The sequence below is a fragment of the Melanostigma gelatinosum genome, assembly GCF_949748355.1.
Source record: "Melanostigma gelatinosum genome assembly, chromosome: 24".
Classification (NCBI taxonomy): Eukaryota; Metazoa; Chordata; class Actinopteri; order Perciformes; family Zoarcidae; genus Melanostigma; species Melanostigma gelatinosum.
The window spans coordinates 2,420,265-2,491,646 of NC_136657.1; the positions used below are offsets into that span (position 1 = coordinate 2,420,265).

The following is a 71,382-nucleotide window of genomic DNA, read 5'->3' on the forward strand; positions in this document are numbered from 1 at the left end:
GCTTCCAGCAGGACTCCCACAGGGACAGGTAGTACTGGTCGTCGGCGGTCACCCACGCCGGGCTCATCACGGCTCCCACGTCCAGGCAGAGCGCCAGGAAGACGCACACCAGCCCGACCAGCTTCAGGGGCGTCAGCGGGGAGCCGCGCGCCGACTCGTCCGTCTCGGTGACAGCGGTTGACATGGTGAGGGGGGGGGGGATCGGTCGAAATCCCGGGGACGATGTCTAATGAGTGTGTGGATGTATTCCTTCCAGACGGTGCGTGGATGTTTTGCGGGGGGAAAGTCCGAGGAGAGTGTCGGAGCTGCTGGTGCCACCGCAGCCGCCTGCGTTGCCCGGTGGACGGACGCTGCGCGTGTGGGCACCGCTGCTGCCGCGCTGACGTAAAGGCTCCAAGGGATCAGCAGGTGCTACAGGGTCCTAGAGAGAGAGAGAGAGCGAGAGAGAGAGAGAGAGAGAGAGAGAGAGAGAGAGAGGCATCGCGCTCATCAGGGCCGTAGCCAGGATGTTAGGAATACAGAGGTCTGGAGCCCAAAGTTGACCAGCAAGCAGCCAAACTGTAAATAAAGTCTTCATGTTTCAAAACCTATACTCTACAGGTTTGTACTGGTGGAAAATCACTTTTTCCCCAACTTGTTGTTGTTGTTGTGATGGGAAGTCCCATTTTAAGATATTAACTCTAAAAATATATCAAAAGCTGACTTCTGAGTTTGTCAACCCCAGGTGGCCACCTCGAGTACTGCCAAGTGGAGCCAATGTGGAAGTGTCTTTGAACTTGCATTCTCTCTACTGGCTACAGGGGGCGACTCCTCTGGTTGGTCTATGAGAAAACTTGATTTATTCCCTCAGTAAACATTGCAAACATGAGTTCATGGTCTCAATCTCTCGTTTCAAGTCTTCTTCAACACAGCATGATGTTCATTTAGTAAATGATGGTACATTTAGAGTCAAATAGATCATAAATCATTTAATCATGAGATTAAACATTAAGGAGTTGCAGTTGAGCAAGAAGCAAAGAACAGAAGAGGAAACACACAAGAGAACAGACACAGTGGAGTAAGTGGGAAGCAGATGAAGGAATATTATTATTTCTTCTGCATACTAATGACAAAGCATGAGATGAGGCAGGAGAGGTCAGCAGGCTTCGGGAGGAAGAGAGCGGTCCATATGTTTATGTAGCCCTGGTGTAATAAGTTAGTGTTCAAAGAAAACAGCTTAAAACAATATTAACTGCAAACCATGGGTTAAACCAGAAAAAAAGGAAAGAAAACACTGATAGTGTTTTCAGTTTGAGCGAGGTGTTTCTGATTGGTTGTAGGTAAAGGAGAGGGCGGGGTTAAGGAAGGAGCGGGAAAAAGAGGGGAACTGCGGAAGGGAGGGAGAGAGAGAAGGAGGAATATCAATGGAGAACGCCAGAGAAATGCGAGGGGAGATCGTTTGTTTTGAAAGTCTAGTTTTGGAGAACAAAACTGGTAACTGTGGACAGCACGGCATATTGATTGTTTGTTATCAGTAGATTTTACCGAGGGGTTTTCATTTTTATGAAAAGTTGTTCTGTTAAAGTGGTTGAGCTGCTGGATGAGAGGACGTCACGTCTGACAGGACGAGACGGTTGTTTTTTCCGACGAGGACTTCACCGCTGTTGCCGTCACCTCTGTGCAACAACGTGTTTTCTCCATTTTGGACGACAAACTGTTTTGTTTCCCTCAAAGACTGAAGATGAACCGTTGAGGTTTTGGTGTTTCCGCTCTGCTGACGATCAGGACCTTCGGGTAGCTACCTTGAGATACTGAACCCAAACACCCCATCCCACAAAAACACGGGAATAAGAACATATAAATGAATGACCTGAATTCAACTTAAGCTAATTTAAGCAAAGCTACGCCCAGACACCGTGACTCTTACTTTGAGACGCTTCGTTGCAGCGTTGTAGAGTGTTTGTCGATGAATGTTTTTTCTTCCTCCAGAAGAAAACAAAAGGCGTGAGGCTGCTGCTTCTTTCGGCGTCGCTGGTGAGCGGCTGCGGTTTCGGCCCGGCTCGCTGCAGAGAGGGGGGCCTGTGGTTTTCAACGTCGGCTGAGACACGTGTCGGTTCGTATCTCCCGGTAATGATCGGTGAAGGAAGAGGTTTTGGTCTTCCTGGTACCGTTGCGTGTACACGAAAGGCGGATCGCGGGAGGGATGGTGGAGCTGCTACGATGTTAGCATAGCCTAGCACTGATCCATCGGAGCGCCATATTTTTTTGTGGAATTTACAAAGCCAATTATTTTCACATTTAAATGTCATCGAAAACGCACAAGAATAAAATGCATAATTTGAGTGACCAGTTAGGTTTCAATGTCACGTTTGCCGCTGCGAGTCTGACTTCAGTGTGATCCCTTTGTTACCGCGTGCAGCAGAGCAGACCCTCCGCCAACTACCGTTGGCTTGGCTCATCTGTTGCCGGGGGCAACGCACCCCGCAGAGGAAGCAGGGGCGCTCGTTTCCGCAGGTGATCTGTGGACACAAACCAACACACCGGCCTCCCACAGGCGATATGCAGAACACATGCAGGCAGTGTGGACGTCACCGCTGCCTTTTACTGTCCACTTCATCTGCTCTCATCTTCTCTGGCTCCCCCTCCCTCTCCTTCCGTCATCGAGTACTCCAACCATGTCCTCGGCCTTCCCTCCCTTGTGTCTTTTGTTCCTCTCGCTGTCTTCTATCTTGTGTGTCCCTCTTCCATCTTCCCTCTCGCCGTGTCTCCCTCTCTCTCTCCCCCCCCCTCCCCTCTCGGCCCAGCAGGCTGCAGATGGTGCTTAATGGACGCATAACCGAGCGTAACTGCCTCGTGAATTATTCCACAGGCGCAAGGTGAGCCATAGGACAGCTCCATATGCAGTAGCATAGAAAGGTAAACTACAGGAAGTAAAGCCCGCATCATATCAAACCAACTCTAAGGGTTCTTTCTACTCATTAACACATCCTTTAAAAGTGAACCCCCTACATTTGAACAATCAAGGTTTAACCATGACGGACGGAGAAGATCAACTTTCTGGAATCTGTATTTGGCTGCTTTCGCGTTGAGCTTACGAGCAAGGCAGTCGCTGGTTATTTTAGTCCCGGGACTACTTCTCAAGGAGCTAAAAGGTTCCTTCTGCCCATTGCTGTCTGCCTTTCCATAGCAGTCCAAAGACGTGCGACTGGTAGTCAGATTAGTCCGCTGATGAGTGAAGAAGGAACCTGACACAGGAGGAGGGCTGCTGGTGGCCGCTGGGTTACACGCACTCTGCAGTGTATGAACGCAAACAAGCAGCTGTCACTTAACATCAGTTGGAGAGTTCTGCTATTCAATGGCAGAGCCACATTAAATCTTTGATTTGCGAAACAATAAAACATGCAATCCTCCAAGACGGGTGAATGTTTTTTTATTGACACAGTATATAATATTTAAATAGTGAGGAAATGGAACTGAAATCTGAAACACCCATTGAGACTTATTGAAAAGGCTGAATATGCAGCTCTGTAGATTTCAAGGTTCATCACATTTCGTTGGCTGGACGGAGCAGAGGAGGGGTTTCCCTCTCACCTCGTAGGTCCACTGCATGTCTGCTGCCTGGAGGAAGTGGAGAGAGCTGTCAATCACAGAATGTCTGCACATTGTTAAGTTTGTATGTGTGTGAATGTTTTTTTTGTTTTTAAAGGAAACTACAGATAGAAAGAAAAGTCTATGAGAGTATAACTCATTTGCATACCTGGATGGTTAGTCGTGCCGTGTGCTGGCGGTGTGTGCTGGGTGTGAAGGACACAGTGATGAGGGCTCCGGTAGAACCGACAGGAGGCAACATCCCCGAGGCCGGAGTCACCGTGAAATCATTGCTGCCGCCCGGCAGGAAGGCTGCAGTGAACGGCTCAGGCCTCCTGGAATGGGAACGGAAGCCACTTTTCACCACAAGTACTTTCTCAGGGGACACAGAACCCTGAACCCTCTGGACCCCAAAACCCTCCGGCGGGATTGAAAAGCATGCGATCTTTAAACAACGGCCAAAACAACACAGTTTATCAAAGCCGTAAGCTGTATGGCATGGTAACTGAGTTACACTGCACAAAGCGTTTACTTTTCGCAACTTCTAGCCATGACTGTGCCGTTTCCATAGAGGTGCAGGACTTATGGATTGCAATTAAAACCAAGGCCACAGAGAGTAAAACGCTACAGGAGCAAAAAAACACCCTGAAACGGCTTGGAGTTCAGAGGGTTAAATGATCTCGGGTACTTAACATATCGACCAGAGGACGGAGGGAATACATTTAGTTCCTGGTGCTAACAAGTTTTAGTCCCGTAGTCCAAAAGCTCCAGGAAAAGCTTACCTATCTACATTCATCGTTAGAGAATCGTCGTTTGTATACAGTACAAGAATCAGAGGCGAGTAAACACACACCTGGTGGTGCTGGTCAGACGGAAGCCCACGGCTGAAGTCTTGCCCAACTCAGTGGCTTCAGTGAGGATGACATCGTCCGCTTGAGGCTCTGTGGAGATGAGAGTGATGGGAAACTCCCAGATCCCCCCGGACACACAGCGCACAGCGAGGACCGCTGAGCTCCTGGACGGACACGGACACACACACACACACTCGTTTTAATAATTGGACCCAATTGTTCCTCTCTACTCAAACCACCATCAAAACTCACTCACGTGCACTCCATTTTGCACACCATTTTAAAAATGACCTACTTCAACTGCATTTCTCGGCTGAATGGAAGGCATTTGTTGCTTGATTTCGAGCATTTTGGGCGTGAGATTAAACTGCATGTTGGGTAAGAGAACTGTGTGAAGAGATCAGAATTTGTTTTACTGAGGGATACCTTCGCCTGTACGTGCTGCTCCGTGGTCTGCTCCCGGATTTCAAAACACACCAACCGATCGGCTCGATTGAAATCTTTCTGTTGCATTACAAAAATAGCTCACCGAAATACAATCCCGAAAACAGTTTGATTCAGTCTGCTTCCACCTCATTTGTTGACCTCAAGTCATTCTTCCACTGTTATCTGTGAAAGTGCAACCTGAGCATTCCTATTCATCTAAAGAAACATGATTCATGAAACCGCTCTTTCATATTCCCGCTTGCATGGTGCTTGGTCTCGACATGTCACCGCCCGCGGCGGAGAAATAACATGCAGATCATGGAAGAGACTATTAGCGCCGCCCCCCCCCCCTGTCATTTCCTCATGGAGAACTCATTAGCTCTCACAGATATTGATCCTACCAGGGCACGCCTCATTAATGGACTCCACCGATGAAGACGGGAGCTGATAAATGAATGCACTCTTCACTCAGCAGGGGGTCACTGGCAGTGTACAGCAAGGTAGAGGACAGTAGGGAGCAAATACACTGACTGAACAGTGAGATCATGCTGGATCATTACATACAAGTTCGAACTGATGTTTTTTAAGTAACTGCAGTGTTTATTTCAAGCAAGTGATAATGTCCCCTGTGGAGCCGATTGAAATTTGCCAAAGTTTCCCTTTCATCTCTCCCCCGTCCTCCTCCTGATCTGACAACAGGTGAGGGAGGTGTGTGTGTGTGTGTGTGTGTCAAATATTCAGTTTCACTGTGAAACTGGTCCCAGTACAGAAGCTAATGGCGAAGAAAACCCAAACGTTAAGATTCTGCACATGTAGTAATAAATGAATGCAGAGGCCACGCCCACCGGAGAAAGAGAGGAGATGGGAGAACGAGTGAGGTAGAGGAAGAGGAGACTGTACTTTAGAGGGAGGAAGACAAAAGAATGCGGTTTACTCAACGCTGCACAGAGAAACAAACCAGTCGCGTGTGTGTGTGTGTGTGTGCTTTGCTTCCCGTTGTGTATCCGTGTGTGTGAGAATGTGCGAGCACTGTGTACTTTTGTTTTCCAGACTTATTATGAGCATCCTTTTGTTTATTTTCCTGCATATTTGTTTCTCTGGTTTCGTGTTCTTCCTCTCGTGTGTGTGCTTTTTGACTTTCAAGGTGTTTGTGTGCCTCTGTCGGAGTCTGCATAACACTCTCACAGTGTGTGTGTGTGTGTGTTTAGTGCTCCCTGGTAATGAGTGTTTGGGCATCTCTGCATTTCTCTCTGGACTTTTTTGGCTTTGAATGTAGTTAGTCTCTCAAAATGGTTTTTTTCTATGTGCATTTGTGCGTGCAATGATTTCTCTTGAGTGTGCGAGGTAACACAACCTGTGGAGTGGTTGAACAAGGACAACAGGATCCAACCCAAAAGCAGCTGAATCTCTGCTCCTTGTGCATTTCATTTTCCTGCATACTTGTCAACGTGTGTCACGTTTGTGTGTGTGTGTGTGTGTGCAGTATCACTGTACCTGCATGGCCTGAGGGGGGCGTAGACCAGATTAAGCGTGAGTGTTACGATGCTGGTCTCAGGGTCCCTCCTCGCTACCTCTACGGCGGCGGAGAGGAGGTCCTCCACCTCCGAGCGCTCTGATTTGCCGTCTGAACGAACCGTGCACAGGAATTCTTCCGCCATCGCCCGGGTAACTGTGCAGAGGTGAGAGGTGGGACGAAGGTGCTGAGCAGGTGTGAGGACCAACAGAAGAAAATGAGAACTTACTTGCTGTACTTGAGCGGATCTAAACAACAACTTTGATATTAGAGATGGAGTTATGACCTGTTTAACTTCCTAACACTAGCTCTAAGCAGCTGGTAATAAATAATGAACACTATTAATGCCCCACCCAAAAAATGTTTAGTCAAAGCAAATACCTGATTGCTGCCTGCTGTCTCGACTTTTCCCCATTTAAAAAATGTTCATTGTTTCCGATTGTGATCAACAATCAATCGCCCGCTGAGCTGAATCAGACAGATGCCGTCTCCTCTCATCTCGTTATCGATGACAATTAAAACTATCTCCTTCTTCATTGAACACAAGGACATTTTTACAGCGTAAGAATGATACCCATCACTTTAATGCAGCAAGGACGAGTGACACACATTTTAAATTTGGGGGAAAGTGAGCACTGGTACTGGTACTGTGAGACACCCTGAGTTTTCTCAACAGAATCGCTATTGAAAGAGAAAAAGACGAATGGATGCATTTGATATTTACGGACCGTAGAGCTATATCCTTTAGCACTGTGGTCTTGATCAAATGTTTTGCACATTTGTGGTAATTTGCCGTTATTATTCTGTAAAGCATTCCTCTCTTTCTGCTGACAAAGTCAGAATTACGAGGTTGAAAGGTTGAAATCCTGTGTTTTCTGATATTGCAAGAGCACTCTGGAGTAAAGATCACAAACTGGCACAGACCTTCCTGTCCTTTCCGGTCTCCGTTCCCCGGCACGCACCCAGTGAGCAGTACATCCACCTTCCGTTCCAGCTGGCAGCCCGCTTCACAATGGAGCGCGCCAAGTGGAGAGTTGTCAACAGGCGACTCCATGGGAATCCCACGGATAGGGTAAATCCAACAGATGGGTTCCTGCTCTGACCTGAAATATTCGATTGTTTACACCGTATTTGGGATCAGCAATGAACCAGTACGGGATTTGAAAACATGCCAGGCATTTAACCAAAAAGCGAGGAATCTTTGTCCATATATTACAAAAAAGCAACGATATCTTCTGAACTCTTTTGGAAGACGTGTGTGGGTGTGACGTCTGAGTGGCCGGTACAAATCAAGCTTTTCATGTCCTTCACGTCTGTTTCAACACTTCCCTGTTTTGTTGACAAGTAAGGCGAATTGAACTTTGTTTTGTTTACTGTGACAGGCTGTGACAGGCCTGGGTGTAGGAACAGCAGATGCTAATGAGCTTTACTGAGATCCAGCACGGACTCAGACAGCTTCTCATGCAGACAATGAGACACACACACACACCTCACGTTGTCTGCACTGAAGGTACTGCTGCTGGGCTTCATCGTGATGCAGAGCCAGGCCTGTTGGAGCTCCATAGACGTGGGCGCAAACACTACAGGCACGTTGAAACTGGCCCCTTCACAGATCTGTATACCTGCAGCCAAGATGGAGGACAGACATCAACACTTCATTAAAGTTGTGTTTGAGCAGCTGGCATACGAGGCTTTAATCTCGGTATTAGTAGATTTAATTATGTATTAAAAGCTAATTAGAGCTAGTGTTGAACTACACCACTAATTACATATGGTTCGCATGTTGACAGCTGCAAAACCATCGAATGATTTCAAACTATACAAAACAAAGTTCGACTTGGAAGAAAACTTTCCTGTCGTCTCAGGGGGATATATTTCCAAGCTGATGAAGACTAACAGCTCTCCACACGCCTACTGTCAGTTAGTGAAGCCGAAGATAAAAGCACAGTCAGCACGGCTTCCTTTGGATTTGAAGACACACTGAACATTTGCAAACAGATTTCAAGACATAACCTTGAGAGGTTTGAGAAAATGTTACAACTTCCCACTGAAATATCTGAAAACAGCTGCCTGCTGCTGCTGGAACAAGGGGAGAGCTGTGAGAATGAGCCAAACAGTAAAAAGTTGCCTCCAGAAAACAAAGAGCTGAAAGATAAAAGCTGAAGGGAAGTGCTGGGTAACATTCACTCACACACTGATGGCAGAGGCTGCCGTGCAAGGTGCCACAAGCCCATCAGGATCTAAACTAATCCACCCCAATGGCACAGCCTTTGGGGTTCAGCAGAAGGACTGGAGGAGTGAGGGATCGAACCGCCGATCTCCCGACAGGAGGGCATCCGCTCTACCTCCGAGCTTTACACTACACATAGACATTTGATCCATCGTCCAGAATAAAATATTCTAAAAAATCGATTGCCTCCACATGGCTCTCAACATGGAGATGGATGAGCGGCATCCAGCGTTCTTGGAGCGAGCATCTTGCCGTCAGCGATGCTGCGGCTGAGGTGCAGCATCGCTTCACAGTTCATTTTGCTTTAAAGACAATAATTCGAAGTGGGAACTGTATCGTCTGGTAAAACAGCTTCATTGAACATTCTATCATATCGTGGTGAAACTGCTATCAGTTAACACACCTTCGGTGTGGCTCAGCGGGAGAGAGAACACCTCGTCCGTAGTGACTTGATGGCAGTCGGGGGCTCGACGCGGGTCCTCGTCTGAGAAGGAATACACACACACAACATGAACATGTGCGAGTGTGTCGCATGCGTGAGTGACAAAGTGTCCGTTGGAGAAAGACACGGAGTGCCTGTGACCTGCGAGTGTGACACTGAGCACGGCTGGGAGCTCGGTGGTGTTGGTGAAGGGAACGGTGATGGAGGCGTTGGAGCCGATCGGGGATGAGATGCTCAGAGGCGCCTCGCTCTCTGGAACGAGGCCACGCCCACTCGTCAACACACACCAGTCCTGCAACTGAAGTAAGACAGAGACGGATGAACGCACACACACAAACGGCCAAAGGGAGAGAAATGAAGGAAATGAGAAGCATGAACTGAATACAGAGGAGGGGAGAGAAAAAGGATCGTCGACACAGAAGCGTAGCCGGTCCAATGACATCTTGTTCTCATTTATCCAGAATAGTTGTTATGATTAAGGTCGCTTTCTGAGCTGATGCTTGGTGTTTCCACAGAGGGTCTACTTATTGTACCTTGTCATTGTTTATATTGTTTGCATCACCCAGAGCTAGTGAACAGCCTCCTGTGCCTAAAATGAAATGTACAGCGGCCCAATGAAAAGCTTTATGAGGTTCTCTGTGCATGATTTGGAGCAATGAGGCAGTAAATGAAATAGGAGCACCTCCTTAAACTAATTTCAGAGGAAAAAGAAGTGAATTATCCCTGCATCCGCATGTGTGAAGGCTGGGGACAGTGATTTATGGAATCCATTTTCTCTCTGTTTGTGCGTGTTTGTGTATACCTGAGGGCACGTGAAAGGGATCTTTGACGCGTGGTTCCCCTCTCCGATGGATGAAGGACTAAAACGGACACCAAGCTGGGTGGAGGAGTGGGGCTCCACAATAAGCTGGACCACACACACACACACACACACACACACACACACAAGCAGGAAATAGCTTTCATGGGGACAGAAAGGAAGGATAAACACACGTGTTCAAATTCTTATAAATCACACTGCTGGGCAACACACAGCTTTCCATCCAGATGTACAGCACGTAGTTTCCTTCCAACTGACAACAACTGTTTGTTTTTTAAGAGATGGAATCCAAAAAACGAAAACAATCAAACGTCCACTGAAGTACGGCACAAACAACATCAAAGATAATGATAAATCAATTTCCCATCAAGGGCAGGAGCAAGACAACAGCAGATGTATGGTGTGACAAAATGAAGCTTTGTTGTGAAATAATGGAATGGAAGACTAAACTGATGAAAGTAAGTGTTTATACTGACAGTATTTCCTGATTCCATGTCCAGCGAGTGGTGTCTGGGGTTACTGTTGGCTACGATCAGCTCCAGAGTCTCGGCTGTTGGGTTAACGAGGGGAATGGTCTGGCTGGTCCATCTGACACAAAACACACACACACACACCGTTTTATTCAGCAAGGTAAAGAAAATACACAATACAAGCCCTATTTCAACCCTGCAGTTGAAATACTGTGTGTTGGTGTGGGTGCACCTACTTGCCCATCTGACAGCAGGCCTGTGGGAGCTCGATGACAGGAGGCGGAGTAGCATAAAGCGCCAGCTGATACCAGAACTCCCCGACCGGCTCTGACTGGAACACCACACTGGAAAGAAACCACATCATTGCTGGGTACATTCCACAACAACGCTCACAACAAGGTCTGTAGAATATTGTATGTAACAACGAATGGTTGTGGTTGCAAAATAGCCTCAGATTCAGGACAAATATGTCTTTTTAGATTGATCACACACAATCATAGATTGGGTAGAGAAACTCTTTTTCCCTCCTCCTCTAAAGCAGGTTAGGTGAGTCTTACCTGCCTGTGCTCTTCCCTACTCTGCCAGGGGAGAAGATAACTTTGTAAGTGAGAGTGTCCCGTGGGGGGATTGAAACCCGGTCGGCCCCGCTCAGCTCGTCTCCTTCCAGGTACACATCCAGCATCAGCGGCTCTCCTTGTGGGTTTTTGACAGCGATCTTTATGGACACTGAGCTCTGGGAACACAGCATTGCAAAGATGACGCCTGGTTTTTTTCCCCCCTACCCCCGTGATGTTCTGATGGTCTTTTGATCTTAGTATAGAAGGAAGATTACATTTTTCGGTAACAGAGGCCAGCAGCAGAAACACTACTTTAAGGCCTGCATGTTAATGTAATAATATGGAGAAAGGGAGAGAGCTTAAGAGAAGCACTTAAGAGTGTACTTGTGATTGCAGAACGTACCTGAGCAGCACATTGTACATCTATGACCTTGATGGGTGCTGCTGGCTCACAAATTATCTCTAGAGAGAAGTACACCTCGTAACAGCCGAGAACACTTCCTGGATGACAGGCGCACGCGCACACACACACACACAGGAATCATTATGAATGCAAAAACCTGTGTTCCCACGCTTAACATTCCAAAGTCTTGGCAAAAAACCTTTTCAGTTCCTGTCTTTGAGTTGTAAAAGTGCACTCAGCTTACCTTTGTGCTCGTCTGCGTCCTGCATGTCAACAATTTCTTGAAACGAAACACATCCTGCAAGAAAAGTGAAGTGTTCCGTTTTGTGTTGTTTGTTTAACTTTTGTAATTGTTGATTTAGGTTTGATACAATTCATGAATCCATCATAGCCTGCCTTCCCTGTTACATACTAACAAACCTTACAAACACGCAGCGGGGGGGGGAGAAGAGGGAGAATTCACCTGTCTGTTTTCCTCGTTTCCATGGTGACACAGCCAGGGTGTATGGAGCGCTATGACCAGGGTTGATCTCCAGGGAGGGGGGGCCACCCACAACAGATAGGTCTGTCACCACCTGCGTGTGTGTGCATATGCATGTACACAAACACAAGACAGAGTTTGCATAAGAGCAAACCGTGTCCACAAGTAACAGTATGTGTGGGAGTTATTTGCATGTCTGCTTTTACCTTGAGAGTGAGTTTGTTCTGGCTGTAGTTGGGGACAGTGATCTGCGTGTGTGTTGTTTGACCTACAGAGCACTGCAATACCACATGGTCCACTGGCGGGGGGGGCTCTCCCACTCCTTTGAGGGTAAACACGTAGTCGGTGCCGTCGCAGTCGTTATGTAAGAACAGCTTGCCCTGTGGGGGTGGGGATAAAATCCAGGCAGTCAAACACAAGCAAACTGGTGTTTGCTTGTGTTTGACAGTCGGAGCCTGGAAAGAGCATCGACAGCCCGCATTTTCTGGAGCTATTCGCTGGGTGGACACTACGTTGAACGGTAAGTCATTAAGATGAATAACAATGAATTAAAATGTCATGACAATTAGTCTGGGCTGTCTGACATTCACTTGAAAGCTATAAAGATAGTTGTGTTTTTTTTGTGTTATATTGTGTCGAAGTCGGACTTCTGTATGAGTTCGTTACCTTACAACGTAACGTAATCTGGAGCCGAGACGAGAATTCTACCACTGAACCACCAATGCATTTTTACAGTGAAAAAGGGGGCGGGGCTTAAGAAGGAGACACATTCTAGGACACCCGTTCTTTTTTGTTTTTTACATCTCAGCAGCGGCATCTGTGCGGACACACAAATGCGAGCAGCAGCAGAGTTTCACATTCAGAATGTTAGGGGGTTCATTCGTCACTGTAAGGGATCAACTACCACACTGTATAAAAACTATGGTCTATCAGAAAGTGTAAATAAAGCCAGGAGGTTAAATAGCAAGAATGTGACAAAGACAGAAAACAAGCAAGAAAAACACGAAGAAAGATGGACACAATGAAACCACAACAAAAAAATGGCATTACCATGACAATGCGTTGTGCAGAAGGCTGAAAGGTGAGTGGGTAGCAGGCTCTTGTCCCTGCCAGCACATCCAAAGTCTTTGGGCCAGAGAATCCTTCACCACACACCTCAGCTTGTATTTTCCAGGCTTGATGGGTCTCATTGTGCTGTGAGAGATACATAAGCGTGATCATTTTACTTTATTCACGATTATTAAACATTTGGCAATATGTTGAAAGCAATCTTCCATCATCTACTTTTTTTAACCACAAACTTTGAATGTGTCGGCTTTGGTTAAGAGAAAACATTGTCAAAGATTCAGTTCGAACAAGCTTTTTGGTTGCTGTCGATTCAGGATTACCACTCTCTTCCCAGTGTCATCTAAAATGAGTCATACTTATTGAATGCTTCTAGGAAAGCCGTTAATAAGCAGCACAGACACAGACTGAGTCATGCATTCTATCCTGCTCCTCACCAGTGGTATGTCTTGCGTGAGTGAACGGTGAGCAGGCGAACTGAAGTCCAAGTGGACGGATCCTCCCTGTTGTCACAAATGACATTCAGTGACATTAACCATGAACCACATGAACCAACAAGCAAACCAGGGATAATGAATGCACCTTTTACAGGTTTACTAAGCTCCAATACCAGCTGGTATCTACCTGTGAAGTGACCAGCGCCTCTAGCACATAGACCCTGGTGCCACACCAGGACCTCAGGACCACCTGACATGTAAATTGCCCCACGGAGTCCGCCTGGAACCGTACTGGGATGTCCACACAGCCACAATCTGTTCGACGGAGGGAAGAGGAGACTCAGGGACGGGAGAAGTTTTGACAGTTACATAAACAAATAACATGTGGAGATGCACCGATTGCAAATTTCTTGGCTGATTCCAAACCCGACTGGCAAACAACCAACTTTAAGCATTAAAGTAGCACAACTGTCAGGTGGACAGAGACAAGAACTGAGTGCTGCAGCGCTCGCTGTTTGTGTATTTCTGTGTTTTAGAGAGAAAGAGAAGGAGCGAGAGTGACGGTGCACTTTCAACCTTCTCTTCCCTTCTCTCAATGTTTCTGTAAGTTATTAATGACTTACAATGAACGCTGCTTCGTCACTTTTTGACCCGCTCGCCCGGAGGAACCCTTAATATTTTAAGTAGCCCAACTTTACCCGCCCCATGGACCACAATTCCAACTATATGTTGTGTGCGCGCTGCTGTCTGCGCAATGTAAAACCATCATGCTTAACAATGTGTACATTTGACTCCCTATAGGACAAGCGGAGGCACTAATTATCAGTAGGACGAAGGTCAGACATTTACTACCTTGATGTTTATTTCAGTCAGGTTATGAACATTTTACGATATGTTAAGATAAACACAACGAGAGACTTAGTTTTCAAACAAGAGCGAGTGCACAGGAGAGTTTGGAGTCTCCTATTCCACCTCTGCAGCATCATTCATGACAGCTACTCACACATCATACCACATTATTTCTGTGTGTGTGTGTACCTGCAGGATTCTCCCATGATATGTTGCTGTCTTCCTTTATAGGTATTGTAACATTGCTGGGTAAAGCAAAGTATTGTGGCAAAGAAACCTCCACGCTGTATTTTACTCCTTTACTGTGGTGAACATCTCTCAGCAGTTGGGCCTAACAAGAGACAAGAGGAAACAGAGGGACAGCTGGTAAACAACAAAGAAAACATTTCACGATCCTGCCTGGGTGAGAAAATGTGTGTACCTGATGTTTGACGAGCTTGCGCACAGCCGTGGCTGCCCTCACGGTGCTGCTGTGCAAAGAATGCGTCAGCTTACGCCTCCTGTGTTCATCAGCGCTCATGCTGTACTGACCCCAGATGACCAGAGCTCGCTCCCGGGCCATATTGATCAGCGGCACGCGCATCATCTCTTCACACACCTGCCCCACCTTGCATTGTAGGCTTAGTACTGTCACACACACAGCTGGCTCTATTGGTGGAAAGAAACGTCAGTGAAGTAATCCGCATTTAAATACTTCATGATTAAAAAATTGGTGATGTTTGGGGAGACAGGTTTCCTACCAGAGTTGCAGGGGATGGAGACTATGTTGGAACTGGGCCGGGCAGTGAAAGGGGAAGGAAGAGGCAACTCTGCTGTGGCCTTCACCATATAGACCATATCTCCCACCTAGAGGGACACAGAGACAAAAGGGAAAATGTAGGCCTATTAATTAAAAAAAAAACAGATTTTAACAAGGATTTGGACAAAAAAAACGACAAATATTCAACAAATTATCCTTTTACTTGGTTATTATCATCGAGACTAACTCATGCTATTCAAAAGATTAGGAAAATAAATATTATATTTTAATTAAAATATTTGCTGAGGATAAACATTTTTGAGATGATGACATTATTAGTTTTAATGATGATTTATCAGCTGCATAAAGCTAGTGTTAGGAAGTTAACCTGGTCATAACTCCATCTCTTATATCAATTTTATATTCCTTTGAAAATATCTCCTTCAAACAACTGTATTTATTCAAATTTCTCGCCAAAAAGAAAATTTGACAAGATTACATTTGAACACATAACGATGACGTTGTAATTTGCCTTCGCCCAATACTCATGTTTACTGTTTGGAGCCTGAATGCACCATAATGTAACTCAATGCTATGTTAGCTCCATTATCCGTGAGTGCTGTAGCTGTTAGCAGCTAATTGACGTTAGCTAACGTCAGCAGCTAATTGACGTGAGCTAACGTTAGCAGCTAATTGACGTTAGCTAACGGTAGCAGCTAATTGACGTTAGCTAACGGTAGCAGCTAATTGACGTTAGCAGCTAATTGACATTAGCTAACGTTAGCAGCTAATTGACATTAGCTAACGTTAGCAGCTAATTTACGTTAGCTAACGTTAGCAGCTAATTGACGTTCCTGACACAAAATAACACTGTGTTACGAATAAGGATTTTTGTTGTTACAGTCTGTAGCAACCGGTTTTTGGTACTGGCTCAAAGCATTCCCCATTTTTGCACTCTACTGAAACGTCTTGTTGACAAATGTAATTGCACTGACAGACAAACAATTAGCATGTTTGTTTGCACACATAAAATCTTCAATGTGAAGATTTCTTTCAACTATAACACTGACCTGCGGGCAAACTAGCAGCACAGAGCAGTACTTGGTGCTTGGGCAGAAGGGCAGGTAGTGGATGTTCAGAGTGTCTTCTTGGCCCGACTTCAGACAAACACTCCTTACGGCACTCAGGAACTCAGTGTCTTCACCATCTGGGCACACACACACACACACACTTGTAAAAAAAAGACCACAAGCTTGCGGACGTGAATACAGGTAGTATACCCACACACAAGCACCAACCGTAATCAAGGCGGCACAGAGCGGGGGTGTATTTGTGTTACTTACTGACATCCGAGCACTTTCCTTCCATCTCCTCCCCACAGCTCCTGTCTGGAGTCATCATCTTCATACTGAAAGAGGGAGGACGGGGAGGGGGAAAAAAAATCATGATCATTCATAATGTATGAATATCAGACGACGCAACTTGATTCAGCTGCACCATAGATGACCTCAGTCCTACTTCAAATCCTCATATTTAACTGCATGATGAGGAGGAGGTCTCCGGTGGTGAGAGATGCATAACCAGCTATTCTTCATGACAAACCAGTGCTCTCCTGAGGAACAACCTCATACGTTACATCTCTTCACGTTTGATCTGATTTTACGTTCAACTCAATGTGGAAAGTTTGCGTACGACAGAGCATGCTACCGTGTTTGAGTTCATAAAAGTTAACTTGTGTGCTACCAGTGATATTAAGAGTATAAAGAGCATCTGCCCGTTGCATATGAAGCTACAACCAGTAGTTGTTAGCTTAGCTTAAAGACTGGAATCTGGGAAACAGTTAATCTGTCCCTGTCTAAACGTAGCAGCATCACCTCTAAAGCTCATGAACTAACATGTTATATCTTGTTTGTTTGATTGTGTGTGTGTGTGTGTGTGTGTGTGTGTGTATTAGCGCTGTGAACAGTGCATGTGTTACTTGGCTTCGGAGGAGGCCTGTTGAAAGAGGCCGTCTCCTTTCTTTTTGGGGTCCAGTGGGTTGAACGGAGACTCCACCAGCACGACCCTAAACACACATACAGCAGAGAAGGTTGAATTAAGCAACATGGGCAAATGTAACCAAAACTATCTGGATTTCTACTCGTGTTTTTGGGGATATTTGGGTACTAACTGCATACATGCATGGACACATGGACACAGACTCCTACCTGAACGTGGCTTCTTTGTTGAAGGGGTTAGTTATGGGCATTTGGATTACTTTCAGCTGGTAGCATGGAGACTTGCACTTGACAGTGTTCTAAGGAGAAACGGCAAGAAGGAGACTACTACTCAGTAGAAGCCTCTATAACTGCCAGCCTTCAGTAACACCATGTATCTAAACTACCAATTTGTGTGATGTGTGTTCGACGCAGCATGCTCGCGATTCAACCAGAAACACGGACGATTAGCAAGCCATCAGCAAAGCAGCCGGTGAGGCTTGAAGCCGGCTATGTCGGTCCAACCGCTTTCATCCGTTATACTCACCGTGGGTGTGATGTGACTGACGCGGGTCTTCAGATTGAAGGCGAGAGTGGTGCCGCACAGGCCGAAGGGAGAACTGGGGATGAGCAGGAGGGCCGCCTCCATGGGCTGCATGACGGAGCAGCTGAACTGGACGGTCAGTTCGGCGCTCGCCCTGTGAAAACCGACAGATGATCGAATCATTTTCTGTTCTACTAGAACCACAATTCCCTCGTACAACCCTCCCATTTTCAGGTCATGATCGTTATGAATCAGCTGAATTTCAAGACTTCTGCATAATGGCATTGTCCTTAAAGACGGAGTTTCTGAGAGTTAAGCTCAGGATTCAAAATGGGACATCGGCTATTTTTATGGAGGATCCTCACTTGAGAGCAAAACTGGTACATTTTAATGAGCTACAGTCTCGAGGCAAAAGCAATTTTCCTCCACTTGGACGAGATGAAGAGGGGTTTTCCCTTTGAAGGTCTGCCCAAGACAAGTTATTTTGGAATTTACAGATGCAAAGACAGCACTTCTTCGCTAACGACGGCAGCTTTAGTTCAGTATGTCTTGTTGATGCACACTACAAAGGCATGCACCAATGTTTCATAATTACAAGACTCTTTTTTAGTATTCATGCTTAACCTGGAAAAATATTCCCGACACGTTTTATATGTCTCCTGAGCGCATTCTTTGCATAAAATCACAATATCTCAAATTAAAATGGAAATAATGCGGCCAAGGCAAGCCGATGTCAGTCACAACCCCATTCTAGTTATGTGCATAATGCAATATTAGACTGTTTGTTCAAGTAGAAAAGTAAGATGTTTCCTTGACCTTCAGTAAGCATTGGAGGGTTGGTTCCATTAATACCACAAAAGAGGCAGCATACTGTACATACATCTTTATCATTCTTGAATCCAAAGGAGTAAAATATGGCAGGGAAGGATATCTGCTTTATTCAATGAAGAAAAAATAAATTGCAAGATGTTTAAAAGTCCCTTTATTAAAGGCCTTCAAATGATTTGAAAACACGGGTACTCGTGGGGGACTACCGGTAAGTTAAGGAACTCCTGTTTCAATTGGTACATTTTAAGGTGTTTTAACCCGCCGAGTGCCAGTGTCCCAGGGAGATAACAACTATGTTAATAGGACATTCTGTGCCTTCGTAATGTCAACAAAATATCAAGAGAACATGAATGCCTTTGTCACTCCTATTGCTATTTGCCTAAAGTTTTCATATTGCTTTGGGGGGTGAAGCAGAAGGTAGATGGAGTCAGTGAGTTAGCTGTGGGCTACACTTTGAGTCCCACTTTTTAAACCTCTATTTATTTACATTCCAACTAATTTGCATCATTAAAAAAAACCACTTGTCAGATTGACATATTTATAGCCCTGGAAAGTTCATGAGTTATGATGTGAAGAAGGAGCGTGGTGTTTGACACCAATGGAAATGGTGTCTTTACACACTTCTCTGTGATGTTCTTGCAGGTTTTGTACACATTTCTAATGTTAAAAGTATATCGTGATTTGCATTTGTTGAGGTAAAAAAACACATACTTTGGAGGAATAGTGACAGCCGATCCACCGGGGAGGGAGAAGAGACGGGCATCTTCTCCTAAAAGAAGAACCTGGTATTTGATTGGCTTAGAGGACGGGTTTTTCAGACGCACCTGCAGCACAAAGAAAGACAGAAACACATGGCAATAGCCAAGTGTTTGTACATACAGACAGGAAACAATACAACAATGAAATCCATCTTCCTCGGCGCAAACAAATGTGGCTTAACCTGACAACGTGGATCATTACCCAAATGTATATTTGTCTGTGTTTGTAATCCTGTTAGTGTGTGTAGGGCTTTGTCTATAATCCTATTAATATATGTGTGTCTATAATCCTGTTAACGTGTGTGTGTCACTATCTGTCCTGGAGCTTATTATCCGAGCCATTTTCAGTCTTGCAGTGCTCATTTAGTAACATTTATATTTCGGTGTCTTCCGAGATCAAAGATGTGTGTGTGTGTGTGTTACCTGTTTGCTGAAAGTGCTGTGCAGACCTCCTGATAGAGTGATAGTGCGCAGCGGCAGGTACTGCGGCAGCCGCTCATACAGGTGAACGCACAGGATTAACATCTGCACTGGATTGGGGTCCGACAAGTCTGTGGGCTGAAGGCAGCGCACACACACTCAAGACACAGGGACACACAAAGGAAGTGCTGCCAAACCTCTGACATCATGACATCATCATGTACAAGATGCAACACGACACTAAACAACTTTGAAGTCTCAGATGTCTTAAGACTGGTTGTCTAAAAGTGTTTGTATAGTGATGGTGATCAGCATCACTTGCAGCTGAAGACTAGTTTGAAGTTTGAAAATGAAAAAAAGTGTTTTGATTCTTCTCTGCTTGAGGTTCCGGTTACATTAGCAGCTACTAGCATAACACACCCAAATCCTCAAACTGAACTGTCAGCCGTCCAGCTGCACTGTGGGTAACGTAGTTTCCAAGGTAACTGATGTCCTGGCCTCCTTTTTCTGAAAATAAGCCTGATTTACTGAAATAAGCCGGTTTGACTGGTGATCTTGGCGTAAGAAACATCTGGTATTTACCTGTACGTCTAGGTTGAGACACAGTGCAGTTAAGGCCTGGGCCACTATAATGTTGTTGTGCATTATCTGATCCAGGCTGCTGGTTGTGGAGTACATCCTGTGGAAGTGGCTGCAGATCTAAACAGCAACACAGCAGGTTAGAGGGAATTAAAAACATTTCTCTGTAACTCCACACACACATACACTTAGCATGATGAGAGGCTCCCCTAATCGTATTCAGGATTAATTGCGTCCTCATCCCATCAATCGCAGCGCCACTTAAAGACGTTAAGCACTATCCCTCATTGACTCACCCACTGAGGAGGGTCGGCACAAAATGAACAGACACATGCACACACACACTGACCAGGTGAGGGCAGTGGGCAGCAAGCAGAGCAGCGAGCACCAGTCCATCTGTCAAGTCCAGGTCAAAAGCCACTATCCAGCGTGCTGATGGGACACCGCCTGTGAAACATTACCATGCAGAAATGACCTGTCAATCAGCATTTTTCACTGAACTTTCAATCTTTGCAAGAAAGCGGTTGTGTGTCCTACCTGTTCCCAACATAGTCTTCCTCATGCTCTGGAAGTGCACGTTGAGCCATAAGAGCAACCGGAGCTCGCAGGATGAATAGATGTTACTGGCCCGTGGCTGTGACCCGACGGGGAGGACTCCATCTACGCCGTCGGGGTTCAGAGTGTTCAAACCGCTCTCTGACACGCGGCACAACACCAGCACCTGAGCAAACGCAGATCCATTTTCAACACGCGCACGAATCAGACGTTCTTCAGCACAACTCTACTTCACAGTCAACCTTTGATTTCACAATTATTTGACCGGCAACAATCAGTCAATAATCAGATATTTCTGACAACCGCTGACTGTAAGGGAGGGACAGACATGAATAGAGAGAAAGCTTATTAAGCAACAAAATGTGACCAAAATGAGGACAAAAAAGTTTTTTAAAGAGAAAAAAAAAATCCCAGAATAACTTAAAACATGAAGTGATTTACAATTCTAATCTGACAAGATGGAGAGTGGATGAAGTCAGACAGAGAGTGCCAGAAAGCTTTCCACCTTGTATATTTGCAGCAGGACGTCAGTCCAGGATCGCTTGCTCAGAGACTCGAAGTCAACACTGCTGTAGTCCAGACCAAGTTCTTCCTTGTTTGACTGAGAGAAACACACATATGTATGCATATGGCACAATAAGCTTGAAATATGTTGTGTGTGAGTGAAAGAGAGAGGAGAGGTTTTTTAAAATTGTTATCAAAAAGGCATTACTGAAGCAATTGTTTTCCTTCCACGAAAATAGATTTAGAGGACATGCAATGTAATTGACATGGTGTAGGTCTGGGATGGGTATCTGTACCTGCAGGAGGGAGCACCAGTGTTCGTACTCCTGCATGTCAAGCAAGTACTGCGGTCGGATGTGACAAAGGCAGGCTCCCTGCACCCTGAACACACAATACAATGAAATGGAGACAATTGACGGCAGCCCCCAAAATGTCCCTTCAACCCTTTTCAGACATAGAAAATGTAACATTTGTTGAAGTCACCAAATTGCAGTTACAGAAGTGTTTCTGGGTCTGACCTTGTGACAATACTGTTGTGACTGAAACACAAGACTAACATGTAACTTTGCCGTCACATGTGCGGAACCAAATGCACATCTGGAAGGAGCCTTAATCAGGAGTCAATGAAAGCAGTGAGAGCAGCATTGTGGCGTGGTATTTATCCGTGTAAGGCCTACCGGAGAAACGTCAGCATAGCTTCATGCTGCTGCAGCAGCTGATCGGTGCGCTGGTCTATATCAGAGGAAAGTCTCTGACTCCGAGGAATACCAGGAATCTGTTTGCCAGTCAGGTGGTGAAGCATGTCCGCTACAGACCTGGACACAACGGTACAATATTTATGTCCCTTGCAATCTGGAGTAGAGGTCGACCATGTCCACGGATGCCCACGGATATGAAATGAAATCCCACCAGAGCTTCAACTTCATTTACTATTTATCCATTTTAACCCTCTAAATAATCACGAATGACCAGAGTGGACTGCCCACTGCCATTTGAAAACAGACTTGTTGTATAAAACAGATCCTTTGCACATGAGAGCCCAGTTTGTTCTTGAGATCTCTGTATGAAAGCAGCATTCAGCAGGCAGAAGCCGCTTTCAATTGACCAGATTTAAACATCACTGTGTAATCTTGTCATGTTAGCTACGTCAGCATGAGGAGGACTCATTTTAGACGGCTTCACATACACACCTGGAGTCCTTATTTTGAGTTACTTGATAAGTCCGTCCACTGGAATGATTCGTTTGAACTTTGGACACAACTCTGGATGGAGAGAAGAGGCACCATGATAAAAGAAGAAGTCTCCAAATGCGGATCCTGAACTCGACTGTTGGGTATACCTTCTGAGCGTGTGTGGCACAGAGATGGGGTGTGGCCCACTCGGCCACCCAAAGAAGCTAAACCACCTCTCCGCGGCCATTAATACATTCTGGTAATATCGTCCTTCCGTATTCCTGCTGGCCTGACCGCTCGCGCTGTCGCTGTCTGGAAAGGAGTCTGACGAGGGCAGACACACACACACAGCGCTGTACATAAAAACTCACGTATGCAACAAATAAATGCACTCAGACAATTACAAATAAAATACAATTACAAAAGTACGTTTCATTTTCCGACCTGATGCCGTCGAGTTCTTGCTTGTTGAGCTGTTGCGGTCGAACAATGAGGAGGAGGATGAAGTCGGACCGGAGGCGGGACTTGGTGTGTGATGGCGCTGCAGGATCGCCTCAACATCTGTGGCCCCTAAACGTCAGTGACGTAGAAACCAATCAGATGCAAGGAGAGAAATGTTGCACGAACAATCATCGATGCCAACTTAAGTTGGCATGAATAGGTGGTAGTACTAGTCAGCCTAAGGTGTTAGTCAGTCTGTAGGACTTTTTGATTGATACGATGAGGAACTAGGCTAAAACAAAGTTCACTGGATTTGGACGAGCTTGATGAGTACACCGTTTGGATTTTGCAGCTATTTGGTGGCACTTGAAACTATTCATGTGGCAACAACGATTTCCTTTACAGCTTTTCACACTCACTGACAGTTCACCAGATACTGCCATTGGACCAATACCCATCAGGTTTTCCTAAACTTTCATGAGGTCTGGTCCTTCAGCCTATAGAATTACATTGTGTCATGGATGTGTGTTGGGGCCAGTACCAGTCTTGAGAACTATCTGTAGCTCGGCGCGGTGCTGGGCCATGTAGGGCCACACTGTCAACACGCAGTTGTCAGCGATAGCACACAACGTCACCGTAAACCTGGCGGAAGAGGCAGAGAAAAAAAGTCAAGTTAGGAGATTAAACCAACTTTAAATGGATGGGTTATTGTCAACAGAAGAAGAGGAATCAGCACAATAAGAAAGGGATTTGAACTGTTTTGAGGATGCTTTGTGAGCAACATGAAGGAAGAGAGAAGGCAAAAAGACCAAGACAAGAAGGGATTAAGTTTTACAATAAGCGGTTACTTGTTGTGGAGGTGGTCGGTGAAGGTGATGGCTGTGCAGAGGGACAGAGGGATGGCGGAGCAGAAGGACACGCTGCAGGCTAGAGAGGTCACATTGGCCTCCTGGTTCTGAATGCCGACTGGATGTCTCTGTGGTTGCAGATAGAGAGGGATGAATTCCACAGATCTTGATAGTATTTCTGTTTAAGTGCAAGCAGGCGCAAAATTGGGTTTCGCTCAAGCTGCTGCAAGATCTTCAAAAACTGACTGGGGAGACATCAGCCCGGACTGTGAGTGGAATTTATACCGACATGACGGAACCTGTGTAGATATACTGTAAACATCCGAATGAAATTACCGTAAGCAAGAAAAGTACAGATAAATACAGCTGTGATGGAGGCATAAAAGTGTTGTACTTTAATCAATATGCTCTTCAGAAAGCGACTCTGTGAGTGAAACCAATTACATTTAGAGCGGTATGTTAATTTGCTCTGTCATTCACGACTGAATACCTTGAAAGGATGAATTCCGTTCACTGGTATAAGTTGTAGGGGTGTGACTTTTTAGGAGGAAACGTCTCCGATACCCTAAATAAACTCCGCACTGAGGCAAGTAACAAGAACAACATCCGCTTTTGGTCAGATGGTCCTCAGTAAAGTGGTCTGAGTACAGGTCTGTACCTGATCCTGGTGTTGGGCAGGGATGCTGTTACCCTCTGGGAAGATGATGGAAACGGGCCGAATCGTCACCCCATCCTCCAGTTCCACCTCGTCCACTTCAGCTGATACCGTGGTTCCACTGCAAAGTTGGACATACAGTGGATATGTAGAGGAAGGACATCTCCAACGAATGCAACATTAAACTCTCCGCTCCTATGCAATCAGCATCCTTCTCAAAATGGCTTGTGGGTACAGGGTAGTCCTTAAAAAAATACTTTGATGTCGATATTGTAGCATGTAAACGGTGCCCTAGATATGATTATTTGAGGAGCTGCACTGTGAGGATTGGGTTGTGTGTGTGTGTGTGTGTGTGTATAAACAAACCGAGGATATCCAATCGCCAGCAGGGTGAGTGTGGCGGTTGCGATGCCTTCCAGGGGTACTGGCGTGAGGAGGACCTGAGGGGGGTGGATGGTGATACAGGGAGGCTGGATGGTGATGGACAGCTCTCTGTAAGGTTCATGCACCGCCTCTCCTCCCATCCCCTGTCCTCCCTCGTCTTCCAGGTAGAGCGGGAGGGACACTTTGGTCACTCTGCCAGAGCCTAGGAGAATAAAATGTCATTCTATTATTTATTTAACACCCCAGGAAGTATTATTTTAATTTAAATTGTCTTTGTTTTGCTCCATGTAAAGTATTATTTTGAGGGATGTTACACTCTATAGTGTCTGTCTCACCCGTTGTGACAGCATCAGCGCTGATGCTGACCGTCAAGTAGATGGACTGGCCCGGCCCCAGACTGCCTGATGATGGAGACACCACGCATAGCTCCCCCTCTCTCCTGTACTCGGCTACTGCATTTCCTCTGCAGCCAAACCTCCAGTTCACATGTTTCCTGACGCCCTTGCACCAAAACACGCTCTCCTCACACACCGCTTTCAGCTCCACTGTCTGCGGAGGGAGAGGAGTGAGAGGCAGAATGGGACTAAAGAACAGACGGCGGTGATTGGAAATTCAGTGGGAAGGTACAAGCTGAAAGACAGGTAGAAGTGAAAATGCAGTCCAGTAAGAAGTTGAGTGAAAGCGTTGCAGAATAGAGGGAAGATACCTTGGTGTAAGCATGAGACTGTGGTGCCTGGGGTTCCACATTGAACTCTAGGCTAGAGGGGGACATTTCCAACGGGGCGCTCAGCACTAAAGGGACAGAAAAACATTCCATTTAGCTCCGTGAACCCATCGTGCTACGTGTGGCATTTAATCTGTACACAAACAATGGAGACACAGATCAGCCCTGATTCAAGTTGCATTCCAGCAGGAGACAGTTAGTCTTTCAAATATCGATGTCCTTCACGAACGCATGAGCACACAAACTCCCAACTCCACGTTTCCGAGCGCACCTGTGGCCTGTACGTGCTGAGGGCATTGCGTCACCATGGCGACAGACCGGGGAAGAGGTTTGACGACAGGCTTCCTGCTGCCGGCTGACAGCGAGGAGGAGGCGGAGCAGGAGGTGGAGGGAGGGGACGGAGAAGCAGTGGCCCATCGCGCTCCGTTGACCATCAGTGGCAGGTGGAAATCATAGCCGACTGCCTGCTCGAAGACATTTCCTTTACTGGTCATCTCTACTTTATTAATATTCACAGACATTTGAAAGCTTTAAGCTGAGAGGGAGCTTTCCGTTTGCTTTTCGACGAGGCTGAAATCGGGTCTACTATGAAATGCTTGGTCTGGATCTCACCTGGGTGGGGGAGAAGACAAGGGAGCAGTCCACAGTCTGGTGGCCTCCGACTTCCACGACACTCACGCCCGGCTCCTTCTCTACTTGTAAAAATGCATATTCCAATCTTCCATTCTAGTCTCAGCCCACAAAGACAGTCATACGACAGCACTACATCCTTATTCGTTTCTCCTCGGGACTCGTACCCACCTATCACCACACAGTACAACTGTGAGGGCTGAGGGAGGTGCAGAGAGAAGTCTGAGTATTCTGCCAGGCCGAAGGTAACACGGGCTGCGGCTGACGAGTGGTTTGTCAGAGCGAATGGTATCGCTCGCTGAGAGCCAGCATGGACCCCGAGAAACTGGAAACGGGCCTTGACAGAGGGAGGGAGAAATGAACACAAGTAGATGAGAGAGAAGTAGTCATCTGGAAGGTGGATATCTCAAAACCAGGACACGCTGCATGTATTATAAGGCCTGGGATGAATGAAATCAATCAGTTTCTAAAGGCACACACACATATACATCCTCAACACAAAGTCTCTTCTTCCTTCTCGCATCGTCACTTGCCTCCCGTCCTTTGACTTTCCACGTCCATGAGACGAGCTATTATCACCTATGTGGAGATTAGCAATTATAAAAAGCATGGAAATGTTCCAGGAGTCCATCTCAGACTAGAGCGCCCCAGGATCCATCACCGCAAATTCAAAACTGTAATATGTGCTTGAATGTGCTCGTGGGATAGAACAAGTAATAGAGCTTTTCACAGAGGCATTACACTCCAACATTAATGACGTCTTATAATGATGTTGATAAATCTAACAAGACTACAGGAGGTGTAAATGGGAAGATATATTTGCATAATAATCATTTTTATGTATCAGCAATGAAGCCATTCATTTTTGTCGATGGCACCCTTCAGGAATACATTGCCTTTTGAATAATATAAATGAATTGTTCTTCTCTGTTGCTTTTGATTATATTTTCCTCTCATGGTGCATTTATGTCAGTCAATTGATAAAGAAATGTATGCTTTAACGTGAAGAGTGTGAAATAAAAAGAGTTGCTCCCAATAAGAGAATTATTTCATCAGCTGAAAATCCATAACTAAGATGCAATAATATGTTAAATATGTCAAAGTGCACACATCCAGGTTTCCAACAAGTGTCTCTATCGACATACGCTGCACTCTACACACATTGTTGGTACCACATGTGAATCCCTTTTCAACCTGCTGTTTCTTCAGAGGTACTGGAACACTGCAGCAGTGTGCAAACTGTATTTTGTCCAACGAAGCCCCTGAATCGACGTCTCATTGCTTAACGATGCTCTTGTTGCGTGATTGTAATAATCTCAGATAACACACTGCTGTTCCTTGAACATTTACCAAAGTGGACCGGCAGATATTGTCAGGCTTTTTGTTTACGTTTTAGATTTTGAGCTGCTTTGCGCAAAACACACAGAAAAACTCACCACACTGATGTTTACATTCGGAGGCTCCACTGATCCGCCCACTCTGAGCTCCAAGGACTTCATGTTCCTCAGAGCTATCTGTAACACACACACACACATACTCGGCCAAATTGCCAAAATAAGAAAACTACGAGCCCTCTCTCTCCTCTCCTCCTCTCGCCCACCTTTACTGTGGTGTCAAACTTGATGACAGAGTCGGGGCTGAAGTGGATCTGGAGTGCGGCCTGCCCCCCAGCCGGCACCACGCCCTCAGGTGGACTCACCACCAAGCCTGGCAAAGAAGAAACATCTAGCACCTGCATCAGCGAGAGACGGAGAGAGAGACAGTCTGGCTACTTTTTCCTTCTTGGGTCCATCTGTGTGTCCATCTTTCCATCTGTGCAGAAACACAAGTAGCGTTCCTGTGTAGGCACCTGGTAGTAGGCGTGGTTCTTTCCGGTGTTGTGTAAGACTGCAGTTCTGATAGAGGGCATGTTGAGAGGCACCGATCCAAACATGACTTTTTTCTCTGCCAGCTGGACGCTGGTGGACCCGACCTGAGAGGACAGAGAGGAAAACGGAAAATCCTTTGCTCTGCAGTATTCGTTCCATTGTGTTGTTGTTGACATGTGTAGTCCACCCACTCTCCCTCGCGCTGCCGTGTCTAATTCTACTCCAGTCAGTGATTTCTCTCGTTTTACTGAAGGGCTTTTGACAGCACCCGGAGCACATGTATGCGTGGTATTTGTTCGACTCTCTGAAGAGAGGAGTGATGATAAGAGCACAGGGACAGTTTTCACATGACAATCACGAGCCTTTCTTCAGACACTTTGCTTGATTGTGTTCTGGTCCACTGAGGCTGCTGTCAGAGGAGAAATCAATATCTGCCTCTCAGATGGATTTGTGTGCGTATGATTGTTGAACAGTGGAGGGCCGTCAGGGCCTGCAAGGCCTTCTCTGCTGGCCTAAACAGAATCACAAAGCTATTTATATTTTTTTTTAAATAAAAATAAAATTATAATTTATTTTATAATTTTTCTTAAATGCACTACATGTATTATAATTTAAAAAAATATTTTTCCCATTATCTTATTTTCTCATTGCACAGCTACTGTCTTCCTCAGTTTTTTAACACTCAATGGCTGAAGGAGGAGGAGAAACGGATTTAGTGGCGGAGTTACTGACAACCCTTTCTCAAGAAAGGACATTTCATGAAAAGCTGGACGAACTGGTCAGTCAACCGAAACGGTGTACTGGGATTAAACTCTTTAAGTTTCGCTAAGTGACAAACTGCGTTTGTTTTTTTGCATAGTAACGTTACGACTGTTCATTTGTCTGTCGTGTGGTTTTTATGAATAATATTAAGATTAAGAAGATTTGTAACAGAGGCAAAGAGTAATCGTCGTTGCTGAAGACATAGCTGGCATGCAGTTGTGTTATGACCCAACTCCCACCACTCATACAGGTCAAGGCAAAAAGTTGTTAATACAAAGTCATCGTTCCTATTTTAGGGGCCGACCTTAGCAACGCAGTGCAGGCGTTGTGTGTTGCCCTCGTGGACACAGAGGTCGAACTCTCCCTCAGAAGGGGAGGTGAAGGAGGGATGCCACACTACCTCGCAGTCCAATTCCCTGTACGGCTCCACTGAACCTGGCGAGGGAGGGGGTACATTTGTTGTATTAGCCCTCATTCAAACATTCATTCACAATAAAGCTCCTTAAAGAGAAACACAACAGGGAGGGAGATGATGCATGGTCACACTCCTGATATTGAGGCTTTGTAAACTCCCACCCTGGGACTCTAAAGTCAAGCTGCACTCTTAGCACCTGTAGCTGGTCGAATGGTGAAGAGGAGGCCGCTCTCTGTGACTACCGGCCTCCATGTGAATTCTGCGGCGCGGTTACGCTGGTTCCGAAGGGTAACCGAGCTCCTGTATCCTGATTGGGCGAGCCATGTGTGGGTGGGGCGGAGCACCAGCAGGTCGGTGGACAGCTCCAGGGCCAAGGGGACGACTTGGGCCTGGACCAGAATCTGACCAGGGTGTTGCTGGTTCACAGAGAAGGATACAGGTCTGGGGGGAAAGAAGTGTGTTTATATTTCACTCGAACTGCAGTAATTGATTTACATGGAATAAAAGTGTGTGTGCTGCTGCTTCCTCCACCAACCTGTAGAAGTGACCCATGTTGCTGCTCTGAAATGTCAGCGGCAGGGTGTTGAGGGAGCGAGGTGGCAGGACGTGGGAGAGGGGTGAGGAGCCCTGTAGCTCCGGGCAGTCCACTTCCAGCTGCACCCAGACGAACACTGACAGACGATTGATCAGCTCCAGCTTCTGAACACACACTGACTGCACACACACATCGCCGAAGTCCACTAACAACGGACCTGATGAGGAAGTAGTGACATTTTATTTACCATTTCCAACACACAAAAACACACGACTACATAATGTGCAGATTGTACACACACTGTTATTAAATAGAAACCCTGACTGTGGCACTTCTGAATTGAGTCTCTAACCTATGACGACTTGGTAGAGCTCCTGAGCTGTCAGAGCCCTGTTGCAGTCTGCCACCTCCTGGCTGGTAGAGGGAACTGCACTCATTACCTGTAGAGAATGCAAGAGATTGAGACAGTTTCAGAAGAAAACTTTCACCTGAATTCTGCATTGAAATTCCACTCAGTGTAATCGTTAACTTATCTTGAGCACATCTGATCTGACCTGACTGTTAAGCTGCCGGTTGATGGATGTCCCGTCTTCGGGGCAGCTACGTCTGGCTGCTGGAGAAGCAGAGCTGTAGTTCGGCTTGGTCTCTGAGATGTTACTGCTCTCCAGGTCACTGATGCGGAGTGTCGGTGGAACGAGCCCGTGAGAAGGAACAATCCCGATATCCACGTCGTCGTCCTCCACTTTTTCCTGCTGTCTAACAACCGGAAACAAAGATCCAACGGCACGATTTACTGTCCAACGTTCTGATAGAAAAGCTTGAGATGGGCCTGTAGGTCAGCAATCAGAAAAGAACAGCCTACCTCTCACTGATCTTCTGCAGGCGAGTTCTTCTGAGCTGTTCGATGAAATCTGCGTAAATCTGTCGATCTCTCCGTCTCTGCCCCTCTTCTTCCTCAGTGAAAGCATAGCTGGTGTCCACATAGCGATAGCGGTGTACACCGGTGAAGATGGTCCTGAACAAGATGAAGGGAGGAATCCTTCAGTAACTGTGGAATTTTTTAACTGGGATCATTTTAACAACAATAAAAATTACAATTTCCTTTGGCACTTCGCCCAAACCCATTTTGGTTGACGATATCGAGCGAGTGTGCTTCTTTCACCTCTACCTGTACTGTGTGTGTGCGGAGGCAGGCCTGATGCTCGTGGCGCGGTCATTAGGAAAAGCCAGGAACTCCTCCCCCTCCGTCCTCCGACTCCTCTGCCCGCGATGTTCGTGGAGTCGCGTTTGGTCAGCGCAGAGGACGGCGGCAAACGCCGTCCCGCGGCAGCGAGACAGATCGCTGTGCCGGACGAGAGGCAGGGGTCCGCTCGGACAGGTCACTGCTGGAGAGGACAGATATGTGTGTCAAGATCATCTAAAGTCTGATGATGCATTTCACAGACACCAAATCTAGATTATTATTTCGTCTGCTTTGAGGACATTTCTGAGCGAAGTATTGAGAGACACGTTGTTGGTTTTGGTCTTTTCGTGGGATTTATCCTTCAATATTCACCAGGATTCCGTTTCGGCACGGGGTGTGTGGTCTCACTGCAGCACACAGCAGACAGCTTAAGAGTGATGGTGTAGAAGCAGTGAAGCTCAATTCCAGTAACGTCTTCAGCGGTGTTGCTGGTCCTCTGAACAGTATCACCTAAGACATCTAGCTTCTGACACACCTGGAAGCGCCCTTGCTGCCCCGCAGTGAAAGACAAAACTACATCCTGAGGAATGCAACAGAGAGGAAAAAGTTCCCACATTTGCTCCTCCGCTGAATAACAATCAATCGATCAATCAATCCCCATCCTTACCTGGCATTGCCCGGGGCCAATTGTGCCAGTGGAGGGGTTGGTGGTGAAATGTGCTGCTTTGCGGAAGCGGAATTTGACAGGAAGTAGAGGGCAGAGGTTCTGCAGCAGGCACAGCAGGTCCACGCGTTGACCTGTCACGCAGGTGAGGAAATCAAACGTTGGAGAGGGACGAGGCACCAGAGACACAGGCAGTCCACAGCCTGTCACTGCCAGCTCCACACTGCTGTTACCTAAAGAGGAAAGAAAAACACTGGTTTGATCAAAATATCCCTCACATATTGGACTTATTTATAATTAATGCCAGCTACACTGAATCATCAGGTAACCAAGCAATGAATTAAGTTACATGACCTCTGAGCACCTGTGATGGATTGTATTGGATTATAATATGCAATGCGACATGAGAACGTGTGTTTGTCCGGAGTACCCTTATGGTGAGTGAAGCCACATCTGCTTCCCACCGACTCAAACAGCAGGTAGAGACAGTAGTGTTGCCGTCTGGTGGAGTGATCGCGCTTCCTCTCGTCACTTTAAAGGACATTTTATGCATAACTTTTTTTATAAAACATGAGTGCATTGACATTTCTATGTAGCAGTATAAAATGTTACGGTTATGTTACTCCTTCGCATATATTTTTTGGTTTTCCGGCACAATTTACCTCTTGCTCATGGGGCTGAAGCACAGTCCCACACTGGTTTTGTCATACGGTCCCAGTCGACCCTGTCTGGGGACGCACACCAAGACCTGAGAGACGTCGTGGTTGACTGGGCTGCAGCTCTCCAGCAGGGCCCCGTCTGTGCCCTTCAGAAGATCTACTCCCTACACAGCGATCGCAGTCAAAGCCTTGTTATGTTCTCAGTTCATTACATCTGGCCTCCAAACCAGCTGCAGCTACTTTCTCCGAGGGCATCACTCACCGCCTCGGTCCCAGCCGCAGTATCCTGGAGCAGGCAAACCCAGTCACATGCCCGGGGTGAATTGTTTCTCAGAACCACCTTTTTCACGCTGGACGTCCCGAAGTATACAGGTCCAAACAACAGATGGGACAGTGGAGCCCCCTGTAAAATAGCACAAAGTTTTGTTGTAGCATTTACTCACCGACAAATAGCCTAAACTGTACATACACTGCTCTCCTACGTTCACATCTATAACGTTAACTCACTCGCTGTTACCTCCCATGTTACGCTGCACACAACCCGACAGTACAGAATGGTATACGGGGGGTAGAAGCAGACCGGCAGTGGAATAAAATCATGTGGCTATTTACTGCTTTTGTAGTTTGAAGAAGACTAAACCCAAAACACGTAGGTGCCATAATTCCCAGCTCAGCTGTCAGTCAGACCACAGAGACTAATTTCTGGTACCCTCCAGCCTAAGTCTTCTATGAATTCCACTTGGACCACTGAATTACCTGCTTGTCAAAAACTTCAAGGCGCTGGTCCACCACCTCAGCCTTTATACTGAGCACAGCAGAGCGATTCTGGAGCTTCAGCCTGGGACAAAAGGAAGAACAAAAAAGAGAATACTTCTAAAATCTAAAATCCCAAAATATGTGACTGAGCATTAAGTGTCCAATCCCTTCAATACATGCTATCTGTGTTGTAAAGTCTTTCTTACACAGCCTTCTCATCAATCTGCCTGGGTCTGTCCGTGCACAGTTCCACATTCAGCCGCTGGGTGGCGCCAGCTGCCACGACTCCACTGCAGGGTGAGATTCTAACTGAGGGGTCTCCATTGTACTGCACCTGGAACACGCCTTAAATGCACATAAATACATGAGTATTAACACAGAGGGAGTTCAGTGACTAAGATCTTCAGTATCTTAATATCTGAAATAGAGGACCGGTACCTTCACTTGAGTCAGTTCATGGGTTAACAGCACACATACTTCCTCATTCATGCATTTGCATGAATAATACGTATTAATAAATTAATAAATACGTATTCTGATTAAGTCAAAGGAGGTAACTGCATTGTCAGGCTTTAGAAGAGTTTTCTGGTGACAGGTGTAATTTACAGGAGCAGATAATACATTCATTGAATGAGTCATGGAGTCTTTGTATGAGAAAATGAATACTCATCATCACCACGTGAGCAACTTCAGATTCAGTATCTCCAGGCTAAGAGAGACAGGCTCAATTTACCTGGTGCTGATCCCTGATTGGTTATACGGTGATGTTTGCTGATCAGCTGACTGCTTGCTGCGATACACCCAAAGTCCAGTGCTGAGTCTGTTAGGAAGGAACAAGCCCTGGGGAATCTAGAGGAACATATAAAGAAAGTCAGAGTGTTGAAACGTCAAAACATACTGCAGTTTGTCTGGTACTTAATATGGTTAATATATATATCATATGCTTACAACATGTGTAGCCTGCTTACCCCAGCAGAGGGATTTTGATGGTCTCTACATCATCGACATGAATCAGAAGGTGGTCTCGGACCTCCTCCTCTTCCTCCGGAGTAAACTCAAGCAGGCCGCTGACAGACAGACCAGAAGCCACCACCTTGGCTGTGCTGGATGCTGTGAACTTGAACAACTGCATGACAAAAGAAACAGAGAAGAAGAAGACATCAATCACGTTTAAAAAGAACCACTTTGGAATTGAGGGACAACTCTTAGGAGGAAAAGGAGTGTACTATTCTGGTAAAATAGATATTAAACAAATTCATATTTCAATATTATCTGTTTCACACAATGTTACAATCTAGCTAGGACATGGGCCGTTGATAAATACCATGACCAATGATAAGATAATATCTATCCATATATTATATGGATAGATATAGACAGATAGATGGATTATTGGATTGGTTGATATTATTGGATCTTATCAAACCAACAGGGTCCATGTTTAGCGTTCATTAGCTAAAGTTAGCTTAACTTCTCACACAAGGTTACCGAGCAATTAAGATAGTGTTAACGCAAATCCCTATTAAGCTAACGTCAAGTCATTTTTCTATAATTTCGTATACCTTATTAGTTAATGAAATAGATAACTCGGAAGTGCCTTTACCTTTAACGCAGGCTTCCCCATCAATATTGTCTTCGAACGTTTCCCAACATTTGTTACCGTGACTTTGGTCCGGTAAACCGTCCCGACTCTCACGTCGTTGAACTCGACACGCGGGGGGTCAACGCGTACTCCAGCCATGATGTGACTTTCTAATAACTAACGTTACTGACTTACAGACGCAACGTATACATTGTTCTTCTCACTAACGGAGCTTGCATGACATGTTATTATCGTCCAATGTTACCTACTTACTGACTCGCATAACGACAGACAACTTGACCGTTGCTATCCAAACGTTGAGAGAGGTGCGCTCGTTGTACAACCCCGGGCAGCCCGGCGGGCGGTGCAGCGGTTGACAATGGGCAGTACACCTTTATAGAACCAAAGCGTCGTGTTTATTCCGGAGGAATTGAATGTTATTTGTACTATAAGTGTCAATACTGGGCGTAATTATTTTTAAAAAACTATGTTTTCATTCATTAATTATTTTTCACTGTTTCCGCTTCTTTCATAGCGTGTTTCTATTGGTTTTTCAATTGGGGGAACATTAACGTTTAATCAATCTAAAATTTCATCTTCTGGCTTTTACTCAACTAATTCTTATGTTGCAACGACACTGCTGATAATATGTGTTACTGCACATATGCTATAATAAAGACTCATACATACACATAATTAACATGGGTTTACTTTCATTTTATAACTAAAAAACACGTACATCATAAACATATACATAAATTAAGCTCAAAATAGAATAAAACAAACATTTGCACAACTGTTAAATGATCAATAGATTATATGATTTATTTCATAAGAAAAAACATTGCATTTCTTCAGTAGCATGTTACAAAATTCTAACCGGATATTGTTAGTCAAACTAACATCACATCAAAAATAATAGTCCTTGAAAAATAACAATTTCTAAGTGTTGACATCAACCTTCGAAAGACAAATGTCTCACTTTCATGCCTCAGAACAAAATAAGATAAATACACAGAATGAAAGAAAATAGAGATGCTGCATTATATCGATAATCTACATTTAAGTATATTTTTATGATCTCAATTTAGAAATCCTGTGAAATATGCTTGTATAATAACACCATCTCGAGTAGAGTGGGACGACTTTACTTGCAAAAAAGGTCAAAAAACAAACTTGCAGCAACTCCAACTGTCCGGACACTTTTGTGGTATTGTGTTTAGAAGAGCCTGGTTTTCTTGCACAAGGTCTTTAGCTCTCTGAATAGGAATGTCTGAAACACAAGAAAAAATAATATTGATAGAATTTAGGTGTTATTAGAATAAAATTTATTAGAATAAAAACAACCTCCCTATAATAGTCTCTTTTGGGTCGAATTAAACTACATAGTTCATTATGTGGGGTTCGGACAAACAATTATGACCAAAGATTTGTTATTGCAGTTATTTATATAGAGGTTGAATCGGTGTCATTTCCACATTTCCTGTCTGCTATTTACAAACTTTTCCAGACTTGGAAGTTATCGACTTCTATTCTCTATACTTTTATGATAGATATTAAAGATGTATTAAACTACCGTGACATGTTGACAATTTCAGAAATCAAGATATTCAAAGACTTTCCAGGTTAACTAAAGATCCAAAGAGCAGAACTAAAACGCGTCTTTTACGCACGAAACGGTGGCTTTAAATTCGACCAAATAACCAACCCAACATCTCAGAACCCCTCCGGCCCAGCAGCATGTGTGCGCGAGCAGCAGCTCGCGCGCCGCTGCTGCTGTTGCTGGCGTGACAGTTAACTCCGGACATATGAATCCGTCACTTTGCGCATACATAATTAATACCGAGAGGAGGGTTTTCCTGCTTTGCATCACAATGGCGGCGCTTGTGCAAGCTGTAGACCCGCCGTGATTGAAAAGGAAATTGCACAGTTGAGAAAAAAAGAGGTGGTGGTGGTGCCCCCCCCCCCCCCAAAAAAAGCAATCTGCCACCAAATACCGTCGGCGCGTGCTGTGCGTAATCAGTGCGCGCTCTTCTGTGTCACCAAATGGGGCAAACTGAGATTATAGAGTTATAGAACACAGCAAACCCAATTCCTGCAGGTCAGGTCTGACCCGGTCAGCCGGCACCGCAAGGGATGCTGGGATGTGTTTTTTAAAAGTAAAGATTTATTTCCAGTTGACTTCAGGATCAGTTTGATTGATTTGGTCACATTAGTGTCCAAACGTGGAGCTGGAATCAGAGCAGTTACCGCTGCTGTTATCTCACAAACACTTTAATTAAACGACCTATTTATCACCAGACGAAAGAATAAAAACAGCATTAAGTTCAGCAAAGTTACTAAAGATTTGTATCTTTTTTTATTTTAAAGAGATAATGTATTCTTCTGGTAAATCCCTCTGCATGATGCATTCATGGCAATCTGGATATTTCCATGATGCAACATTTTGAACGTGTCTGAATCCTAAAGTATGTGACACCAGCAGCCGGCGGGTTGTTTGTAGCTGCAGACATATGTTGTGTGTGTGCGGTTATTTTCCCGACAGGCTTCAGCTCGGCCTCATTAGCATACAGCTGTAGAGGCCCCCCCTCCTCAGAGCCTTTATCTCCAGCAGTGTGATTGGTCACGCTGCTGCAGAGTCATATACTCAGTTACAGTTGGCACGTTATGGAGGAGATGTCTGTGGAAAAGAAATCAGAGAAATGATGGTTTTGTTTGCATGAAACTGTTGATGTGCGTCACATCGAAGTGAAGAGTTCTTCATGTCCTGTCTGTGAACAGCTGCTCAGAGGAAGACAGAAAGCGATCCGGTCGTCTTTGAACCGCTTTGAAATGCTAAGAAGGAACAAAGTCTGTCTGTTTCCACTGAAAGCATCAAACTCATAACGAGACAGAGAAACGATCAAAACCGCTGCAGCAGAACCAGACATACCGTCTTCTTTATTCCACACCTTCTTCCTGGTGCCTACATTTACCCACAATGCAACAAGCGGTCCACAGAGCTCAGGCTTTTAAAAACACTCCCGGCAGAGTGGAAATCTAAAGAGTGAAACACGTTTTGTTTTGTGTTTCACTCAAACAACCACGTTTCTTTAATGCTCATCCAGCTGGAGGTCCTACTGCTAATTAAAGGGAAGAAGAAGAACGCGAGCTGGTAAACGGAGACATAAACAAAGCAGAAACTTCTTAAAAATAACTGGCTTTGAAAAAGTTTTACGAGGAATGAAAGAGTATTTGTTTGACCACATTAAAAAAGAACCTTTTTAACACAGTGAACAGGATCAAAGAGCTTGGCTAGCTGTGTGTCAGGTGGTACGTCACAGCTGTGTGTCAGGTGGTACGTCACAGCTGGGTGTCAGGTGGTACGTCACAGCTGTGTGTCAGGTGGTACGTCACAGCTGTGTGTCAGGTGTCACGTCACAGCTGTGTGTCAGGTGGCACGTCACAGCTGTGTGTCAGGTGGTACGTCACAGCTGTGTGTCAGGTGGTACGTCACAGCTGTGTGTCAGGTGTCACGTCACAGCTGGGTGTCAGGTGGCACGTCACAGCTGTGTGTCAGGTGGCACGTCACAGCTGTGTGTCAGGTGTCACGTCACAGCTGTGTGTCAGGTGGTATGTCACAGCTGTGTGTCAGGTGGTACGTCACAGCTGTGTGTCAGGTGGTACGTCACAGCTGTGTGTCAGGTGGTACGTCACAGCTGGGTGTCAGGTGGTACGTCACAGCTGTGTGTCAGGTGGTACGTCACAGCTGTGTGTCAGGTGGTACGTCACAGCTGGGTGTCAGGTGGTACGTCACAGCTGTGTGTCAGGTGGTACGTCACAGCTGTGTGTCAGGTGGCACGTCACAGCTGTGTGTCAGGTGGCACGTCACAGCTGTGTGTCAGGTGGTACGTCACAGCTGTGTGTCAGGTGGTACGTCACAGCTGTGTGTCAGGTGTCACGTCACAGCTGGGTGTCAGGTGGCACGTCACAGCTGGGTGTCAGGTGGTACGTCACAGCTGTGTGTCAGGTGGTACGTCACAGCTGTGTGTCAGGTGTCACGTCACAGCTGTGTGTCAGGTGGCACGTCACAGCTGTGTGTCAGGTGGTACGTCACAGCTGTGTGTCAGGTGGTACGTCACAGCTGTGTGTCAGGTGTCACGTCACAGCTGGGTGTCAGGTGGCACGTCACAGCTGTGTGTCAGGTGGCACGTCACAGCTGTGTGTCAGGTGTCACGTCACAGCTGTGTGTCAGGTGGTATGTCACAGCTGTGTGTCAGGTGGTACGTCACAGCTGTGTGTCAGGTGTCACGTCACAGCTGGGTGTCAGGTGGCACGTCACAGCTGTGTGTCAGGTGTCACGTCACAGCTGTGTGTCAGGTGGTACGTCACAGCTGTGTGTCAGGTGTCACGTCACAGCTGGGTGTCAGGTGGCACGTCACAGCTGTGTGTCAGGTGGTACGTCACAGCTGTGTGTCAGGTGGCACGTCACAGCTGGGTGTCAGGTGTCACGTCACAGCTGGGTGTCAGGTGGCACGTCACAGCTGTGTGTCAGGTGTCACGTCACAGCTGGGTGTCAGGTGGCACGTCACAGCTGTGTGTCAGGTGTCACGTCACAGCTGTGTGTCAGGTGGTACGTCACAGCTGTGTGTCAGGTGTCACGTCACAGCTGGGTGTCAGGTGGCACGTCACAGCTGTGTGTCAGGTGTCACGTCACAGCTGGGTGTCAGGTGGCACGTCACAGCTGTGTGTCAGGTGTCACGTCACAGCTGTGTGTCAGGTGGTATGTCACAGCTGTGTGTCAGGTGGTACGTCACAGCTGTGTGTCAGGTGTCACGTCACAGCTGGGTGTCAGGTGGCACGTCACAGCTGTGTGTCAGGTGTCACGTCACAGCTGTGTGTCAGGTGGTACGTCACAGCTGTGTGTCAGGTGTCACGTCACAGCTGGGTGTCAGGTGGCACGTCACAGCTGTGTGTCAGGTGTCACGTCACAGCTGTGTGTCAGGTGGTACGTCACAGCTGTGTGTCAGGTGTCACGTCACAGCTGGGTGTCAGGTGGCACGTCACAGCTGGGTGTCAGGTGGCACGTCACAGCTGTGTGTCAGGTGTCACGTCACAGCTGGGTGTCAGGTGGCACGTCACAGCTGTGTGTGTTGATAAAATTAGCTTATATACAGCTTTAATCAGCAGCTAGCTTATATACAGCTTAATCAACAGCTAGCTTATATACAGCTTAATCAACAGCTAGCTTATATACAGCTTAATCAGCAACTAGCTTATATACAGTTTAATTAATCACTAGCATATTTGTAGTTTTAATAACCATTAGCTTATGCAGCTCTATTAACCACTCATACAGTGCCCACAGCACACACTAGGGCCAGGAAGAAGCAGGAGGGAGATTACTGACTTAACTGCGCCACAAGGAACAGGACGCCATCTTTAGAGAAGATAAGGAAGGAACAATAGACAGAGAGATTCAGGGACAACGCCCTAAGTAGTCTCCTCTCTTGACAACTTGTTTCACAGGTCCGCTCTCATGCAACATTTCACTCACACTGATAGAAGAAAACGCCTTCTGGGAGGGGCCAATGTGAACGGACGTTCAGGTCTCCACCCAGGTGTCATACACATACAAATGTGCCACGCCTGCATCTTTGATTTTGACAAATGGACATCAAGGGGAGGAGCCCTATATTAAGCTTCACACTGCCGTGTTCAAGTGTGTCTCATGGTGAATCTCTGAGAAGTGCAACCATTAGCACCCATGCATGTTTAATTGTTTGGGCTGAATAACTCTGTTGATAAATAAATCTATTGCTTTGATATAACTATACGCCTCTTGAGAGCTTCTGTTTCATTCTTAAATCCGCTCTAAGTGTGAAAGATAGCTTTATTTTCACAACATGTGTCAGGTGGTACGTCACAGCTGGGTGTCAGGTGGCACGTCACAGCTGGGTGTCAGGTGGTACGTCACAGCTGTGTGTCAGGTGGTACGTCACAGCTGTGTGTCAGGTGGTACGTCACAGCTGTGTGTCAGGTGGTACGTCACAGCTGTGTGTCAGGTGTCACGTCACAGCTGGGTGTCAGGTGGCACGTCACAGCTGTGTGTCAGGTGGTACGTCACAGCTGGGTGTCAGGTGGTACGTCACAGCTGTGTGTCAGGTGGTACGTCACAGCTGGGTGTCAGGTGGCACGTCACAGCTGTGTGTCAGGTGGTACGTCACAGCTGGATGTCAGGTGGTACGTCACAGCTGGGTGTCAGGTGGCACGTCACAGCTGTGTGTCAGGTGTCACGTCACAGCTGTGTGTCAGGTGGTACGTCACAGCTGTGTGTCAGGTGGTACGTCACAGCTGTGTGTCAGGTGGTACGTCACAGCTGGGTGTCAGGTGGTACGTCACAGCTGTGTGTCAGGTGGTACGTCACAGCTGGGTGTCAGGTGGTACGTCACAGCTGTGTGTCAGGTGGTACGTCACAGCTGGGTGTCAGGTGTCACGTCACAGCTGTGTGTCAGGTGGTACGTCACAGCTGTGTGTCAGGTGGTACGTCACAGCTGTGTGTCAGGTGGTACGTCACAGCTGTGTGTCAGGTGGTACGTCACAGCTGTGTGTCAGGTGGTACGTCACAGCTGTGTGTCAGGTGGTACGTCACAGCTGGGTGTCAGGTGTCACGTCACAGCTGTGTGTCAGGTGGTACGTCACAGCTGTGTGTCAGGTGGTACGTCACAGCTGGGTGTCAGGTGTCACGTCACAGCTGTGTGTCAGGTGGTACGTCACAGCTGGGTGTCAGGTGGCACGTCACAGCTGGGTGTCAGGTGTCACGTCACAGCTGTGTGTCAGGTGTGACGTCACAGCTGTGTGTCAGGTGGCACGTCACAGCTGGGTGTCAGGTGTCACGTCACAGCTGGGTGTCAGGTGGCACGTCACAGCTGTGTGTCAGGTGGTACGTCACAGCTGTGTGTCAGGTGTCACGTCACAGCTGTGTGTCAGGTGGTACGTCACAGCTGTGTGTCAGGTGTCACGTCACAGCTGGGTGTCAGGTGGCACGTCACAGCTGTGTGTCAGGTGGTACGTCACAGCTGTGTGTCAGGTGGCACGTCACAGCTGGGTGTCAGGTGTCACGTCACAGCTGGGTGTCAGGTGGCACGTCACAGCTGTGTGTCAGGTGTCACGTCACAGCTGGGTGTCAGGTGGCACGTCACAGCTGTGTGTCAGGTGTCACGTCACAGCTGTGTGTCAGGTGTCACGTCACAGCTGGGTGTCAGGTGGCACGTCACAGCTGTGTGTCAGGTGTCACGTCACAGCTGGGTGTCAGGTGGCACGTCACAGCTGTGTGTCAGGTGGCACGTCACAGCTGTGTGTCAGGTGGTATGTCACAGCTGTGTGTCAGGTGGTACGTCACAGCTGTGTGTCAGGTGTCACGTCACAGCTGGGTGTCAGGTGGCACGTCACAGCTGTGTGTCAGGTGTCACGTCACAGCTGTGTGTCAGGTGGTACGTCACAGCTGTGTGTCAGGTGTCACGTCACAGCTGGGTGTCAGGTGGCACGTCACAGCTGTGTGTCAGGTGGTACGTCACAGCTGTGTGTCAGGTGGCACGTCACAGCTGGGTGTCAGGTGGCACGTCACAGCTGTGTGTGTTGATAAAATTAGCTTATATACAGCTTTAATCAGCAGCTAGCTTATATACAGCTTAATCAACAGCTAGCTTATATACAGCTTAATCAGCAACTAGCTTATATACAGTTTAATTAATCACTAGCATATTTGTAGTTTTAATAACCATTAGCTTATGCAGCTCTATTAACCACTCATACAGTGCCCACAGCACACACTAGGGCCAGGAAGAAGCAGGAGGGAGATTACTGACTTAACTGCGCCACAAGGAACAGGACGCCATCTTTAGAGAAGATAAGGAAGGAACAATAGACAGAGAGATTCAGGGACAACGCCCTAAGTAGTCTCCTCTCTTGACAACTTGTTTCACAGGTCCGCTCTCATGCAACATTTCACTCACACTGATAGAAGAAAACGCCTTCTGGGAGGGGCCAATGTGAACGGACGTTCAGGTCTCCACCCAGGTGTCATACACATACAAATGTGCCACGCCTGCATCTTTGATTTTGACAAATGGACATCAAGGGGAGGAGCCCTATATTAAGCTTCACACTGCCGTGTTCAAGTGTGTCTCATGGTGAATCTCTGAGAAGTGCAACCATTAGCACCCATGCATGTTTAATTGTTTGGGCTGAATAACTCTGTTGATAAATAAATCTATTGCTTTGATATAACTATACGCCTCTTGAGAGCTTCTGTTTCATTCTTAAATCCGCTCTAAGTGTGAAAGATAGCTTTATTTTCACAACATGTGTCAGGTGGTACGTCACAGCTGGGTGTCAGGTGGTACGTCACAGCTGTGTGTCAGGTGGTACGTCACAGCTGTGTGTCAGGTGGTACGTCACAGCTGTGTGTCAGGTGGTACGTCACAGCTGTGTGTCAGGTGTCACGTCACAGCTGGGTGTCAGGTGGCACGTCACAGCTGTGTGTCAGGTGGTACGTCACAGCTGGGTGTCAGGTGGTACGTCACAGCTGGGTGTCAGGTGGTACGTCACAGCTGGGTGTCAGGTGGCACGTCACAGCTGTGTGTCAGGTGGTACGTCACAGCTGGGTGTCAGGTGGTACGTCACAGCTGTGTGTCAGGTGGCACGTCACAGCTGTGTGTCAGGTGTCACGTCACAGCTGTGTGTCAGGTGGTACGTCACAGCTGTGTGTCAGGTGGTACGTCACAGCTGGGTGTCAGGTGGTACGTCACAGCTGTGTGTCAGGTGGTACGTCACAGCTGGGTGTCAGGTGTCACGTCACAGCTGTGTGTCAGGTGGTACGTCACAGCTGTGTGTCAGGTGGTACGTCACAGCTGTGTGTCAGGTGGTACGTCACAGCTGTGTGTCAGGTGGTACGTCACAGCTGTGTGTCAGGTGGTACGTCACAGCTGTGTGTCAGGTGGTACGTCACAGCTGTGTGTCAGGTGGTACGTCACAGCTGGGTGTCAGGTGTCACGTCACAGCTGTGTGTCAGGTGGTACGTCACAGCTGGGTGTCAGGTGGTACGTCACAGCTGGGTGTCAGGTGTCACGTCACAGCTGTGTGTCAGGTGGTACGTCACAGCTGGGTGTCAGGTGGCACGTCACAGCTGGGTGTCAGGTGTCACGTCACAGCTGTGTGTCAGGTGTGACGTCACAGCTGGGTGTCAGGTGGCACGTCACAGCTTTGTGTCAGGTGGTACGTCACAGCTGGGTGTCAGGTGGCACGTCACAGCTGTGTGTCAGGTGGTACGTCACAGCTGTGTGTCAGGTGGTACGTCACAGCTGTGTGTCAGGTGTCACGTCACAGCTGTGTGTCAGGTGGCACGTCACAGCTGTGTGTCAGGTGGTACGTCACAGCTGTGTGTCAGGTGGTACGTCACAGCTGTGTGTCAGGTGTCACGTCACAGCTGGGTGTCAGGTGGCACGTCACAGCTGTGTGTCAGGTGGTACGTCACAGCTGTGTGTCAGGTGGTACGTCACAGCTGTGTGTCAGGTGGTACGTCACAGCTGTGTGTCAGGTGGTACGTCACAGCTGTGTGTCAGGTGTCACGTCACAGCTGGGTGTCAGGTGGCACGTCACAGCTGTGTGTCAGGTGGTACGTCACAGCTGTGTGTCAGGTGTCACGTCACAGCTGGGTGTCAGGTGGTACGTCACAGCTGTGTGTCAGGTGGTACGTCACAGCTGGGTGTCAGGTGGTACGTCACAGCTGTGTGTCAGGTGGTACGTCACAGCTGTGTGTCAGGTGTCACGTCACAGCTGGGTGTCAGGTGGCACGTCACAGCTGTGTGTCAGGTGTCACGTCACAGCTGGGTGTCAGGTGGCACGTCACAGCTGTGTGTCAGGTGTCACGTCACAGCTGTGTGTCAGGTGGTACGTCACAGCTGTGTGTCAGGTGTCACGTCACAGCTGGGTGTCAGGTGGCACGTCACAGCTGTGTGTCAGGTGTCACGTCACAGCTGTGTGTCAGGTGGTACGTCACAGCTGTGTGTCAGGTGTCACGTCACAGCTGGGTGTCAGGTGGCACGTCACAGCTGGGTGTCAGGTGGTACGTCACAGCTGTGTGTCAGGTGGCACGTCACAGCTGGGTGTCAGGTGGCACGTCACAGCTGTGTGTCACATGAAACAGGAAGCATGATTTATCAGAATGAAAATAAACATTAAAGGAAAAAGACCTCAAAAGTCCCGCCCACTCTGTCGTGATTGGCGGGAGGATTTGTTGGCCGTGCGGTGCAGAAACAGTACATTTAACAAAGATGAGGATTAAAGCACTTTAACACGCGACACATAGCAACAGCTGAAGCCTAATCTGCACTTTAAAAGCACCGCGTCGCTGTGTTTGTGCTCCACTTCTCGACTCTCGACGCCACGCTCGCCTGCCTCTGACACCAACACCTGCCGCCTGGAACACGCCCCGAGCTTTGTTTGACTTTTTACCTCGGCCCGTGTTTACTCCGTCTGCTTTCTTTTCTTTTCTCTGTTGATTGAGTGTGTTGGAGATAAGAAGAGGCGCGTGCAGGACGGCAGCAGCTGAGAGAGGGAGAGAGAGGGAGGCCATGTTGGAGGAGGAGGAGGAGGAGGAGGAGAGATGCAAGGTGAAGTGAGAGATGACTGGATGAGAGAGCTGGTGTGATGTAACTCAGCTCACACTCAGAGGAATTTATATTCGCCACACAAGAACTGACATTTAGAAGAAGAAGCATTGAAATATCTGTAGAGTCAAGCAACAGTATTTTACATTCTAGATAGATAAATATTAGCATGGGTGAATGAATGGATGAATGAATGAATGGGTGATGGGTCCTGGCCATATGACACCCATTGGTTTGTGGACTGCCTTTTTGAAGCCTCGAGTTCAGCCATTTCGCCGTCGCCATCTTCAATTATGACAAACGCCATGTTGGTTTTTATTGCAGCCAATAAACAGAAGTTTCCATATTTGCAATACGGAAGAGTGACGCTGTATACGGCTCTGGTAGAGACCTGTCAATCACAGTAAGCCCGCCCTAAAGGGTATGCTCCTCTATGAGAAAATGACTCTACTTCTCTCTTGATTTATTCCCTCAGTAAACATTGTAAACATGAGTTTATGTCTCAATCTCTAGTTTCAAGTCTTCTTCAATACAGCATGATGTTCATTTAGTACATTATGGTCCATTTAGAGTCACACAGACCATAAAGCAGGGGATGCTTTAGGGCGGGGCTACTGTGATTGACAGGTCTCTACCAGAGACGTATACGTCTCTACGTCACTCCTCCTCAGTCCAGATGTGGTCACTTCCTGTTCACTGGTTGCGAAAAAAAACAAGATGGCGACTGTGAAAAACCTCAAAATATCACTCCACAAACCAACAGGTGACGTCACGATTACTACGTCCACTATTTATATACAGTCTGTGGTCTCAACATGGCGACGGCTAGAAGCTAACAACGCTAACAACGCTAACAACGCTAACAGTGCTGACAGAGCTAACAGTGTTCACGTGAGGTTGAAACAGGAAGACGAGGTGCTGGTAAACAACAACATTACACATCGAGCTCGCTATCACAGGGTGTCGCATTACTCCCTGTCCTGGACTAACAGCATTAGAGAGCAGTGATGTCCGATTAAACCAGACAAATTCAATCACATCGTGTCGCTTTCATGTCTGACAACAAGTGAAGAAAAAACACACGACGGCAGCAGAAGGAAGTATAGAAACACCAGCAACACAAACGGATCCAAGACTCACAAGCTCGTTGTCTCGTTTGAAGGACAAGACCTGGACCAGGAGGCCGAACCTGCACGAATCAGCAACAGCTGGAAATAAATGTCAGCCATCGACGTCCAAAAACAACCGATCTGATGCTCTCAATGAGAAATGGTTCTCACCAGTTTGGTGTGGGATACCTTGACTGGTCTGCACCTCAACCCCATCAACACCTTTGGGATGAAGTGGGTCTGTCAGACCTGATCACGAACACCAGGGCTGGATCTCACTGATGAATGGGAGAAAATCCCTGCAGCAGCTTAAACATCTGGATGAAAGACTGGAACCAGAAGAGGACGTTGGAGACATTGATGCTCATTGAGATTTCAGACTCTTTCAAGATTAGACAAGAAGCATCAGGTCTACAGTTAGCATTGTCCTGCTGTACAAGGACAACGCTGACATGATGATGTTTAGCAGATGTAATGTTTATCCTGTACCTCATGTGAAGTGATGGGGATTCATCCTCTGGGGATCATGGATGTCTGGACAATGTGTCATGACAGTCCGTCTGAAAAAGAACGTGTACTGTGGGATAAATACTTCAATATTTACTGTTGTATCTCGGCCGTGCAGCTCCGACAGCTACTGCTTTCTGTTCAGACTCTGCTGTGGTCCATTATAGTGTGTGTGTGTGTGTGTGTGTGTGTGTGTGTGTGTGTGTGTGTGTGTGTGTGTGTGTGTGTGTTATCTGTAGCTCTTATCTGCAGTCTGCTCCCCAGCTGCCTTACACCTGCCAGAGCCACACAAGGAGGGAGACACAGACTGATGGCCTGCCTCTGGGTGTGTGTGTGTGTGTGTGTGTGTGTGTGTGTGTGTAGTGAAAGTGTGTGTGTGTGGTAAAACCTATCGAGGGAGAAAGTGTGAGTGTGTGTGTGTGACGGTGTGACGGAAGGGTTCAGGTGGAGGTGAGACAAAAGGTTTCTATCCAGATGTTGTGAAAATGTTCTGCAATTTCTCTCCAAAGACAGTTTGTTGTTCATCAACGTTTGTTGTTTTATAAGTTCTGGTAAATAAATGAATGTTATTACTGATAAAAACAAAAGAAAGATTGTGTTTATTCTTCTGTTGACATAAACTGTCGATTTAGTCTGAAGAGCAGTTTTTCAGATTTTCATTGTAATTTCCCAATTTAACAAAGTCATTACAAATATGGGAGGTATTAAAAGATATGACTGATAATGGAAATACTCGTGTAAAGTACAAGTACCTCAAATGTCTATTTAAGTACTTGAGTAACATTCCACCACTTGGAACACATGTTGGTTTTTGAAGTCTTATTCTGATTTAAGACGATGGATCTTCATATTTTGACGTGTTTCAGCCCAACAAATACATAAATAAAGATCACATGAAGGATTGTTGTATCATCATGTATGGAAGTCTCTTTAAGTGAATCAATCCAGCTGTTAAACAACATCTGCAACGATATGTTCACGCTATAAACAACACACGACAGAATGAAAACTGTTTCTCAGTTTGGTTTTTTATTCTTTTTGGACATTTAGCAAAATACTGCAGAAACATCCGAAGCAGTAGAAGAGCGAAGGTTACAAAGAAAACCCAAAAGAAACAAAGTAAAGTCAATGATTGCATTCAGTTATTATTTATTCAGGAGCGGCAGATAGAACTCATTGATTGCTTTCGCGTCACTTGAACACACCGTTCCTTATAAATTAAATAAACAATACACACAGCAACAGATCACAGAGCACACGGAGCAATAATTTACACAAAAAATGCAATAAATACATAAATAAGTACAGGCCAGGGTTCAAACACACACCCAGAACCTGCTGAAGTGTCCTCGAGCAAGGCACTGATCCCTGACACAGTGATGAGTTGCACTGCAAAAATAAAATAAGTATATATCCTTTAATTTCTTCTCCTGTGGGAATACTCTGGTTCATTCTTGTTTTTCTGCTGTGGATTATAGACAGATCAGCTGTAGCTGGGCTTGTTCTCGGTGCAGAGCGCGCTGCTGTTGTTTGACAATATTTATTGAAGGTTAAGATCATGATTCAAGTTTTAGTGTTCTAACAGATATTAATAGACGACTGAGGCTATTCTCTTCACCCAGGTGTCCAAGACATTCGGTCAAAGTTCTGATGATCCGACCCCAAAGTTGATCATCGATCTTTGGCCTTGGTTATTCTGGTACGAAGTACACTTATGAATAGCCCTGTACTTGAACATGGTGTTTGTTGTGACCAATGACAAGCACATTAGTCCAACAACAAAGCACCATTTGGGATCAGATCAGGCGAGCTGCTGATCCTAATCACCTCCTTTAGGAGGCACCATTGACCTTCTAATCAGAACACTATCGGCTGAATCTTGACAAACTGGCCACAGATTTGATGCTTAAACTAACTTCTTGCCTAAAAACATCCTAAAATGACTTTCTGTGATGTAACAACAGTAGTATTTCGAAAGTTAACTTCCAGTTGTGTGATTTCTCCTCCGCAATTGTTTCCTGTTGTTGGTGCAAAATGCATTCTGGGATATTTGGCTGGCCAAAGTATACAGACAAGTCACCTCCGATGCAACCCGGGTAAAATGGGCGGAGCGAGCCACATCTGGCCATTTGGACCTGGCTTGGCTCGATGCAAACTTTGAATTGGAACAGTACTTGAGCTGAGACTGATGATGTTTCACAAGTCCACAAGTAAAGAGAAGTATGCATATTGAGAAAGGCCCTTATTGTAAGTCCCTTTGGATGAAAGCGTCTGCTAAATGACACAGAAGATAACAGAAAAGAAAAAAGACTGCGCCCAACGTGGGGCTCGAACCCACGACCCTGAGATTAAGAGTCTCATGCTCTACCGACTGAGCTAGCCGGGCCTGAGGTACAGGAAAAACATCTGTATATCTGTATATAGCAATATATCTGTATATAGCAATAGCAGCAGTACAGGTACAGGTACAGCAGTACAGGTACAGCAGGAGCAGTGGTAGAAGTAGTATTACTAGTAGTAGTTGTGGTAGCAGTAATCACAATAGTAGCAGTTTTGTTGTCAGTGGCAAGAAAGGTAACAGTGGTAGCAGCACCAGCAATCAATGAAGAAATCTGTCTATATCATGATGTACAGAGTGTAATCAAACACATTTAGGATATTTTAATGATACAATGAAATACAATACAGTGGAAGTCTAAACAAACATTCAAGCATCAGCAGAAGCAGGAGTTGCAGTGGCAGCAATAGCACTAGCAGTAGTAGCAGTAGTAGTCGTAATAGTAGCAATCGTAGCAGTTTTGATAGTCGTGGCAAGAGTAGTAACAGTAGCAGCACCAATCAATGAACATATGTTATAAATACACTGAGTGGTAAATATTATAAGGCAGTGTAACATATTAACGTGAAATGTGTGAATGGGTTCTCATAAATAAGATCTGGCTAACTATCAACACTAAAAGTGTGTCAGCCCCATTTGGGGTTAGCAATGGTGTCAGACAAGGGGGAATGTTGTCCCCAATTCTGTTTAATCTGTATGTTGATGATCTGTCCAAGCAACTGAACGCCTGTAATACTGGATGCATGATTGGAAATACTCTGGTTAATCACATCATGTATGCAGATGATCTGGTGATCTTTAGTCCTTCTAGCGCTGGTCTTCAGCAGCTCCTCACTGTATGTACTGTGTACGGTGTGGAGCATGACATCAAATACAACGCCAGTAAGAGTGCTATCCTGATCGAACTAAAGAGGACAAATGTCTAAACTTCCCTGACTTCAAATTGTCTGACAATGATCTTGGTGTCTGTAGTGAAGTAAAATATCTTGGTCATTTTTTAACAGAACACATGTCTGATGATAACGACATTTACAGGCAATGTCGTATGATGTATGCACAAGCAAACAGTCTCTCACGCAAGTTTGGTCTGTGTACAGATGGAGTGAAGATGTCTCTGTTCAGAGCATATTGTACTCCACTCTACACTGCACACTTGTGGTCAAACTACAAAAGAAAGAGTTTACAGAGACTTCAAGTCGCGTACAATGACGCCATGAGAATACTTTTAAAGACACCGAGATGGAGTAGTGCTCGTGAAATGTTTGTGGCTGCATGAGTCAACACTTTCCAAACAGTTTTAAGAAATCTCATGTACAAATTCATCTGTAGACTGAATGACTGTAAATGGGATCATACTTGTTTTAACCAACATAAGGTTGAGCACCACACGCTACCAGTCCCAGCTGTGGCGACATTGGTACAGCTGTCTCTTTGTACGGCATTGCTAGGCCTATGTGCTTTTATTGTTTGTGTCTGTATGGACCCCGAGTCTGAAATAAAGTCTATCGATCTATCTTTCTATCTATCAGGAAAACGCATGCACCGTGTGAGACTCAAACTCACAAAACGAATGCCCCGTGTGAGGCTCGAACTCACGACCTTCAGATTATGAGACTGACGCGCTGCCTACTGCGCCAACGAGGCTACATTTACATCACAACCGGAAGTCTTTAAATAGGAGCACATTACGAATTGTGAACACTGCTTCTGTCTTCTGGTTGTACCAGAAGACATCCTCAAATAAATGCGACACAAATCACACCAAATGTCCACATAAAAAACTCCTCTCGTTGTCCACAAGACGGAGGCAAAGCTATTTTCACTACCACTCGCCTCCAGTAAAATGCGGCTGCGTCGATTAACGGTGGACACAACACTCAAATAAATGCGAAACAAATCACCCCAAATGTCCACATATCAAAAACTCAACACAATTGGAAGCATTATTTCCAGCCACTACAGCACAGACTTTAGTTTCAAAACTAAACTGAAGCTATTGGTTGTATAATGTACAAGTACAAGTATAATGTATATTACAACAATATTAATCATGAATACTGTTTGATAATATATGGGGATATATCATGAGACATCCTTTCATGAATGCGAAACAAATCCCCACAAATGTCCACATTTCAAAAACACAATTTGAAGCATTTTTTGTAATTCCTCTCGTTGTCCACAAGATGGAGCCAAAGCTATTCTCACTACCACTGTGGACTCTGCCGTCCACTGCGCTTGCGTCAATTACCACTGTCATGTCCACAAAATGTAAACCCATTTCTGTGAACACAAACATCTATGTGTACAACACCCGATGTGTGAAGTTAATTGAATGCTGCTCAGATGGATGAAAATATAGCCAACGAAAACAAATGTAATCAGTGGTGGCTGGTGGATTTTTTTTTGGGTAGGGCCATCCAATCAATTTCAGCAAATAGTATAATTCAATGCAATGTTTAGCTTTAAACTGAGCTGCTGCCCATAGCGCTAGGCATATCCGCCCACACTGGCTCAAGTCCGGACTGCCTTCTCTGCATCATCAGTGTGTGTGCATGTTGTTAACACTCGAGGTGCCGTAAGGGTGCAATTCTAAGCTATTTCGAAGTCTCTGTGTGAATAGATAAGAGAGCTCTTCTCCTTACTCTAAGATGGCGGTCTTCCGCCCTAATCTGGTGGTTTAAGCAAGTGTTTCTTTTCAGGGCCACAGTATCTGTTTCTATCGTGCGAGCAGGCGCCGGAATGCCCTGCTCGGAGTATTTGACCTCCTTACATGTGACCTCACAACTCCACAATATAAGCATACAAGTATAGCGCATATTATTTACATGATTTATTATTACAGAGGTCGACGGACATCTGAAGACGCACTGCTCGGTCACTTCGCCGTTATTACCGTGTAGTTTGATATATCGAGCGAGGAGTTTATCTTTGTTGGAGACATTTTCGGGATTAGCTGCAAAACTTCTGTAGAATAAAGCGGACCGGGAGGAACAGGCGTACGTATTTTGCGCTGCACGTTTTCGACCAGACTTTTGGAGGAAAGCTCGACGAAAAGGTGTTCAAAACAGCCTGTTTTTTTCTGCGGCTGCTGAGTGAGTTACTAACAATAATACCACAACTCTTACGCACCGTATTGTTTTTGTACCTTTGTTAAATTGTTCATGTAAACGTGTGCAAGATATCGTTTTTCGGGCGTTGGCTTTGGGCTAAAAGCTAACTTTACACACGCGTTCTAGCGTTGGCTATGGACAGCTAAACACAGCTCCGCCTGCAACTTTGCTTTAACCAATAGGCTCCAAAAGGAGGACCTATACATAAACGCATGCACTCTCTGTCTAAGTGCCTTTTTAGCTTTTCAGTCGCTCCTACAGAGTGAACTTTTCTAGGTCCGTGCACGTATAACTGCTGGACATAATACTTGTGTTCCAAATAAATGTTATTGCTTGAATTGAGCTAAACGCCTCGATCTCAGTCTGTTCACCCGAGTTACATCCTCAACACCTCCAGACCTTGAATTACGCAGCAGCCAATGGGAGAAGGCCAAACACGATCCTCCCTCACTTCAAGTGTGCACACGACACTGTGATGGAAAGTGACCTGAAAGTGTCAGAAACTCGTTGAGATGACGTCATATACGAGTTTCATAGCTGCGCATAACGTAATTACGTAATTTCTAAAGGGACGGAATTACACTTTGTGCAAAACATTTGTCTCTCAGAATATTACGCATTGTTGCACTGTCCCAATAGAATGCAGTTCAGTGGTTCCACAGGCTGTTTTACTGTGCAAAACAAGTTCACGAAAACAGCTGACGTGGCCACTTTACATCAGTAAATGCTGAGTCGTTAGTGAGTATTCATTTATTAATTCATTGTTTGTGTGTGCATATAAAGCAGAAATCAGACATGCAGCAACTGAGAGTCGTATTTAATAATTTAATTTCATCATGCAGAAACCAGATAGAAAATACTTTACAGCAATGACAGTAAATAATAATAAAAAAAAACATTTCATGGTGCCAGCAAACAAACACTGAAGGCTCGCATGTTGTCATCGGTTTAGGGTGATGGTGGTTAGTAACAGAAACAGTCAAAATAAATGCATAAATGTAACATGCAGAACACCGCCACCTCTTTTCAAATGGCACTAGTTCAAAAATAAAAAGTCACTCCTTCATGTTACAGATAAACATCATCACACATTTAACACTGCTTTCATCACATCGGAGCAAAACATCACAGCAAACATTTAGCCCGTTAGCTCATCTCCCAACATCTGTATGGCATTGGATGACAAAACACTTGTATTTTGGTACAATCTCATTTAGAAATAAAGTGTTCAATACAAATGATCCAAACTGGCCTTTACTCATGCGTAAGCACGATTATGTCTCACTATTTCACAGTTGTATCATCCTTCAAAACACATCAGTGGAATCACGATCACAGCCCCGTCTTCAAACATGGATACAGAGTAATCAACATTGTGAGTTTGGGTTTTATTGAGTTTCTTTGCTTCAATGTTTCGGGACAATCAAATTTCAAATAATCTCAAAACCCACTCAGGCCAATAAAGTCGGAAAGAAAAAAATATTTCAATCTGTTTGAATTGCCTCCAGGAGAGAGATCAAGAATTTGAATTCGTATTTCAAAATCAGCTTAATGACAATAGTTCCATTCAGAGGAATGAGGGCGAGTTGTTCCCTTTTCCCACTCATCCATCCAGCTGTCGTCTTCTTCTTCTTCTTCTTCTTCTCTTAAGGAGGCTTAAATGGATAACTTGACACGATGGAAAACAAACTAATCTCTTCCCACAACAGTTTGAGGAAAAACATGATGAATAAGGAGCACTTATTTTACTGAAGCCACGAGGCGACGAATGCTAACAATGCTAACGCAAGGTTCTTAAAGGTAGCGCCCCTAAAATCAGTGTGGTGACGAAAGTAAAAAACTGCTTTGTTCATTTCTATCGCGTAAGGCTCCTTAATTTAACTTCACACGATGTCGGGAAACACTGCATGCTTCCATCTACTTCTTCAAAAATCATTTCCTTCATTGAAACTAGTCACTTCCTTCACTGTTCCCTCCTTCCACTCCACACAAAAACTCTTGTCGTCCTCTCTAGCGAGACACAAGTTCCTGGTATGTTTCTTTTTCATTTTTCTTGTAAAAAAAAAAAAAAAAAGTCACCTTTTTTTCTTCCATCTTTTCACAGGAGTACTTGCCGATGTCCTTCCTCTCCTCCCTGGAAGAATCCTTTCCCTCCCCTCCTCCTCCTCCTCCTCCTCTCAGAACAACACATCTTCGTTGGTAATGAGCGATTCCACCACGAGTCTCTGGTATCGGATGTCGTTGAGCGCCGTCATGGCGTCCAGCCCGGGGGCCCTCATCAGCGTCGGGCCGAAGACGATTCCCAGGTTCTCGCTGGACATGAGGTTCTCCTTCTCGTACTCGGTCACTCTGGAATGAGAGAGAAAGGGAAATAGGTGGAAGAGGACGGAAAATCTGGATCGGGTGATGAAACCCCCGTCATCAAGCGAGATCTTAAACGACTCCGCCACCACGACTAAAAGTACGTGATTAAGTGAGAACCACGACTCGTGTGCTCGGACCTCTTGAGGTGAGCCATGAGGCATCGCAGCGTCTCGCAGTGAGCCGGCGGCAGCAGCTTTAAGGCCTCGTGGAGAGACTCCAGGCGTTTCTCTGCGTCTGCGATCTCTGCGACAAAATATGACAAAATGTAAACAAAACAACTGGCAATATTCAATTCACACACATCTGTTCCTGATTTGAAGCACATGCAGGACACCTAAACTGCCTTTCCAGTCATCCTTGCTTCTTATGTAATGAGGCACAGGAAGCGTGAAGACCTACTTCCTGTTTCTATGAAGCGTGGGTAGGCGTCATATGTGATGAGCGGAATAGGCAGCTCTCTGAAGTAGAGCTTGAGGGCTCCGGCGATGATGTTGAGGTCCTCGTAAGCGTTTGAGGAAATGTCCGCCTTCTCTCCATCTGTGGACACGTCGTCCCAACAAATGATCCAAAACAGCGAGTTACGGTCGCGGTCAGCGGATGGAATGTCTGAGTTCAGAGCTGTAAGAGGAAACAGGACACTCACCTCTGTCAAAGGCCAGCTTGACGTCTTCGATCAGCTCGCTGAAGCCAGATATCCTGTACAAACCCTCCGACTGCAGACCTGGGACGGACAAGGAGAGTTGAAGGGATGCCGTCGTTCATTTCTTTCAATTGGAAATGACATGTGGGAGTTATTCTGCTCGTGCACATCTTAATACCACCGTCACACACATCTTGCGTACACATGCCGGACTCTCTCTCTCTCTCGCTCTCTCTCGCAGCAAACGACAGAGTCCTCTCACCTCTGGCCTCGATCTCCTGGATGCACATGTCGACCACCATGGGCCTCTTGGTGTTGTGGGCTTTCACCAGCGTGGTCAGGTCGCAGCTGTACACCTTCTTGACGTGCCGCAGGTCCGGCTGGCAGTCGTTCGGCACCACTTTGGAGCACTGCTTGTGGACGTTCAACCCGCAGTCTGGCAGAGAAAGACCGAACACGAACAGGGCATGAGCTCGCCAGCATCTTTACAGAAAGGCCGGCCTCGTAAACGCAGTTTTACTTTCATCGTGACAACTAGAACGTTGCATTGAAGCGTGGGCGTTGCAGAGGCAACGGGGACGAACTTTGGGGACTAACTTTGAGCCTGCCGTCCCGTTTTTGAGTCACGGTTTAAGAGAGAGGAGGCGCAACATGTGGAACACAGTGGAGGAGGCAGGAAGGAGCAGATATTGAATCTTTTTTGGGGGTTTTGTGTGTGTGTGTGTGTGTGTTACCTGCACATTTGACTCCCTGCGCGATGAGACCCCACATGAAGTTGGCGCAGTACTCACACCAGTGGGGGCCTCTGAATGTATGAACCTGGTTAGAGAGGCAGCGATGAAGCAAAATGTTATTAAAATGTAACGGGATGTAGTCAAGTGAAAACAGATATGTTCAGACAACATAATAAAGACAAGAAAAAGAAGTTCATTTGCCAAAATTCAGGTTCATATTGAGAACATGGTGAAAGAGATATTAATGCGACCCAGATTGGATCAAGTCATCCCTGAGTACCATCAATAATCTGATAATATCACATGATAGACACTGGTAGAATCATGGAGACACAATAGGAGCGCTGAAAGAGCGTTTCTAGAAGAAATCTTCTTATTTCTTGCATAAATTAGCTCTATATAATGAAATGCTAATATGTGGACATCTGGGAATCGGAAGTAGCGAAACAAAAGGGCTTCAAACCTGAAATGTAAATGCAGAACTGCGTCCGAGTGTGTGTGCGAGTGTGTGTGTATCCGGATGCGTTCTTTGCTCTCTGAGGTGAATTTGAATAAGACCCGATGAGCTGAATCAGCAATTCTGGCAGCATTCGACACACACACACACACACACAGACAGAGGACTGGGTGGAGGAGGAGAGCGCTCACCTTGAAGTTGTGGACCTTCTCGTATTTGGCCGCCAAGTCGCTCTCCCTCAGGGTGGCCCGCCGCACCAGTGATGTGAGCTGCGAAAGGGCAAAAGATCTGATCGGTTGCCAGAAGGTGGAAGCAGGAGAGGTGGGCTTGGAGGGGGCCGGCGGCCGGGGGAAACGAGCCCCTGAGCCTGCGCCGGGGTCCGGCAGGGAGGGAATCGAACCGGCGCCGACATTCAAACTGAGCGCTGCGGTGAACAAGGAGCCCTTCTGACCCGTCTGCTTCACGGCTCGCCTGCGCGACTGCTTTTTACCTCTTTTAGCGACGTACGACTCTCTGCTCGGCATTGTGGGATTTGTAATGTTGGTGTGACTTTAACTCAGGAGGTTTAAATCCAATTGATAAATGCAGTAAGAATCACACTGGCAAGGAATATGAAACCGCCCAAAGGAAGTAAATACGAAAGACTCTGTTAAAAATGACCATAATAACGACCAAAAACAGAAATAAGAAGAAAATGACAGAGCTAGACTCTCAAATCATATCCAAAGCTCCATCCGACAACAACATCCCAAACCGAGGAGCCAACACAGGACCAGGACCGGCCAATCAGATCAGCTCTGCATACGGATGCAGCTGCAATTCCAGTTCACAACAAAAAGAAAAGCAAAAGGCCAGTCAGCCAATCAAAAAAATTACCAAAATAAAAGAATGTTCTCTGAATATGATTCAATCAGTCTCCAAATGCGTTCCCAAAACCCTTCAAACAGGACCGATGCTGCAGAGTGTGCATTCCCGTCTCTCAGTCTCCTGTAGGTGAGCGCTTCAGCCCACATGGCTCAGTGTGTGTGTGTGTGTGTGTGTGTGTGTGTGTTAATCCTCTTTCCCTCCACACTCACCAGGCAGCACGAGTGGAGGAGGGAGGTGCTAAAGGCGGAGACAGAAAGGAGAGGAGGGGGAGGGCCGAGCCACGGCGCAGGAATGGATGATATTTAACAGGTCACACTGAGAGGAGGATAAGCCAATCAGAACGCAGAGATTGTTGTCACCAATTTCTGCCACCAGAATTGTCCCGGGGAGAGAGAGAGAGAGAGAGACGGAGATCAAGAATAAGATGAGAAACATTCACTCGTTTGTCATTTCACTGCAGAGCCTTTGGCTGGAGGCCATCTCTCCTCCTCCTCCTCCTCCTCCTCCTCCTCCTCCTCCTCCTCCTCATCATCATCATCATCATGCAGCCTCTAAAAGCTCCGCTATCTCCCTCCTTAGCTGGCGATACGTCCCCAGAATGACACTCAATACTATATGATGACAACATTCATTCATGCATGTGTGTGTGTGTGTGTGTGTGTGTGTGTGTGTGTGTGTGTGTGTGTGTGTGTGTGTGTGTGTGTGTCTCCTCACCCTCTCCTCGGCGTTACGGTCGTCTTTGGCCGGAGCGGGTCCATCCGGGGCCTCGGGGCTTTGCGGCAGATGTTTCTTCAGGGTGGGCTCCTGGTTCAGGGTGGTGTAGCCGACGTGTTCGTAGATGGGGTTTATGGTCATCTTAGCGATGTACTCCGCCGCCTGACAGAGGAGACGGTTACAGTCGCAGGTTGATGTCATTTCAGTGTCATTTATTATTGTGCCAGCCTGTGAAACCACATTGTTTCATTGCTGAAGGTGTGGTAAACATTGCATGGCAGCTACATCCAAGATCTCCTCACTGAGAGTCAAGTCTGATGAACATGGATAGATGATGTATCCGTGTTGTCTGTGCTTTCATCAACAGTTCATTAGAAACACAAGTACCTGCTCGTCTCTTAGCTAGCTGTGTTGTTAGATTGCTGCTAGTTCATGAACTCGGTCTGCGATGGTGTTTCTTCACAAACTGACATTTGTAAAAGTCTGTATCTGGTCGGAGCTCTGCTCACATACCTTTAGCATGCACTGGGCTGTAGCTGTATAAATATATTCTGCTGTGATTGCAGTCTGCCTTTTAATTCTTGGACAGTTTGATGTTTTTCTTGGAGGCTAAATTTAGCTCCGTGTTTGGTGTCAAAATGCCGACGTGAATTGTATCCTTCATCACAGACACGCCTCATAACACAGAAGACAGACCCGTTTTCTCCTTGAAGCACAAACATGTATTCGCTTTCCCATCTTTCATTACATTTTCTTCCCTCTGCATCAATTTTTCTCTTCGTGGACATTTTGGGATTATTTGTCGATCTTTTTCAATCGTTGGAAAAGCTCTTTTCGGGCTGTTGCCTCTCCTGTCCACCTGTTGTGATCGTTTTAATGTCGGTACACAGACAACATGCTATCACATAATTTCAACTTTCTATCTCATAATTTCGACCATGGGGATACTTTTATTTTCAAGTCTAACTTTTAATTATTTTTCCAAAAGAAAACAAAAAAAAGTGTCTCTTTTTTTTTTGCTGGCGGATTCGCGGGCCACATAAAATGACATGGCGGGCCGGATTCGGCCCGCAGGCCTTGAGTTTGACACATGTGGATTAGTGGGTCTAACTGTGCTGTGAAGGACAGAGGATGAGGGACACGTGGACACACACCTTTGTCTCGATGTAGAGTGTGATGAGGCCGTCTGTGACCAGGTCGTGGATGGACTCGAACCTCTTCTCTCCAACAAAGTGCTTCCCGTCGTGGTAGAGACGGAAGTTTCTGGTCTGGTTCCCAAACCTGGATGGAACGAAGGAGGACACCTTCGGGCTGTCAGTCAATTAGGCATCTGGGTTGTAACGTTGATGCTTTAAAACCTTAGTTTCGCTTATTTTTAACATCAGACCTGATCAAAGTGATGACACTGGCTGGTTTTAGTTTCAAAGAAAGAAGAAATATAGAAAGCTTCAAAGCAAAAATACGACAAAAGAAGAGAGAGCTCGTTGATGGACAGACCCTACTCATGTTGCCCCCCTTTATGCGCATAATACTGCAGCAGTTTAATACAGAGTCAAAAAATGGCACAAACTGTATGACAGGCAGACACTGAACTGGGCCAACCCATTATCTGCTCCTCAGCGGATCACAATGAAACCACCGCGAGATAAAGCAGCCCCGTCACATCATTAACCCAAAATCAAACCTTTCCATTTGTGCCGACCCAGAGCGGGACGCCAGTTTATTATGAAGGGGTATTTATGGAAGGTAATTATAACCACGGGGAGAGCCGAGTGCAGGTGGAAGAATGACGCGGCTATGAATAGAGCACGCTGACCCAAAACCCAGATTCAAATCATGCCGTGCACCCGTTTCAAAGTGTGACTTCACCGAGCGAAAGGGGATTCATAGCCACGCAGACATTACCTCAGGGCCAGCGTGTACGTGCCCGGCTGCCTCTGGCTCTCTCGGATGAGGTAGCTGCCTTCGGCCTGACTCAGCAACTGGTCGGCCTCTTCTCTTGAGATCATCCCATGGTACCTGGACGTGAAGAGAAGCAACTTAGAAGTCAAGATGTCCTCAACAAAACACGCTTTTACGTATGTGGAGGCGGAGATGAGTTGAGGGAATGTGCCTCATATAATGTACTGATTAAGAGAAGGCCAACTCACTCTCGTCCATAGTATTTAGGTCGGTTGTCTCCCTGCAAGGAAAAGGACAACATGTGGTCTGTAAAACAGGGAACGGTGAGAAGGTACAAGTACAGCCAATATGTTTACATGGAGCGATCACAATGTCATATTTGCCTTGTACGTGTCTGATGATTTTAAGTGGGTCAGCACAGACTACCTGACCAGGGTATCAAAGTCAACAGCTGTTCATTTAGCATCTACACACACACACACACACACACACATTATCGAAGCATATACCGTAAAGTCTTACCACGAAACAATGCGTTTCAGCGAGACATGGCAGACTAAGTAAACACTGGCTGGCTGGAGGAGGAAGCGTGTTCTCACCTCACAGGTGCAGGTGAGTCTGCGTGGGTGAGGCGCCTCCTGCTGGAGCTGGTACACTGTGGCAGAAGAGACAGCAAATCATCAGCAAAAAGTCAAAACCGCGATCAAGAAACACAAAAGTCAAACATCACTACTTACAGTAAGACTTCCACACCGGTGGCCTGTATTCATCGTGATCTGAGGACAGAAAAAGGCACAAGCTCTCAAACAGGCATGGCATGTGAAGAGAAGGCTTTAAACGACTTTATTTGATCTAGTTTCGCACTTTCGTGTTATAATAGGTCTGATTTAACTACTTTATTCACTGCCGGATAGATTCATCTACAAAAATGCATCATATTTTCTAAGATGACCATATGATATGTTTGTAAAACCTTAGTCTGTCAAGCAACCAGTAAATAGCATTGTGACATAAATGTGGCAGAGGAAGAATTTACTTATTTGCCTCAGAAATTTAGTGGAAAAGAAGTTTTAAGTTCCGCAAAATTGAAGAACTAAAGTATACAAGTGATTCATAATTATACTTTAGTCCAGTACTTGAAAATATTGACTGATAGCGGGGTATCCCAATTTGACCTAAGGCTAAATATATTACAAGCAAGGTACAAAAACACATACATACATGCACAAATAGAAACATGTGAGGTGTGATGCTGCTTACCAAAGACATTTAGGGCCATCCTGATTCTGTGATTTGATTATTATGACGATCGATTAACCAGCAGATCCAAAATTTCCAGCAAAACGGACCCACTCAGTTTAAATCCTGAAAAATGAAATATATAAAAAAAGAATGAGCTGAAAGTGAAAACAGCTGAGTAACGACGAACAATAAACGATGAGGTAACGTGGCTGAACCGATGATAAAACGGACCGGACGGATGTATTTTTTACACTAAACCGCAAAGGCGAACACGTGCGTTGTAATGCAATGAAAGGGCACCGGCGACGGTTTGCAACAATATGAATTTAAACAGTGGTTTATTTACGAACAGTTCGCTAATAATACGGCGTACTCGCATTCAAATCCATTCTGCATTGTGGCCGCCATTTTACTGGGTCACGTGAGCAGTCTTACCGTCTCTCAAGGAATAAACGTAGAAGACGTATACATTGTAACGTCTTCTAGATAGTCGTCGTGGCCGGTTAGCTCAGTTGGTTAGAGCGTGGTGCTAATAACGCCAAGGTCGCGGGTTCGATCCCCGTACTGGCCACTTGAGCTTTTCAAAATTTTCACAAGATGAAGCCACTTAAATGGCCTGACAAAAAAATATTACAAATGAGAAATAACTCAGTATTTTATATTTTCTGTTGCCTATAAAACATCACTTTCCAGATAAACACTCTTTACAAGTAAAGGTCCTGCATTTATGTAGACTAAGTAGACTAAGTAGAAACATATTCTAAAGTGAAAACACTCAAATCAAATACAATATTTTCATATATTCAGTTATTTTATTATTATTGCTGATGTGTTGCCGTGTAAGCAACATCTTACAGTTAGTATAGTAGATGCATTATACACTGTCGGGTAGTTTAATCTACAACAATGCTTCATATTCTATGAAGTCATTGTTTTGCACGTAAAATCTTAATCTACTTAATAACTGGTGGTTGTAAAATAAATGTAGCAGAGTAAAAAGTAAAATGTTTCCCTCTGGAATGGAGGAGTGCAGAAGTGTAAAGCAGGACAAGCAAATACTTGAGTAAAGTACCTCAAATTAGTACTTAAGTGGGCGACAGTACTTTAGTAATTGTATTAAATTAGTTTTGATGACCTTTTAGTTTTAAATTCATTCAGTCAGTCCATTTCTTGGATGTAAAAACAATGGGAGAACAGATGGCAAACGTACCTTCCTACAGCAATCATTTCCGTTCTTAACCTTTCCAAGACATGGTTTACTGACTTACATTGTGCAACATCCCAAAAGAAACCCCCTCTTACCAAAACAATATTCATTTCAAATGAACCTTTACACCAGTGTATTCTCCATTAAGAGAAAATACACATATTGTTGTTTGTTTGATTGTGGCGCCAGTAGACAAGAAAGAGGGGGAGAGGGAAGGGAGGACATGCAGCAAAGGACTACGACTCGGATTCGAACACGGCCCATTGCGACAGGGACCCCGTTTTTTGGGCGCCAACTCTATTCAGACTCACCCTGCCTGATATATGTGAAAGTCTCGATGTATTTGAGTATTTTAAATGCAGCAAGAACCCAAAACCCTTCGCCTCCACGCTGCCATTTCCCCCAAACGACCGTGCGGCGGCGCTGTTTAGCTTCCCTGGTTGCACTTTCTCCCTTCCTGCCTGACACTGTAGCGCCGGGGCCGCTGGTGCTGGAGGCGGTGTGGAGCTCTTTATTGTTCCAGTAGAAAGCTCAGTGCGCCGGGTTTCCCACATTTGTTTCAATGGCTTCCACACCGAAACCACGTCCCGCCTGAGAGGGAGCGGTTCGGATCCACTGCTCTTAGAACTTAACGGCACCGTGCGGGATTTACCGTGTGCGTCGGAAATAAAAGCTCCTGCTGACGGACGGTCGGTGGATCCTGAAGAAAGAGGGGGGTAAGGAAACCATGCTATCCGGATTACACGTAGCTGCTCTCGTGCTCCTTGTATGGAGCACACTTGTGGTTGGATTTCGCCACATTTCGTTGCAAAACAACCACTTTGTTTCCTGCTGTTTGGCTTCTTTAGGCAGCAGTAGGTGATGTTTGATGAGCACGATATGTTAAGTATAAGCTCGCTTCGGTTGCAGTCTGTTCGTTTGTCGAATCGGCTGAGCTTTAGGAGGTCCAGCAGCTTCTTTTTTTTTTTTTACTGTAAGCTTAATTATAGACCAGGATCTCCAACAAGTGCTTCAAACATTTACACGCATTGCCGCATTTGTCTGACAGTATATATTTCGTGATTTATTTTGTATTTTTTTTTTTTGTTGAGCTGGCATGTACTTCGGCTGATGTTTTATATTTATTTATATATTTATTTCTCTCCTCAGTCACTCCCTGCTGACCTTTTCCATTCACCGAACCTTACAGCAGGCTTGTCATTGTCATCACGCGCACATTCATACTGAGCACACATGAACATTTCTGGTGTGTGATCAGGCTGTTTAGCTCACTGACTTCTTTACTCTGGCCTAAAGCATTACTCTGCTAACACCACATCCTGGAGATTGCACTCTGTGCCAACTGTACTCTGAGGTGTGTTGCCTTTTTTATTTTTTTTATTTTTTTTATACATCAGGGTGTGTTTGTTTCATTTCACTTGACAAAGCTGCTGCAGAATCCTTCTGGAGAATGTCTGCATGACTCTTTTCTTTTCTTCCCCCCCCCCCCCCCCCCCCCATTTGGAGAGAGGTCAGAGCACAGGGTCAGTGGGGAGGCTTTGTCCCGATGGTTGCTCGGCCTTATCACTACGCTGCCCTGTTGCCAATTCACTCTTACAATCAATATCACACCCGTAACGCCAGGAGAATTGGTACAATCTGTGTCTCTCACACACACAATAGCTCTCCAGAGAGCAGTAGAGCAGCTAAATGGCTCCACGGGGGCAGAGTGTCACCTTGATAAAACGCGGTATCAAGCGCGCGGCCTACTGATCCGTCCAGGAGCGTTGTGGCCTTGGTCTCCCCCTCATCTGTGCTTAGTCGGGTTGTAGTTGACGCTTCAGGGTGTTTTTTTTCAGTCAGCGGCTGTTTCTTGAATGGGATCCTCCTGTTGGGAAGATGGCAACAAGTACAACCAGACTGTTGTTGTATATTGCATGGAGCTCCACACTCCTCGCTGCATTTTCAGCTCGTCGTGTTATTGTTCGGGCAAAACATTTTATGATTAATGGGGGAAATAATCATCTATTTCTATGAATGTATGCGTTAGCAGCAGCCCCACACAACATATAGGCATATATGTCGGACTAATATACAAAATATTAAGTGAGAAGTGTTAAACCTCCGATAGAAACACTGCTACACATGTAGTAGTGTATCCAACATGAGCAACGCTGTAGTTTATCTCATGTTGCTTTGACAAATCCACCTCATCAAAGTGTTGATGATCAGACCTGTTCCAAAGCTGGCACATGTTGCCCATTATGCAACCTCCATGAGAATATTCTGACCCACATTCTGTAACGGGTCATTTTCACTTTTAACATACCGTCTTCAGTTATGAAAAACCGCACAGTCGGCAGAATTAACTGCAGAGTCGCGTGTTGTTGCCTGTGAAAGATAAACGGCTTCTCTGTGTTTAACACACACACACACACACACTCGCATCCGATTCCCAGAGCCTGGCTTCCCTCTCACGAACTCCTGGGAAACTTTCGGCTAACACCAGTTCAAAGGCTGCTTGAGGGGCCTCGGCCCCTCCGAGTTTTTAAAGCCCCGCTGCTGGAAGCTCCCACAGTGGCTTCCTTTGTGCCTGTGTGACCGGCTCGCTCTGTATTCCTCCCAACTAAACCCCATGTATAATCCCCGGCCCCGGCCGAGGAGACGATGAAAACTTCTGCTTCCACTCTTGAGCTGTGAAACTGATCCAGAACAGGAGATCAATGAACAGTTTGCAACCCTCGAGGTCTTGAATCGATCCAGTTAACTTCTATCATTTTGTTCACGAGGGGGAAACTCTTCTCGCTGTGTTTTGGTGCCGTTGCACGCCCCGAGGTCAGCTCTTTTTTGACACGGTACTTTGCTTTAGCTGCTGTTTTGTGTTACGTTTCGTTGTTGAGCCCCGCAGGCTCCTCGTTGATGAGTTGGTGCTGAGAGACTGAAGACCAACTTTATACGTCCTGATGTCTGTCAGGGTAATTGGCACCTGATTGTCAGAGAATGATTGGCTCGAGCTATAAAGCCGGCTTGAATGGCGACACAGCGTTGAGTGACGGGTTCCTTTTGAGGCTAAACTTCTTCTTTTTGCGGCGCAGAACAAAGGAGTTTACCCACAGGTGTAATGAGTAACTCGAACGTCGGGTCCCTTTTTTATTGTCTGGCCACTTCCTTGGCTGGTTTCCAGTTTCAGCTTTTGTCAGCGAGGTGCAGAGAGGTGCTCGTTTGTATTTCACAGGTGGAGGGATTAGTCGAAGATTGGGTTTTGAGTTCTGGAAAGAATCTGTTCCCAAGTTTGAAATAAAATGCTGGACGAGGCGTGAAGGAACAAAAGGGGTTTGCAAATACAGATCATTGCATGTGTTTTGTGTTCACTTTGCACACAGTATATCTCTGTGGTAATGGATTCAGGGGGAAGGAGAAGTCTACTTTCACTGAGGTCAGAGGTCAGCTACAGAGCAGCTCCTCTGGAGCTTGTAGGCATCCGCTGGCTGTGGGCCATATCCGGGGCCTCTTCTTCTGGACTACGACTATCGGGCCTGAAGAAGACTGAAGGCTCTGCTGCAGGGCTAAAACTCCCAATTATCAATTAATCTGCTGCTTATTTTCTTAATTAATTGATAAGATAATGGGCTATAAATGCACAATTCCAGTGACTATTTCCAAATGCCCCAAATTCCGTCTTGAAGCTTGCTTTTCTTTTGTCTACAATCCAAAGAGATTATCGTAACAGTTGCAGATTATCGTCTTTATTTGATTAATTGAAAAATCCCCAATTGCGGAGGGGCTTCACCGTAGCGTCACTGTGCTTCCCGTCTTCGCCTCACAGGGAAACGTGTCCGTCACTCTGCCGATTTTGTTTTTAGGGCAGCGAATTATCCACCGTCTTTATCCTCCAGATTTGGGCAAAGGAAAGCTGTGTTTCTCAAAGAAAGATCGAACCTGTTAATCACCAGGATGCCCAATAGGTCCCTCGTGACATATTGATTTACGGGTTTATTGACAAGTATTGATGTCCAAACTGAGGACAACTTCACCTTGGAGAAAGCAAAGAAAACAAGGGATGTGAGAGATTTCATGTTCCGTCCTTCGTCTGTGCTTTCACCCCGACGGTCTCCTCAAACATTCCTCAGCTGTGATGTCACCAACCGTCTGAGGTTGAGGTTCATCAAGTGTGGGATGGAGGTGGGGGTTTGTGTGTGAAAGAAGAGTGTGTGTGTGTGTGTGTGTGTGTGTGTGGGATGGAGGTGGGGGTTTGTGTGTGGGGGGGTTTGAGCGTCTTTGGGTGCTCTCAGACCGTATCTCATCTGCCCTACTTGTGGAGCTTTGATTCATGTCTGAACTCGTCTCACAGAGGGCCCTGTGTTCGGTTTGTAGGAGATCCCACCTGCATGTACTGCAGCTGGGAGAAGTGTGTGTCTCGCAAGGTGTGAGACATGTCTGTCTGCGTCTCTGTGCATCGGCCAAACTCTTAAGTTCAGCTGTATTTCTGTGTGGGGCTGTGGTCTATGCACTCATCTCATCACCCCGACTGAAAAAGAAGTCCCTACTGACTGCATGTCTGGTGGTTTTACACTGTGCAAGGCCAATTTAATCTCCCCAGCTATGATGAGGGCCTGAAGTAGAAGCTTGGACGTTGGAGGAACTGGCTGATTCTTTTGGCTCAAAACTGCCTGCTCTGTATTTTAGGAACCCCAAATACCCCCAAATCACAGAGTGAGCAGATTATTGGCTTTTCTGGCTTGACGCACATAAAAAGACACCAACTGCACCCCCGGATTTTGAGTAAAACTATTCTTTCCTGTCTCCTCCAGACGTGAACAGAGCGTCTGCCGCCATGGTGGAACCAGCCGACAAGCCGTCTGCAGCCGGACAGAGGCTGGGCGCCCCGGACAGTTTTGGGGTGTCCACTCTGGAGCCAGGTCTGCGTCCTCCCTCCCAGCCTCCAGGGCGACAAGTGTCCATCAGGGTTCAGATGCTCGATGACACGCAGGAAGTCTTCCAGATATCGGTGAGTAATGTGTGAGGATTGCAGAGGTTTTGTTATCCGTTTGTCAAACTCCTGCGTCACACATGTTGAGCAAATCCTCAAAAACAAGTGTAAGAAAACTGAAGAGAATGTGGCAAAGCTTTCGGGATATTCTTGCACTTGGTGGTTGCAAGAGGATGGCTCGATATGCTCCAGTTACCTTGGGCCTTATCTTCCTGGAGGTACACAGGAAGTAGGAGTAGAAACCGGCTTCCTGTCTAAGCGCGCCACACCTACGGACCGCGAAGCTGCCTCATAGACAGAAACGGCTGCAGCCCTTTGCTCTATTTGTGTCTTTTTCTATCTCGCTGTATCCCAGCCTCGGCTTTTCGGAGCGCTGATTTGATGCCCGCCAAGGCTGCTGATGCTAAAAATCTATGCTCTCACGGCATGTTTATTATAGGAAGTCCTCTATCTGTAGCTTCCCATTCCCTCATTTACTCACATTACAAAACATACGCAACTGTAGATTCTTTGTAGAGAATAGTAGCCAGTATTCTCTCTGATCTGGCGAAGTATTTCCATGTGTTTTGAGTCTTCGTGTGAGGGTGTGTCCCCGGCTCCCTAATGCTGTTTAGAGAAAGGGCTCCTCTGAGAGGCTGCACAGGCAGCAGCTTTAATGACATCGGTGCTGCGGTGCTCCTTGGCATGTCATCTCCGGGTGAGAGTCTTCTTGAGTTTCTGAATCAATGTCTGCCGCAAGCTGACGGAGAGTTTGGTTTTTGAGCCCTCCTCGGCGAACTGCACGCCGTTCAGGAGAACCCCAGCCGCCGAGTTATCAGCTTAGAATTTGGGGAGTTTTTCGTGATGGCAATTAAGAAAGATTGAGTCACTGTCTCAGGCGGCTGGTAGAACATCCAGAGCTGCAAGTTCGGGAGCGTCGTAATTGGCTCTTGTGGAAATGCTAAGAATGTGTCTGTGGACGGTTTGACAGAGGGCTGGGATCTGGTGTCTGTGTGAGGGCTGTCGTCTGCGTGTGTGTGTGTTTTTATTTGGCATTTTTCAAAATCCTAAGTTGATGTAAGAGCACCGAGCTTGTGGTTCTCCACACACACACAAATGAAATGTCCTATCTCTGCGGAACGTCTTCAGACTGCAGCAGCATGACCACAAAATACTAATACTGCACCCTGAGATGGTTTGGCTGCTGCTACAAGAGCGGAAATGGACTGGGAATAATAATGGAGAGAGGAGTGGAGAGACGGATTGAGGGATGCGGGGTTAGAAGAAAAAGAAAGCGGAGGATTGAAAGGGAACCAACCAAATCAATGACTTGTACTTTCGGTGCTTATCGCAGTGAAATAAGGGAGCCATTGTCTCTTTGAGCTTGACTCACGTACTCTGTCTCTTTCCTGGCAGAGTTTTATCTGGACTCCTCTGTTATTGGAGGCACAGAGCCTGAATACCATTTCAATCTATTGCAGCTTTTCCCTCTCATGGAGTGAAACAGCTCCAGCTTCTAGCATGTAGCACATCGTGAAGCGTTTGATTCTTGATTGTAAATATTCTCTCCTAGTTATTGTCATTTTTGCTCGCGCGAACGTTGAGAAAATGTACATTGTTTGAGTACGCATAACATAAATAGCACATGACACAACATTGGCACACATTGCATTAGTGGCAAGCACACACATTAGGGGGCTTTATTATGGCAGCGTGGTAGAGTGTGTGTGAGTGCAGAACATCTTCGCTCACTCTCACCTGGTGAATAATTGAAGTGTGTGTGTGTGTGTGTGTGTGTGTGTGTGTGCATGCTGGGTGAATAATGGAGGAGGCATGCTGCTCATTTGCTTTCAGTTGGCGTCGCGTGTTTTGATGTAGTTCACCACAGATGCACTTTTGAGCTTTGATTTGATGATGGTGTTTCAAGCTGCAGTGTTTACCTGTGTGTCAGAGACATGTCGCATGATCTCCCCTCGCAAGTGACGCTTCCTCCAGTGCACCACGAGGTCGCAGCGTCCAGTGATCGAGGGCAATTTTTCCAAAGGAAACCATTTTGGGTTGTGTGGTGGAGAAGATGACTCAAACTCAGCGACGAGGAACAAGTGACTGCACTTTACTGTAACTTGCACCTGTTTCTCAAAGGGAATAATCAACTCTTCTTTTTACTTCTGTGTGTGTGTGTGTGTGTGTGTGTGTGTGTGCATGCGTTTGGGAGATGTGCCCGTTCACATGCAATGAGATCACTGTGTGGTTTTTGTTGCATGATTGGATTGCTGCTTTTTTGATCTGCACGGCTCTTAACCTCGCGTGCATCTGTGACTAAAAGAGAGATGGGGAACGATACGGGACCACAGGGGGGAGGGTTACGAGGATTAGGATGATGGAATCGCTTTATAGACGACATCATTTGATGGACGAGCAGAACCCCGGGGCCTCGGATAAATGAGCTACAAGTCCCCGGCCACATTATGCACAAACACACACACCCACACACACACACACACACACACACACACACGCGGCCCTTAGCGGCGATGTGGAGCGGTTGACATTTCAAATGGATGGGCCTTTGTGCTGTCGGCTACATTGGGAAGTGACACGGGATTGAGATGGAAGATAGCGAGTCAATTGCACCTTTTTAAGAAGTGTTTTAAAAGACAAAACAAGCATCAAAGTTAAAAAGAGACACCGGCGGGCTGTTTAAACGTGACATTTCTGTTCAAAACTGCAGTGTTTTGCCCTGAAGCATGTTAAAACCTGCTGAGATCCAGTTATTTACACCATTTTCTCTCGATTTGCATTTCCCCATGATATTTACACTGGAGATAGAGGAGACAGACAGACAAGTACAAAGTGATAAGAGATGAAACTTGAAGCCAAACTACAATGATTGTGTTTCTTTATGACTACCGACGCTGGCAGGAGTCCCGGTAGATAAGTTGAAGTGGTTGGGGTGTGTGGGTAGCGCCAAGGTGATGTTTTAGGATCAGAAATGTAGTTATTTCAGGGCGAGGCTCAAACACTGGCTTTGTGATCTCTGCGAGTTTACGACTCATCGTCTCACTTCTTCTCTTCGCTCGCTCCCGGCCGGTGTGTGAACACCGGCCGGTGTGTGTGTGTGAACATGTACACAGTGAGTGAGCGTGCTACGACCTGCTCTGCAAATCCACTGACTCTTAAGGCCGGTTAATTCCCCTCCGATTAAACGAAATATTTGATGATATTTGCTGATGTAACATCCTCTCCTTCATGGATGTCTCATTGATGGGGAAGAGGAATGAACATGACTGAATCATGTATTGTGTGTTTAATCATTCAATGTATGATTCGTGCAGCCATTAAATAGTCATTAAACTCTCTTGGCGTAAGACATGGACATGTAGGTGCCGTACTACTGTTGCACTGTTCCAGCAGAAGCATGCATTTCCCTTGTTACGGTGGGTGTGTGCACGTGGAAACATTTAGACGTGCTGAGTTCAAAGACGGGGCCACAGACGGCGCTGCCTACGAGCTACCAAGGAACGAGACGGAGGCATTCGTGGAAGACCGCCGCTGATGGAGAAACAGTTACTGAGAGATTGTTCCTGAAAGAGAGCAGGATGGGGGGTGGGAAACCAATGAAGAGGGACGAATAGGAGACGTGCTGTTCCGCTCACTGTGTCGGCGAAAGAGGGGGGGGACTGCAGCATTGGGAGAGAAAGATGCATACGGGCACACATCCGTCTCCCACAGAAGCTGCTTTTGCTGTACGCCGGCAGCCAGTTTTTTGTAATCTCAGTGAATGAGGTCCCCAGAGTGAGGAGGCTAGTCAAGCCAACAGTGGAAGAGCTGGGCCCCATTTGGGGTAATCACCTCTGTTTCACTGTGCTACACACAAAAAACAACACCGCACCAAATTGGTAGTTTTTGTGGATTCCATGTGGGTTTAGAGCAGTAGCTGTCGAGATGGAAAGGATCACTGATGGTTCTTACAGGTGGGGTATTCATCATTTCCTTTCCTTTCATTCGTAACATGCTTCCTTGTCATCTAAACCGTTAATCCGGTTTGGCATGGCAATACCTCGAGGTTGTTGCTTTAAAACACGATGGGTATCAACATCAGCCGCCAGCCAAATGCTGGTGTTATTTATCACCACGACCAGACACCCTGGATGGTAGCCAGCAGTCACTTGGAGCTCCTATTTGAGGAAATGAACCTGGCGGAGTGAGGAAATAGTAGCTTCACTTGGGGATACGTGTTGGACAAGTAGCTTAGCTTCAGGCAGCGCTCCTGTTTCTGCTAATCGGATAATTCCCAGT

At 46.2% G+C, this 71,382-nt stretch overlaps 4 protein-coding genes across 7 annotated transcripts in view; 1 reads left to right on the plus strand and 3 right to left on the minus strand.

The window, feature by feature from the left end:
• Positions 1–184, minus strand: part of LOC306797297 (transmembrane protein 47-like) — a gene marked incomplete at its 5' end in the record, with an annotated part of 12,117 nt that extends 11,933 nt beyond the window's left edge. Inside the window, one exon of the mRNA XM_079296581.1 lies at positions 1–184. This exon is cut by the window's left edge and continues 45 nt beyond it. Coding sequence (XP_079152707.1) covers positions 1–184 — 184 coding nt within the window.
• Positions 185–3,478: 3,294 nt separating this feature from the next.
• LOC306797052 (cilia- and flagella-associated protein 47-like) lies at positions 3,479–34,451 on the minus strand (the record flags this gene model as incomplete). Its single annotated transcript, XM_079296226.1, has 67 exons — positions 3,479–3,597; positions 3,737–3,902; positions 4,421–4,582; positions 6,339–6,513; positions 7,282–7,460; positions 7,847–7,979; positions 8,991–9,071; positions 9,171–9,327; positions 9,832–9,936; positions 10,326–10,437; positions 10,556–10,663; positions 10,877–11,052; positions 11,280–11,377; positions 11,524–11,577; positions 11,743–11,854; positions 11,967–12,140; positions 12,811–12,954; positions 13,263–13,328; positions 13,450–13,577; positions 14,301–14,442; positions 14,533–14,759; positions 14,852–14,957; positions 15,921–16,057; positions 16,194–16,258; positions 16,829–16,915; positions 17,058–17,146; positions 17,374–17,524; positions 18,910–19,022; positions 19,380–19,514; positions 19,959–20,067; positions 20,297–20,402; positions 20,493–20,676; positions 21,016–21,111; positions 21,311–21,395; positions 21,692–21,829; positions 22,205–22,276; positions 22,354–22,552; positions 22,631–22,756; positions 23,169–23,269; positions 23,476–23,603; positions 24,134–24,251; positions 24,497–24,716; positions 24,850–25,063; positions 25,221–25,306; positions 25,510–25,702; positions 25,851–25,964; positions 26,047–26,193; positions 27,293–27,382; positions 27,469–27,600; positions 27,718–27,840; positions 28,803–28,933; positions 29,110–29,354; positions 29,449–29,665; positions 29,801–29,888; positions 29,991–30,204; positions 30,311–30,463; positions 30,617–30,833; positions 31,004–31,211; positions 31,299–31,528; positions 31,726–31,826; positions 31,958–32,118; positions 32,217–32,357; positions 32,711–32,792; positions 32,917–33,055; positions 33,444–33,559; positions 33,679–33,836; positions 34,314–34,451. 67 exons carry the CDS (start codon positions 34,449–34,451, stop codon positions 3,514–3,516), a joined length of 9,186 nt encoding a protein of 3,061 aa, XP_079152352.1. The 3' UTR covers positions 3,479–3,513.
• Positions 34,452–54,185: 19,734 nt separating this feature from the next.
• Positions 54,186–61,079, minus strand: LOC306796985 (N-chimaerin-like; the record flags this gene model as incomplete). The annotated part of the gene is made up of 14 exons (XM_079296105.1): positions 60,947–61,079; positions 60,424–60,462; positions 60,286–60,341; positions 59,935–59,966; positions 59,690–59,803; positions 58,939–59,065; positions 57,785–57,946; positions 56,395–56,472; positions 55,747–55,831; positions 55,275–55,448; positions 55,016–55,093; positions 54,772–54,909; positions 54,510–54,615; positions 54,186–54,357 (listed from the first exon to the last, which is right to left on the minus strand). The coding sequence occupies exons 1-14, from the start codon at positions 60,963–60,965 to the stop codon at positions 54,186–54,188; spliced, it is 1,380 nt and encodes a 459-aa protein (XP_079152231.1). The 5' UTR covers positions 60,966–61,079.
• Positions 61,080–62,666: 1,587 nt separating this feature from the next.
• LOC306796999 (FERM, ARHGEF and pleckstrin domain-containing protein 1-like) overlaps positions 62,667–71,382 on the plus strand; it is a 37,675-nt gene continuing 28,959 nt past the window's right edge. For all 4 annotated transcript variants that reach the window (XM_079296130.1, XM_079296131.1, XM_079296132.1 and 1 more), the window contains exons 1-2: positions 62,667–62,851; positions 66,926–67,122. In XM_079296130.1, coding sequence (XP_079152256.1) covers positions 66,949–67,122 — 174 coding nt within the window. In that variant the 5' untranslated portion in view covers positions 62,667–62,851; positions 66,926–66,948. The remainder of the gene's footprint in view (positions 62,852–66,925; positions 67,123–71,382) is intronic.